The 72,089-nt window shown below is 39.0% G+C and overlaps 1 protein-coding gene across 1 annotated transcript; it reads right to left on the reverse strand.

Moving 5' to 3' along the window:
* Nucleotides 1-22,570: 22,570 nt before the first annotated feature.
* Nucleotides 22,571-45,651, reverse strand: LOC126272975 (zinc finger protein 845-like). The gene is made up of 2 exons (XM_049976312.1): nucleotides 44,982-45,651; nucleotides 22,571-23,392 (listed from the first exon to the last, which is right to left on the reverse strand). The coding sequence occupies exons 1-2, from the start codon at nucleotides 45,477-45,479 to the stop codon at nucleotides 22,631-22,633; spliced, it is 1,260 nt and encodes a 419-aa protein (XP_049832269.1). The 5' UTR covers nucleotides 45,480-45,651; the 3' UTR covers nucleotides 22,571-22,630.
* Nucleotides 45,652-72,089: the final 26,438 nt, after the last annotated feature.

Raw genomic sequence — 72,089 nt, forward strand, 5'->3', positions numbered from 1 at the left:
GAGCTGGATGTCAAATGATGAATTTTTTTGGAATATATGCTGCTTGGCATAGAGAAAGTCTTTGTATTCAAGACACTTAGTTACAATGAAATTCAGAATATGTTCTAAAATTATGTTACAGATGGGTGTCAGGTATACTTGACCCTTCTTGTAGATAGGCGTGAACTGTGCTTTCTTCAAGCTGCTGGGCACAGTTTTTTATTCAACAGGTCCACCATATATAATGGTAAAAAAGAGGGGACAACTCAGTTGAAAAATTCTGTACTGACTCCATTAGAGACTGAATTGGGTTTCTTGAGCTTTGTTCAGTTTTAGTGATTTCAGCTGGTTTTTCAACACTGCTGACATTAATATCTGTATCACTGATTTTAGCAGTGGTGTGAGAATTAAACTGGGGCAGTACTCCTGTATTCACCTTCATAAAGGAATGTTTGAAACTGTGTCAGTAGTTTAGCTTTGGTTCTACTACCTCTGTTTCAGTAATCCGTGAGTGCAGCAAGGTAGGCAATACATTAATGACAAAGTCCAGATAATGCACCCCGGTTAATCTTTGTTGTTGCACATATGGCCCTATTAATCTATCACCAAGTACGCCTGCCCATATGTCCATTGACAATAGGTGTTCATACCCTCTTTCCTGAATTGTTTGGGGATTTACATCTGCCCATACATGTTGGGTAAGGGAATTCGCGTCACCATCTCTTGTGATCCCTGCCTCACTGGCAAATAAAATCTTGAATGTGAACAGTGGATCTGTGGCACACTTATGCAACAGCCTTTGACAGAAGTGATTTCTGCCCTGATGATTCTGTGGCTTTAGGGCCTGAACATGCTATAGATGATATGGGTATAGCAATTGTTCATAAAGTACCCCCTAGACAAGAGAGTGAAACATGCATTCTGCTCCTGCTGATCGTCGCACACTGGTCCCAGGGGTTTCTTCCATTGAACGTAGTACATGCTCCTCCATGTCAGGTGTGCAGACTATGCGGGGCCTTCCACAATCAGTCTTCCAAAACGCAAGGGTATCTATGTCCCTCAGATGCTGGAAAAGTCTGCCAAACAGCTTACTGGAAGGCACTCTGTGCTGTGGATATTTTTCAGTGTAGAGAGCAGGGGGTTGCAAGCTGCATCCATTTGCTAAACTGTAGCAGAATATCATACCTACCAAGTCACTTGTCGAGTAGTAGGCTTCCATTGCTAACATGCTTGAGCAAATGTAAATGGACTATGCTATTTGTACATACAAACAGCACAATGACAGTAAACACATAAGTGAATACACATTTGGAAGAAGGTAAAACACCATGATATGTACCCAGGGTTGACAGTACTGTACAATAAGGCACAAAAACACAACAAAACCTAACATAGCCCACAACATGACTCGAACCATTCAACTGACTGCAGGCTATGTAATGGTAGGTAAAGCACTGTCAGTAAGACATCTTAATCCCTGCCAACACGTTTGACAGAGCATGACTGCAATGACTGCTAATAGCCACAACTAAGCATTGCACAGCCCTTTCTATAAACACATGTTTATCTCAGAAATAACGCATTTCCATGTTTATTGGACTCATTTTTCTTGTTTCGATGAGTACTACCACCTCTCAAGGTATTTGAAACGTTTTTAAACACCCTGTATAATATATTTGTCATGAATGGGCTTCCATTCTGTTTTAAGTAGTTTATAGAGAAAGCATTTAGTATTGTTTCACAGTATGTTTTGTCATGCCCACCATTTAGCAAGCTGTAACTTTGCAAATCAAACAACACTGTGATTGGTGAATGTATGTTTTAACAACTTCAAGTTTCCTCTACTACATTTCGTTAGACCTAGATGTGAGTCTTGTGGTTGATAAGTCCAAATTGATGCTTACCCTTTATATTGAGACTTGCTCAAAGTATGTGGCTTCAGTTTCTACCTTTGTGGATTTGAGCTTCTAGTCCACTGCAACCAATAGATCACCTCAGTTTCTCATTAGCATATGATTTCTCACTAGAGCAGGACAACTGTATGTCTGTGCTCAAATTATGAAAACAATAAATAATCTCAATGATTGCAAATTGCCTGGTATCCTCACGATAGCAGTAACTGAGCAAATAGAAATTTGCAAGGAAACGTCTAAGATGAGAAAGATACCTAACATAACAGTACCAATATCTGAAGGAGTGGTAGAATATGGAGTACCAGCAGAAATGTCAGGAACATCCAGCAGAGTTGAGGAAACAATTTCTTCAAATGAGAAAGCCTACAAACCCAGTGTAAACTCATGTGCACCTGAAACCTACAAGGATGAAGCTGTCTGCATATTTGACACACTTAATGCCTCATGCTCACCTGTAACAAGGACTGCAGCCACACCAACAGCCAAGAACCATTCTACCAGATCCAGAAACTCATCAGCTGCTCTGAAGACATCTCAAAGGAAGAGCCTCAGGATAAGAAGAGCTGCTGTGCGTAGTGACTATTTTTTATGGGATCTTCGCAATTCGAAGAAGAAGAAAAGGCAGGTTCTTTATAGTGTCAGCAACAAGAAAGTACCAAGGTAAATAGTGCAGCAAATTCACTACACGATACTTTAACAGTTGTATACCAAAATGTGCAGGGACTAGAAAGTAAATTAGCTGAAATAGAAGTTCTATTAACTGGCTATCTAAAAGACATTAACATACTATGCATAAGTGAGCATTGGGTAAAAGAAATGCAAGCGTCTAGCATAGTTATTCCGAATTTTGAAATGATTAGCAAATTTTGTAGAATCAACCATAAAGGGGATGGGACATGTATTTATGTTAGGACAGGGGTAGAATCAAAAGAAATTAAATGTAAACTAAAATGCATAGAAAAAGATTTTGAATACAGTATATGTGAGCTAACCAAATTAAAAATTACTATTGTGTGTTTGTACCAATCACCACTGGGCAACTTTTCCATTTTTATGGAAAACCTTGAGGGACTACTGAATGAACTTAAACATAATGTAATTGTTCTTGGTGATTTTAATGTTAACTTTAAGAATGATTGTAGTAAACAACAGCAACTGTGCAATCTGTTTTTGTGTCGTAATATGATGGCAACTGTAAATGAAGTTGCCAGATGCGGAAATATGTCTGAAACTATAATAGATCAAATATTTATAAACAAGGACAAGTGTGAATATAACACTGAAGTAGTTGACACTGGTTTCTCGGATCACAAGGGTATCAAATTGAGTTTAAATGTCACATCTTACAAGGACCCTGTTACCAATAACAATTACAGAGAAGGGAGATTTATAAATAATGACAGAATAAGAATTTATAATTACATTCTGGAAAATAACAACTGGGGAAGTGAATCAAGTGGTGATGTCAACACAAAGTTTGACTCATTCCTTGAAAGCTACAAACACTGCTTTGATGTTGCCTTTCCTATAAAAAGAGTCAAAACTAAACATAAAACCAAAACATGGGTTACACAGGGGATTAGAAAGTCATCAGACACTCTCATAAAGTTAAATAAATCAGCCAGGAAGAATGTAGCACTGAAATCACATGTGAAATGTTATAGAAGCCTGTACAAGAAAGTAACAATTGCAGCTAAGAAGCTTGATAATGATTCATATATTGAGAAAGGTAACAACAAAATGAAGTCAACTTGGGAGGTAATAAATAAAAATATAGGTAGACACAAAAGAAAAGATAACAGCTTTGTCATTAAAAGTGAGGGTAAAACTGTTAAGGACCCACTTCAGATTGCCAGCATACTTAACAAACACTTCACAAATACAGCCATAAATTTAATTAAAACTAAAAAAACTAAATGCAATTCCAATAGCAAGGTAAAAATCCCCATGAATGACATGAAAATGTTCCTTTGTCCAGTAACTGAATCAGAGGTATTAAATGCTATAAATAAGTTAAAAAATAAAATGTCATGTGGGTGTGATGGGATTCCTGACAAAGTCATTAAGCAAAGTTCAAGAAACATAGCCTCACATCTCACTGAAATTATAAATGAATCTTTTAAGACAGGGGTGTTTCCATCAAAACTTAAAATGTCAACTACAAAGCCACTTTACAGTAACGGTGATAAATATGGTGTTAGTAACTTTAGGCCTTTATCAATGTTGTCAGGTTTCTCAAAAATAATAGAAAGGATAATGTATCATAGACTATACAAACTTCTTATTAAGAATAGAATATTGGTTAACGGGAAAAATGGTTTCTGTAAAAATAAATCAACTGAAACAGCTATCTTCAATTTTTTGCAACTTGTTCTAACTTTCATAAATAGAAAGGAATTAAATTGTACATTGTTTTTAGACTTATCAAAGGCCTTTGATGTCATCGACCATAAGTTACTGCTTAGGAAGTTATATGCCTATGGGATACATAGAGTTGCCCACAAATGGTTTGAATCATATCTGTTGGACAGGTATCAGAAGGTGGAGATAAACCATGCAGATAGGACATATTCATCAAGATTCAAGAGAGTTTTGTACGGAGTACCCCAGGGATCTGTATTAGGGCCATTACTGTTTTTAATATTTATCAATAACCTACCTACAGATGGTGCAAGTGGAGATAAAGCATGTGACGTTCCCACCTACGCCCGGTCAATATACATGCCGATGGGCCAGAAATGGATCTTTAGTGTGAGAGGTCCCCCAATGACTGAAATGCAGAAGCTGAAGTACATTACTGTGTAAGGAAGCAGGAATCACAAGCTGGGGAGCAGCATCCTCTGTAGCTAACAGAAAAACCCTGTCAAATACAGAAAGGCAGTGCTGGAGGAAAAAGTAATTATGCAAGGGATCTGTGGCATTACCCAGAGGTGTATGGCCAAAAGTGTTGCACAAAAGAGAGAATCCAAATAAGTACAGGATCAGTGGTGATGCCTGATAATATTGTGGCACTAGTGATCGGAAAATAATCGACCGCACTCTGGTTCTCATTATCTCAATACAAACAAAACAACTCGTCCTGATTGAATGCTGGTCTGGCCTGATCAGAAGGCAAACTAAGGTGTTGGCATTGGGGTGTTGCACTGTTGGCCAGAAATGGATCTGATAATTGTAACAGGAGAGAAAGAGATCCCACCACTGCAAACGATGCACTGTCTTGTCCAGCATGAGTGCAACCAACAGCTCGTGATCCATGATTAAATAGAACTTAGAAACATAAAAGAAGATGTGAAATTTCTTGAGGGTGAACACAATTGCTAAAGCCCTCCTTATTAGTCTCAGAACACCGCTGCTGAGTGGGAGTTAAATCTTAGAAGCAATCGGTCATTCAGACCTGTCCGCATATTTTTGTGCCAACACCATACTTCAGTTAATTACTTTTTGCTGGTAAACACTTTGATTATTTTGATAGGTAAATAAAATTCTACACTGGATGTCTTTAGCTCATTCGTGCTAGAAATTGTTTCTCAATTACATATTCATTAGTTAATTAACACTGGACTTTGGTCTTTTTCACCATATAAACTTGCATCATTTTATTCATGTATTGTTTAAATGCCTTTTCTTTGTGCATATTCTCCATGAAAGACACTGGTATTCAATGTTTTTATCAGTATGATCATCTTTACTATTATGATTATATTATCTTATAAAACTTAATCATACTATATATTCATTTTTCTGATAATCTACATGTCTATGTACATCATTCTCTTTTAACTTTGACCTAGCTTAGTTTCCACCATTATGCATTTTATTATATTGCATTGTTCTACATTTTTGATTTGTATGTCTGAGGTTTGCTCTTACTTTAGATGTGTTTTTAAAATGAACATGACTGGACATTAGGCCAACTATAATTGATTATATGCTAAACATTTGTTGTTCTGGGACACATTTTTGTGTGTGGTACTTCCATTAGTCAAAGATATAACTGAACTAGTTGTTGGTCTCAATTTTCTTTGTGGATGTCTGTGGTGTTTTCTTACTGGCACTACTAGAGGTTTTGTATTATAATTTGTCATTTGTGCTTATTAATTGTAAGGACCGTGGCCCAATCTGGCACAGTCACTTCAAACATCTCGGCCAGCAGCTTGGTGTCCAGTTCTCCGAATGTTTGTGACAAAGTGAGTGAATAAGCGTGGTGTCCCAGAGGATGCCTCAGTATTGTCTGTTTCAATTGTAATGAATGGATGGAGGGTTGGCAGTTCTTAACCTCAGTTTGTTTATTGAACCATTTGGTTCCTTTGGGCATGTTGAGAAATGTTTGAGTTTGTTGTTATTCTTTCATGGTGTTGTGGCACACTATCCTCATTTCTGAAGTGAAGCACAAATGCTGCATAAAAATCTAATACGAGCAGTGGGATAATGCAAGGTGGCAGGTCCTCTGACCTCTTCATACACTTATTAAGGTCCATCAAACGATTCTACCTTGCATTTCTAAAATCTGAATTTGCATACATGCAAATTACTGTCATTTCACTACTGTATTATGTAACTCAAAGTAGGTTATTGGATGCTATGTACTGGCATGTACATGATCAGGCATAGGATGCATGCATGTCGTAATTCTATTCATTTCACCTAGGACCAGCTTGGCACCATGGCTGTGTTATTGTTTGTGATGTTTTGGAGAACTGGTTGCCAAGCTCCATGGGATAGCCAACAGAATGGCACCATATGTCACACCCCAGTTATCATATTCCACTGGCAACCACAGCCAGAATGCTTCCCATGCAAAGTCCTGGCAGAGGCTATGATAGGCTGCTCAACTGTTACATCAGCACCCGTGTGCAGTCACAGTTGGGAATTCGTGAGAAGGAATGGTATTGGCACCTAGGTTGATGGAGAACGTCTGGTACCGTGTGCCGCAGAATTTGAATTCGTGCCAAACGTCATGGGCGTCGAAGACCCATAGAGAGGTCTCCGCACCATAAGCTGTGGCGGCTCGCACCACCTGGCCCACTTTTAGTGTGAAGGCACCACAGCGGTACACGTGGTTCCAGCGGCCAATAGCAGCGCCCCCGATAGCGTACTTAAGCGCCTGCCTCTCGCTCAGCCACCCAGTCTAATCATGCATACGTCGGTTGGCACCTCGCCTCACATTAGACAGTTTATTTCCTTGTTCTGTGTACGAGTGGACATGTTTGTTTCTTTGTGACTCTGTTGTTCGATCTTGTTGTATTCGTTCTGTCCTTCGTTGATCATGTCCATCCTCTCCCGTTGTGTTGTTATTCATGGGCCTCTCCACGAGTCCCACCGCACTTTCCGTCATTGCTACCCCGCGACTGTCCTGGTCGCAGATACAACAGAACGGTAATGGGAGTTTATACACAATTGTTGTAAGGCCATAACTGATGAAAGCTTTGTTTGGGGTGTTGGTTCCAGGCTGCCACAAAAGTCAGTTCCTTGCTTTGCCACCCTTGCTGCAGAGAAATTTCATTTGCAGTTTGCAGTTTTCACTTATCCTATGACTCGGACCTTCCCCCTCTCCCCCCCCCCCCCCATGACTCGATCCTTCCCCCTCCCCCCACCCCACCCCATGACTCGGACCTTCCCCCTCCTCCCCCCCATTCAATTGGTCTCCAAGACAGAGCCCATCTCCATGCAGCCAAGCCAATCACAGGTAACAGCTGTCATCAGCATGTTGCCTTGCACCATACTGTCAGTAATATATGCAGCTTCGGTTTATAGAGTTACAGTTCCTTTTTTAGCCATCTAAAATTCGAACTGAGGTTTCTCAGCAGTGGCACTCGAAGAACCACTTTGCCTCCTTAGATTATATTGTGGTGTCACATCCAGTTACCCACTTATTTATTGATATTATGTATTTCATCTTTTCTCTTGGCTACCCCTTGTTGTAGCAGAGAAGCCCACTAGATTCCATGACGTAATTTGTACTTGGTTCTTGCCAGCACCTCCATCCAATAAGGACTATTTACATGTTTAGTTTGCGTTAATATACATGATTGTTCCTTGTACAAATTCATGATCAGTTTGTGTTCAATTTAAAGACTATAAATGTAATTGTAAATTTTTAGGATGTTGTTTATCTCACTCACTAGAATCCTTTCCATCATTGTTTCTAATGGGGAGTTTTGATCAGGTAATTCAATGAATTTATTACATCTAGCCAGCTCAAGTAGGATTTATATCAGGGCCATTATAAGATTGTGTTACACACCACATATAGATTCAGTTTAAACACACTTGGGTGTGATCTGCATAATTTTGCAAATCTGCCCCCCTAATTTACATATCAGTTAAGGATCCCATAATAGCAAACAAACGGCAGGGTTAACAGTTGTAGAGCAGTCATGTGGACAAAGTGTTCTATCCACTGTGTGACTATATCTGCAATGTCGTGAGCATGTTTCCTGATTATAAACTTCTTAATTTTTCACCATTTATTTGTTACATTAACAATGTGGTTGTGCAAGTTACAGATAGACTTGCAAGCATCTCTTTTCCACTTTTTAAGAATTGCTTGAGGCTGTCAGTGAGATATAGTTATTGGAGGGTCTACTGTCCCAATTCCCGTAATGCTGCTCTGCTTGATGCAATAGTCCAAGAGTATTCCAGGTTTGCTGACATCATAGACTGGTTATTATAAGTGTTGTGAGCATCTTGCTTTGGAATTGTTGGAGAAACTGCATGGAAGAGGAAAGTTTGCTGTTAAGGTGATGAGAATGGAACAGTAATCTGAACCCATAAGGACTGTCAAGACTTGCCAGTCACACATCAGCGTGAGAAATAAATAACAAATGAAAATAGCAACCGTCAGTACTATTCAATGCGGTGAAGGTACAATCATGGCAAAAGGTCAGTTAACAATGAAAGATTTTGATCTTCTATTAGTGAACGAACGGCAGTGCCATTTTCTAACAGCCCCATACTATAGCATTAGCATTAAGATCACCATAAATTAATTAAGGCATATCGTGAAATCTGCCTGACAGATTAACAACAAGGACTGGTTACTGGCCAGCCTGTATTTTGATTTTAGACAGTTTTCCACATCTGATTAGGTGAATACTGATTTGGTACTCATGTCCCATCCCTTAGTGATAAAATCTGCAAACATTTTCAAAACATACTCACACTTTCACATGGGAAAACAGCCACAGATAGAAGGGGTACATAAATTCCTTCCTGGCCACTCTCTGCCACTAACACTAGCGAATCCAGATAACCTGCTAAACCCATGAAGATATGAGATAAGGCCAGAAGGAAGAAGAAGAAGAATCCCTCTTTTTGCTGGGCATGTAGCTACAATCTTTGAAAGAGTATTGGAAGGAAGGTTGAGAAGGAAACTAGAAGAATAAATGGAAGAACAGTATAGCTTCAGAAAAGGCAGATAAACATTTGACCTTTCCACATCTTCACCAACTGGACCCAGCAAGTTACTCACAGCTATGCAAGAGACAGTTAACTCTCCCACCAGCATCTTATCAGGCGAGTTAGCTCTTCTAAGGACTCTAAGTTGACATGACCTCACTGTCTGTGACTCCGATTGGCCAGCACACCTTTTTAAGCAGCCACACTGAGCTTTGCTCAGATTCAGTTCATTTATAGACTTATCAGTGTCAATACAGAAGATTGCAGTGAGGATGATGCAGCGTGATGCTACTAAACATTACTACATTTCAGAGATTGTCTGCATTCAAGACTATTTATTTCTAGCAAGAATATTAGTCTCATGTTATATAACTCAGCAACACAGAGAACCTACAGCTACACAAAGTTACATATATCTCAATTATTAAACATACATATTATAAATAAAACCTATTGATGTGTTAGCTTTTTGTAGATATCTCATTGTCTTTATTAACCACCTCTATTACTTAGACAGCAGACCTGATCTTTACAGTACGACATTTGATAGAGAAAAGATGAAAATTTGGACACAATATGGTGATGACATTTTCGAAATTGAAAAAGTGCTCAACAGAAGTTGGGAATACTATCATAAAATGTAGCCTACAGTACTAGAGACCTCACTGACCTAGACACTTTATGCATTATCCATTTAGAGCCCATATACTGGTTGGTATTTACTACTGGCATGCTTTGTGGCCGTTTCCCAGTCATGTAAACATACCGTTGCCACAACTGCACACCGCAAGCAGTCCAGTATCAATAACAGCTTAATTCAGTTTGTGTTCAACACTGCAGTAACATGCCACATAGAGGCATACAACACTTTGGTAGAGTAGGGATAGTGGCTTTACTGTCAGCGGGCCATACACAGCAAGTGTTGCTAATCAGATACATATCACTCCAAGTGGCGAGTCTAAGACGTGGAGAAAACAGAGAGAGAGAGGGAATGTGAACAATAGACATCACAGTGGTTGTCCTCATAAGACAAAACCAACGCAGGATCGTTTCCTCCAACTGTCGGTTCACAGACAACCAACATCAGTGGTCAGAAATATTGGAAATAACTTCTCCTGGGGAATAGGGATTCATATCTGAGACAAAACAGTGCATAGAAGATTACATCATGGTGGTTTTCATTCTAGAAGACCAATGGGAGTGCACTGAACCTACAGAACTGTCACAACTAAAGGATTTGGGCTCCTGCACATCAACATTGGACCTTTGCAGAATGGGGTAATGTCACATTTGCTGACAAGACCAGGACTGGTTTACTACTAAACACTAGAAGTGGTAGATGACACCAGTAATGCTGATACTTTCAAGAAGTCCATCTGTTTGCAGGTGGAAGAGTAAAGTTATGGGTGGCAATAATGATGGGATAGCATTGTAGCCCCCATCTACAGCAATTTTAATGTTCCCCAATACCTCCAAAAGGTCCTACAAACAATTGCAAGGACCTACAGATGTGAAGTCAGTGACAACTTCATCCTAGTCAATGATAATACAAGGTTTTGGTATCTTCAAAGATGCAACATAAACTGAATGCATTGACCAACACAGCCCCACACACGAATGCAATTGATCATGCATGGGACCTGTTGAAGGTGGTCATTGCACAGCATGTGAATCCTCTTGACAATCTTCAGGACCTCGCTGAAGCTGCCATTGAAGAGTGGGGCCTCATACCCCAAGATGAACTTGATGGTCTCATCCAGAGCACACCTCGCGGAGCAGAAATATTCATCCATGTGTGGGGAGGACATACTCACTAATAAGGACTGATAATCATCATCATGGGATAAAGATTTTCACTGTTTTTGTTTTCAAGCTGTACACTTAGAAAGTATCTTGGAATTTTTCTTAATGATTTTTTGTAACTAATCAAAATCTTTCTTGTTTTCAGAAGGAATTATGTTTATTTTGTTAATAAGGCATTGTACAAGTCTCAGTATGTATACTGTAAGAAGTCATTATGGTAAACTCAATGGTATTCCAAACTTTTGTTTAGGTTTGTATTAAGAGATAAGTAAGTTAGTAAAGTGGAAGTGCAAATGATAAAAGCTATGTACAGAAACTGTGTTAGTAAAGACCAGAAACATAGTGGTTTAAATTTGAAATGGGTCTACAGCAGGGAACTGTACTGTCCTCCATATCATAGTCATGCATATTTGGTCAGCAGTTTGAATTACTTTAAAAATCTATCAAGCAACACGCCTTGAGAATGGCTGAAAAGCTGTCTGCCAAGAGTTGATATTATATAGAATGCACTCATGGAGAATGGTGAAACAAAAATGATGTTGTTTGTAGATGACACTGCGATACAGTGTGCGAACAAAATGGAAGTGCAAAGGCAAGTAGATGTATGCAACCCAGAGATATAAAAATTAAGATGAAAGTAATCACAGAGAAGAGCAAAGCTGTAGGAAGGAAGGAATGAGAAAGACGAAACTGAATGGAGGTAGTCAAAAGTTTCAAGGACTTAGGAAGTGTGATCACAAATAGTACAAGATAGCCAGGGAAACTAGAAGAACAACACAGCACGCAGACGGCTTCTACCAGAGTGTAAGTGGAATCAGTAGAAGAATAACATCCCAAAGGAATGTAAAATGTTCTGTATTCAACTTAATATGAACACATTCCAGCATATGCAGCTGTTACCTGGACTACAATAAAAAAGGGAAGACAGCAGAATGCAGGCAGCAGATATGAAATTTTTGTGGCATATCAGAGGCACAACAAGAAGGATTAGAGGGGGAAAAAAAGAAAAAAAAACAGGAATCTTGAACTCTCTAGACAAGACAGAAACACCAAAGCAGAAGAGGTATCAACATACAATGAAAGTGGGAGAGAAGAGAATGCCAAAAGGTACTTTCTGAAAGGTTAACTGCAAGGGGATCACAAGGAAAATCCAGGACAGAGACGAGCACATACAAATGGCAGTCCATAAAGAAGAGGGGAGGAAAACCAAAAGATGTACTTATTAAAGAAGCAGAGGAGTGAACGAGACCCAGATAAAGATGAAGGTCATTAAGATGAAGAAGAAAAAGTGCTTTCTTTCTGCCCCAAGTAACAGTTGATATCAGTTTTCATGCAGTAAATGTTTGGCAATGCTACAAAGACTTATCTGGTGAGCTAGTGCGGCTGCATTGCATTGACTGGTTTTTGCCTCCACATTTACATATACAACCCTTGTATGCCTCCATCACAGTTTGACTGAAAAGTTCATCCCCTTCTGCATCATATCACAACAGAAATGTTAATGTATCTCGCTGTCTCTTTGTTTTGTAGACATCAGTCACAAGCTTTGGGATTCAATGTGCAGAATTTTTTTTGATAACCCAGTTTGTACAGCACTGTCCATGATATTGGATGGAAACTGACTGATAATTCTGTATTCGTGAACCAATGGTTTTCTTTGATTCTGTCATTAACCTTTGCAAAACATTCATTTGTACCAACAGATAATTGCCAACTTATTTCCTCATATGGATGTTTGTATGAACAACCTGAAACATATGGCACCAGTTTCTTACAGCACAACCACTTATAATGTTCTCTCCATATATGGCACAGATTTCTCTATGATGTCTATGGCTTGTGTGTCTTTTGTACACAAAAAATGTATTACACAGTACACAATTTGCAGGTACCAGAGTTTCAATGACAGTGGACAGTTTGAAATGCAGTTACAGCACAAACAACAGTTCTATAACCTTTCAACAGCACTCCAGACTCTTACTGAGCTATATCACAAATATGTACTGAAAACACTCCTCTGCACACCAAATAACATTGAAACTTACTTTCCAAACAGATCTTGCATATTCGTATAGTTAACATAAAAGTTGCATCAAGGACAAATAACTCAAGACACAAAGGAATTAAAGACATTAGTTGCCAGTGGACACTGATTTATATCAATGGGGCAAGTTGAAAATCTGTGCCAGACTGGGATTTAAACCCAGGTCTCCTGCTTACTAGGCACATATTTGACATTTATTACCAGGCTTGCTCTAAACTCAGCTTCCCTACCCAAGAGTGCACAGCACCTGGGCACTGGCTCCAGCATGGTATCAAAGGGAGGCTGTGCACATGATCAATCATATGTTAATTATTAATTTGTACTCTGAGTTACTATGTAAATAATTTTATGAGGGTTATTCAGAAAGTTAGATCCAAATCACTGTAGTTAACTGAATGTCATGTGAACATTGAAATGTGCATGCACACCCATTCCTGGCATGCCTTGCTCGTCAAACAACGCCATTTGTATCGGTATTGGCACAATATGCTGTTTAGAGTGTCAGTTCAAAATATTTAAAACAACTGATCAAGCCCTGCTGACAGCAAAATATGATTAGTGATTCAGTTTTTTACAACAAATAATTTAGCAGCAGCAGAAATTCATCAATAAATAAATGAGATGTATGGTTCCAATGTGTTAAGTGAGAGCAAAGTGAGAAGGTGGGTAAGAGCTTTCAAGAACAGATGGAAGGGAAATGTCCAGGATGAACCACGATCAGTGATCTCAGAAGATTTGCTCAAATCTGTGAGCAAAAAAGTTCATGAAGACCAGCGATTCACAATTTCAGTTTTATCACTTGAATTTCTGAATGTGTACAGAACAACTTTGTGCAAAGGTGTCTCTTAAAGTTGCAATTTTGCAAATTGTGTGCATGACGGGTTTCCAGGCTGCTTGCTGAGAAAAACAAAATGAAAAGAATGGCTTGTGTTCTTGATTTTTTGGACTGTTATCATAAGAAAGGGGGTAAATATCTGGGGAACACTGTCACAGGAGCTGCGGTGTTTGTTTCTCACATGGTCCCAGAGTCGGAGCATCAGTTAATGGAATGGGGGTCACATGTTGTCACCTGCCAAGGCCAAACAGACAATATCAACATGCAAGGTTATTGCAACAGTGTTTTGGGATTGACATGAGGTCTTGTTAGAGTTTATGCAGCAAGAGACAACAACAAACACAGCTGCTTCCTGCACTACTCTGACTAAACTTCAATGTGTGATACAGAAGAAGCAAAGTGGCCTTCGGAGGCCTGGAGTTTAGTTGCTGCTTGGCAATGTCAGACCTCATTCTGCCATTCACATACAAAATGTGATTAGATCTTTTAGATCTAGATGGGAACAGATTGTACACCCAATGTACATTCAAGACTTCATACCATGAACTTTTCACTTGTTCCACTAACTAAAGGAGTTTCTCAGCAGTAAGCACTTCACAACAGATGACGAGGTGAAAGAAGCATTTAAAGGCCGGTTATCCTCACAGGTGGCCGATGTCTGTGATTAAGGGTGCAAAGACTTGTACAACATTATCACAAATGTTTAAAGAAATTTGGAAGCTATCTATAAAAATAGAGAAACATGTAACAAATTAAATAAAATAAGTTGTTTGAAAAAATCAGTGATTGTTAATGTTTTATAAGAAATCAGACCATTACAAATATCCCACGTATTTTATGTAAAAATGTGCAACAGATCCATTTTATCTGGGAGGCTTCTAAACACCTAAGACTCGTTTATTTCATTTAGCCCTCCAATATGTAATTATGATGCTGAAAATACTCATATTCTGTAATGGATTTAGCATGTAGTTTTGTAGAGAGAGTGCGGGAAAACAGTTTCAATGTGATTGGTTTTGAACATAATATCCACACTGATATTAGTGACATAGATTTTCCAAATGCCAAAGCTAGGAAAGTAATTTTCTGTAAATGTTTTTGTTATTCTTAATAACTGAATGTTTTTGTGCGGTATGAGGGATAATACATGAAACTCAACATGATATGTTTTTGGGTGAACTGTAGAACATAAGTTGTATACTACCAAATTTTCTAATACTGTGGCTGGATTAGCATGTCAACTTAACTTCATCATCAGCTGGCATACCATAGGAGTACTCCATCCTGGCAGCAGCTAGGCTTGGGCCATCTCTAAGCTTTTCCTCTGCACTAAAGTGTTCAGTAATACGTACCAATGTTTCTTCTGCATGTTTTCTAATGTCATCAATGTTCTTTCTATAAGATCATTGCTTCAGTGTATACTTATCTCTTAGAGTTCAAAAAAGAACTTCCTTACTCCATCAATCAGCCATTTGTCTGGCTACATATGCAACCCACCTCAACTTCATTTTTGTAAGTACTATAGGCCAGTTCTTTAAAAAATTCAACTCCAATGTATAAAACAGTTTTAAATATATGAGTTAACATGTAAAATATTTGCCTTTAAGCATGTAAGTGAGAATAAGGCCACAAAAGGTTTCAATTTATGCTTGAAGTTTGTTGGAATTCACAAAGTGCTTTCATTATCAAATGATGGATGAATGTAGTCTGAGTAATATGTGCTCCATTTTAAGCACAAGATAGTTTTCAAACATCTCAATGTCTATGACATATCTCCAGAATTATGTCTTGAACAATGACATAATTTTGCTGGTACATTCATTGATATATGTAGATACTGTCTGCACAGTGTATTGTGAACAAAGTTAGTAGTAAAGAAATAATAAAATAGAATGTCACACATGATACTGAAATTTTACAGTGCACTATTTTAAGCAAAAGCTAGCAGAAAAGTCCAGACTGAGTCTCTACCTGGCCAAAAATTTTCATTTGTTGACACATTCACTAAAATTTTCATTTGCTGACACATTCACTAGATTACAATCAGTGTATTACCAATTTTGACTTATAATGATTGGATGGATAAACTTTTACTCTCCAAGCAGTGGTGGGACAACACACATGTAAAAAAAAAAAAAAAAAAAAAAAAAAAAAAAAAAAAAAAAAAAAAAAAAAACAGTGAACAATGGAGTGACGTGCATTGGAAATTGCTAGGAGAGTAAATAAATAGCTCAGGAAAAACACCAAAGAGAAAGACATAACTGCTATCCCAGACCCCAGTACCAGTCAGTGGTTGCCTAACAGCTTCCAGGAGCTATAAAAATTTGATTTTCAATAGTTCACATAGTTATTGACTGACTTTAAAGATTTAAAATGCTGTTTAGCATCTAGATATTGCAGAGATTTGTACCACCTTCCTGTGGGATAGGTATTTTTCTACATATGTAATAGCAACTTTATTTTCCATTTTCTGTTTAGATGAAAAACTACCAAAGAAGTTTGCATTGTATAGCAAAAAGGTCTAGTGAAGGTCTTTGACCAACTCTTTAGTATTTTTGCCATGATAGTCCTTTTCAGTAGTGTATATACCATACTGTTAACTGAAGTCACTACTCAGTGCATCCTAAATGTCCTGTATAGAGCTTACAGTACCGGAATTTATTACATATTGTATCTACTGAAGTGTGTCCACTGTGAAATAATGATATGAAAGCTGTATTTACTTGACCTGATTTAATCCTGTAAGTACTACATTACATTACATTTACTGTTTTCCATGGATCCCTTGAAGAAGAGTCTCTGGGATGTGAAAAGAGTCAAAGTTTCTTTTTCTTGTTTTTCCCCCTCAGATACATGGATATTGTACAATTCTAATGCAGACAGAGTTATGAGCTATAAGCCATAAGCCTTGTGAAGATATTCAGCGATGAAGTAGAAGGAGTTGGCCAACAAGAAGTTCTTTAATTCACTCTGGAACCGATCTTTATCACTTACAAGACCTTTAATATGCTCCGGTAAGTTATTGAAATTATGAGTACCCATGTATTTTATTCCTTTTTGTACTAATGTTAAGCTTTTAAAGTACTTATACAGATTGTTTTTGGTTCTGGTATTACAATCATGTTTTGCACTATTTTGTGTAAAAAGAAACATGTTGGAAATGACAAAGGACATCAATGAGTATATGTACTGAGAAGTAGTAGTTTGAAAATGTTCTCTTTGTGAGAGGAGTTTCTCCAAAAGATGATTCCATAACTCATTAGTGAATGGAAGTAGGCTGCATAAACTAACTTCTTCATTTTTAAATCACCTATTTCTGCTATCATGCATACTGCAAATGTAGCTGAAGTCAGGTGTTCCATGAAGTCTAGAGTGTGAGTTTTACAATTTAGGTTGTGGTCAATTTGTAGCCCTAAAAATTTGACACTGACTACAGCTTTAATTTTATTGTTTGAATACCTTATTATACTTATGGGGTTACGCATTCTTTGTGAGGTACTAAACTGTAAGTACTGGGTCTTGTCAAAATTCAGTGACAATCAAATGGTTCAAATGGTTCTGAGCACTTTGGGACTTAACATCTGAGGTCATCAGTACCCTAGAACTTAGAACTACTTAAACCTAACTAACCTAAGGACATCACACACATCCATGCCCGAGGCAGGATTCGAACCTGCGACCATAGCGATCGCGCGGTTCCAGATTGAAGTGCCTAGAACCACTCGGCCACAAGTGCTCAGCCACAATGGCCGGCCGGTGATAATCCATTTGCTGTGAACCACCCATTGATACTTACAAACATTTCATTAGCTGATTGCTCAGTGAGATCACGGGTACTGTTTTTTATATCAATAATTGTATCATCTGCAAATAAGACAAAATTTGCATTTTGTGACACTGCATATGGAAGGTCATTAATATATAATAGGAACAACAAGTGATCTAAAATAGAGCCCTGGGGCACCCCTTGTCTGATGGTTTCATATTTTGAATGACTACTGTTATGTGGTAAGCCTGACACACACACACACACACACACACACACACACACACCACACACACACACACACTGTTTTCTATGAAAAAGATAGGATGAGAACCATGAGCCTGCTTCTCCTGTTATCTCATAACTTTTTATAAGGATATCATCCTTAACACAATCAAAAGATTTAGCCAGATCACAGAATATTCCAAGTGGTAATAATGTTTGATTTATTAATTCTAATATATCATCTGTAAAAGTAAATACAGCTTGATCAGTTTACAATCCTTTCCGAAATCCAAACTGATTGTGAATGAGAATATTTTTCTGTACTAAGTGTTTATAAAGTCTATTGTATATAACCCTTTCAAACACGTTTGAAAATATTGCCAATAATGAAATGGGGCGGAAGTTTTCCATTGATTATTTATCTCCTTTTTTGTGTAATGGTTTGACAATAGCATATTTAAGGCTATCTGGAAAAGTACCACTTTTGAGGGATTCACTACATAAGTAACTCAGTATGTCACAAAGTTCTGAGGAGCAACATTTCATTATGGTAGTGCTGACTTCATCATAACCACTGGAACATTTGTTTTTAAGAGAGCTAATAGTATTAGAAATCTCTTTCATCTTCAGCTCGAACCTTTTTATAATGTCTTAACAAATTTCTGTGCACTATACTCATATGTGTTTGTACCTTCCAATAGGTATCTGTTCATGATGCTCTAAGACCAAAACTGGTTGATGCTTAAAGTTTTCAATAAAACAGCTGATGGTCAAATATGCATTTCATGAACATTTGTGACTGTGTCTTATTCTACTTCCTATAACTCAGCAGTACAGAAGTAGTTATCATGGAAAACCAACTGTAATGTGCACTTGAGAACACACTGCTATCTGTCAGACATTTTATTTTTGTGGGTAGAATGTCAAAGTGTTTTATATCCATGTAAAGGAACCACCAAAGGAAAGATTTAAAAAAGAAATTTGTTGTTGAAGGATTTTTTTTTTTATGTTTTGACACATATAAACTGGAAATACAAAAAAATTCATTAGAGAAACAATACAAAGAAAATTATTTTCTGTACATTAGTACAGTTACTTGAAAGTAACACAGGGTTGGAGTATGGCATGGAAGTGTACCACAAACCCTCACACCACATCATTAATTATTGGTGAAATTATGTCCACAATATGTTCTCTGAGGGTCCAGATTGTTGTGGGTGCTATGGCCTGAAACATTTATTTTTCAGTAAATATTTTTAAAGTCACAGGGAATTAAATCTGGTTAGCAAGGTGGCCAATGGCTATCTCTGTTAAGAGAAATTACACACTAATGACAAAGAATTTGCAGCATTCGTGTATTCTGGTGGTGTGCCTTGTAACCTCATCTCATCATAGAAGTGTATGTCAATGTTATGAAGTATGCTGATGACATCAAAAGGCACATAGTGTTTTCACCAACTTTCACCATGTAGCCATGCAATCCATTGCAAGCTAACAATAAGGTGTGCAGATGTTATGATCCACTAATCTTCATCTCTAACACTTCCCTACTGTGACACACTGCCACCTAAAATCTTCCTGTTTCACTGATGGTCCCTGTATTTCACTCCTTTATGCATTGAAGTGATATTCATCACAAGGTAGTATGGACCGCCTTTTCCGTGATTAGTACTCTAACTAAAAGGGTCAGTCAAACAATGAATGGCCTACAGCATCAAAACAAGTGCCCTACCAATAATGTATTACAATCATTGCATGATTTTTGCTCATGCACAAACTAGAGGTCATGAGAGTAGAATTGTTTCTGCCACAATGAGTACTGAATATGTAGTGACTGTTGTAAATTTGTCAGGCTATAACTTGAACCAACTTCACTGACATTACAGGGTGTTTCAAAATGAGTACAAGAGTTTTAAGGCTTTGTGAGATTTATTACTTTCAACTTACAATTACAAATAATACATCACATTAAAGAGCAACTCAAACTGTTTTCTCACTACAATGTGAATGCCATTTGTCACACATCAAGTCAACATGCGAGTTCTTCCTAAATCCTGATCAGTGTGTCTGGAGTAATTGTTGGAGCAATGCTACTTCTAATGTTGTGTAAATCACCTGGTAGCAGAGGCACATAATAATGACCCTTTATGAACCCTGAAAGGTAAAAATCGCATGGTGTCAGATCATGTGTGAATGTGGACACCTTGCACCCTGTCCAGTGGTCAGTGTCATTTAACCAATCGTATACTGAGTTATGCGGTGCATCATCCTGCTGCCAAATGAATTTCTGAGATTCACCTTCTTCCAGTGAAGGAAAAAGCCATGGTTCTAGCATAAGACGAAAAGAAACACCAGTTACAATTGTGTCACTGAAAAAGATATGCCCATAAACATTCGGCATCATATGGCACAAAAAACATTCAGTTTAGGGGAGTCTCTTTGCAATTGTACCACCTTTTGGGAATTTGCTGAGGCTCAGATTCGCACATTATGTGTGTTCACATTTCCACTTCGGTGAAATGTTCATTCATCACTGAATGTGACAAAAAATCTTCATTGTCATGCAGCAATATTTCGTTTGCAAAGCTTGTATGTAAAGCATAGTCTGTAGGCTTTAGAGCTTGTAACAGCTGCAAAAGATAAGGACATACGTGGTGCTATTCAAAATTTTGGGGGCTCGGTGCTGCCATCTGTTGAAAACCTTACCTTTGGACTAATGGTCACCATCACCCTTGAAGTAGTTCCCATCTGCACGAACACATTGTTCCCAGAGCTTCTGCCACTGGTCAAATGTTTTCTGAAAGTCCTGTTCTTTGAGGGTGTTTATCACCATAAGCGAAGCTTCTTAAATCCTCTCTAGAGTGTCAAACTGAAGGCCTTTTAATTTGAGTTTCAGTTTTGGGAACAGCACGAAATCGCAAGGTGCAAAATCTGGCGAGTACGGTGGGTGGGGTACAACCGCCATGTTGTTTTTTGCCAAAAAAGGCCTGGTGAGCAAGGACGCGTGACAGGGCATGTTGTCGTGATGCAGCAGCCAGTTCCCTTGACGCCAAAGTTCGGGCCGTTGTTGCCGCATGTTTTCACAGAGCCATCGCAAAACGTCACAGTAGTACGCAGAATTCACTGTTTGGTCGGGTGGGACAAATTCTTTGTGCACAATTCCCTTGATATCAAAGAAAATGATGATCATGCCCTTCACTTTGCTCTTCACCTATCTTGCTTTTTTGGGTCTTTGGGAGCCCGGCTCTTCCACTGGGATGATTGTTGCTTTGTGTCTGGGTCATAACTGTAAATCCAGCTCTCATCACCAGTGATACCTTGTGACAAGAAGGTTGGATCATCAGATGCAGTCTGACGAATTTGATACACACGCACTGTTCTGTTTGCGGATCCATTGTAAAATCGTCACACACCAAACATAGAGTATTATGGAAATCACTGTGGACACACAACATGTCCTCCTAGCTGAATGCCACTCCGCATACTGACTCATCAGATATGCAGCTCTCGCCACCTTGTGGTGCAAAGATCTACTACTCCTACTTTCCAGATGGCAGCACCAGTCCCGAAAACTTTGGATTCGACCTTGTAGTAGTAATAAGTCTCCATATAGATGTCACTGAAACTGCTAATTCATGACTAGCTTTCCGAAATGATTTCTTGGGGCTATGTGTGAGAGACTCTCACTCGTTCAAAACATTCTTTAGTCACTCTCGGTTGTTCCATGCTCTCCCTTCGTGTACAGCTACACAAACAAAACTGTCTGAGTTGCTCTTTCATTTGATGTATTATTTATAATTGTAAGTTGAATTAATAAGTACTACAAAGCCTTAAAACCTGTATATTCATTTTGAAACACTCTTCACTCATTTCATCGCCATAACATTCATGCATTTCATGTCAATGAAATTATAATTGTCCTTCCTTTTTAATCTTACCCATACTACTTCTCTCTCCAACTCAAAGAAGGAACTATTAGTTCCACATGCTTGATAATGTTTCACTTTTACTTGTATATGCATCTATTGGTACAACTACACATTTCATCTAGTTCCAAAAGCTTGGTAATGTTTCACTTTTACTTTTATATGTGTCTATTGGTACTACTACACATTTCATCTTCTGAAACAATTTTGCCTCAAATTTTTCTTGGATATTCACACAACTGAAGTTATTCTCACCTGGGTCCTGAAGACACCTACAAGTCATAAAGTCAAAATGTTGTGGCAAATCAACAATTATATCTTGGTGACCATTCAAGCATAACATATTCTGTAGCTTTGTCTGAAAATCTTCAATGAATATGATTAATACAGAGGTAGGTTGATGTTTTATTTTTAAGGTAAATACTGTGACATACTAAAAACAAATAATTGTGTATGCATCAAAACAAGAAAGATCATGGTGTAGAAATAACAGAAAAGAGGCAGTGGGATGAGCTTACAGGCTTCCATCTTCTGATCCGCTCATATTTCTGGAGATGGAAAGAGAGAGAAAGACTCAAGTTTGAAATGTTCTTCTGTACTAGAAACAACTACTAAATATTCAGTGAGCTTCACCTATGAAGTAACTTTTACATAGCAAATAAATCTTCATTGCATCAGTAATAAAATGAACTGCAGTTTTTATTTCAATCATAAAATATTCATTACAATAGATTTAATAAATTATTTCAATTTCTTTTCATGTACATTTTGGGCCTTCTTCCTAAAGGGGCAATAATACACTCGATGCCTTGAAAGTTCGATAGTGCGTCTGAAATTTTCTTGGCAATCCACACACGAAAATGGCTTGTATGGCGTATGTTTCTCCTTGAAATGAAGAAATATGTTACTCTTAAATTTGAATGCTCCATCACAAAAAATACAAACAAATGGCTTTGCAAATTCAGAAACAGCTGTAACATTTGACAACTGAACTCCACAGTTAACTTTTGTTCCCAATCCAAGCTCGACTGGGATCTGAGCTGTCAAAACTTCAGGTTGATGAGAAGAAAGAACATGACCTCTTAAGTTCACATCATTCATAAATAAATGACCACAATAACAACAATTGTATGATGTGCTCCCCTCTACACACAATGCAATTCCTATCCGTAATCTTTCGCCTGGAATCAACATTCCATGAAGTTCATCATATACTGCTTCAGGTTGTTCTGCACTTATTTCATCTTCAGGCAATACATTATGAGAATCTTGGAGATGTGTTTTGCTTGATTCATTGGAAAGATTTGATCCAGTCTGTGTTGTTTTCCAAGAAGTATTTTCTAAGTTATTGTTGTAAGGCTGTATTATGTGATCCGTTTCTCTTTGTATTACATGGCTATTTCCTGGAATCTCTGACAAGTGAGTAGTATTTTGCAGGAAGGTATCAACTGCACTCTGAGGCCAATGAAAACTGGGACCCACTTTATTTTTCTTTCCATTTCCCTGTAATTAAGTATATAGCATTACTGTTATAGACACCAAAAATGCAAATACCATCTCTACCGGTTTTCAGTTACTTGGTTATAATTTCAAAACATCTTCAGCCTAAAAAAATCACATACATAACATTGGTATATGAAGGGCTTATTTCAATAGTGGTACAAGTCGATTTTTATTCACATTGAGATAAAGAGTCCTGAAGTTAAATGAGTGTTGAAAAATCTACAGTTGAGATACCAGAAATATTCAAGCATATGGCTTCTTGCTAGAGATGAACCTTTATTTCTGTTTGTTTGGATCATTAATTTCAGAAGCATTATAGGCAGAAAAGTGGAGGTAATGGACTTGTACCACTATTGAAATAAGCCCTTCATAAAGTCACATAAGGAAACAGGCACAGCAGACAAAGATTGCAATTGTTTCAATAAAATGATCATAAAAAATAATGTGTATGGCCAATGTATAATGGGTTTGTCAACATAACCTAAACACAACTAAGTCGTAAAACATTGTGTCAGAGATGTGGATGACTGTGAAATGGGAAGAGAGGAATGAAAGTGTTCTTGCAAATGGAAAATGGGTTAATCTTATTAGTATGACAGATGATATATGAGAATTCACGTGGACAATAAAAATGTAATATTGAAAGTTTTAGCGAACATAAAGGACACTAGGCACACATGTCAAAGGAAAACTATACTTACAATAACTGTTACATCAACAATGGAAACTATATTAATAGTATCTAAATTCACATGAGAAAAACATAAAACTACAAGGAGACACAAATGCTGACCAGAGGCATAGTGCTAAGTGTTGAAGCTGACACATATAAAAGCACAAACAATTATACTAGCTTTTGGAACTGTTCGTTCCTTTTTCAGGGAGGAAAGAGAGAGATGTTGCAGGAGGTTAGGAAGGAAGGAAATGTCACTAAGACCCCAGGTTGGGAGTACCCACTTGTAGACAGGTCAAAAGAAGAGAAAGATAAGGGGAGGCATCAAAGAGAGTGTAATCCCAAAGATAGTAAACTGGTAAGCAATGTGACAGTTTCAGTCGTGAAATGATAGGACAGTCTGAAATGGTAACACACAGAATAAGAGAAAGAAAAATGGGAAGTAAAATGAACATTGCAATTCATAACTAAGAGGAAAGTGGAAAAATGAATGTGGAGAGAGAAAAAAAAAAAAAGATGAAGAGGGAAACTGTGGTGTGCGTACTGTAAGACCTTCAGTACACACAACATCAGATTATTTGACTTGTCGCTCTAACGAAATAGGCGAATGTCAGGAATATGTCTCGTGGTCTTATCGTGGCGTGTTTATCTTCTGCCGTTAGGTCAGACGATAGAAATGCCGCTTGCACGCTTAGAGTAGCAGATCGATGGTGACCAACTTTAAACAGAACTTGATTAATTTTCACCCACATTTATTAAAATAATAACAAGCATAAAAATTACTTAACTTGGTTCTGGATGCTATTTACAACTGACAATCTGAAGTTCCTTTGGTATTGGTACATTAATCTTATTCTCACATATATCTCTGATACTTGACAAAAGTGTCTATAGATGTATCTTCATGGCTTTGTACAGGAATATGGTAATATTATTAAGCGCAGACTGAAACTTGACTATGGCACAGACAAATCTAGAACTCATACAGACTGGTACAGACTAAGGCAGACTGGTACAGACTGGTGCAGACAAATGCAGACTGACTAATCGGAGGTCTGTACACTCATTATAATACCTAGCGCATTCATATATCACTGCGAGAGTGTGATCCACGAGGAGAAAAGGTTCTACATTAGCAGCAATCTCATCGGCTGCGTTACATATTAATACGCGGATCGGTGGAAGCAGAATTTGGTCCGTCTCTATGGCAGCGCCATCTCGTAGTGAGGAGACGGATGAGCGCTGCGCCTGCGCTGTTGTGCTTAGCGGGGCACGCTCTAGTGGGAAAGTTGTCTGTGCACTGACTACGCAGAACTATGTACACAACAGAAACATATACATAAGCAAGTTAAAAGTGACACAGTGCCTTTAAAAAATAAAATAACATGGGTGAGAGAGGGTGCTCCATTCAAAGCCCGAGTGGCCCCGTGATCCTCACTCTATTTGCAAGTTGAACAGGAAAGCCTTGCACAGTATGTAATCAGATGTACTTGGGTGATACTGGATGACATGGAATGGAGGGATAAGGGGGTAGAGAGAAAGGGGGGGGGGGGGAAGGAGCTTGAGTTTTTTTTTGTTTTTTTTTTTTATGTGGGTGCTGTACCTGTTGAAAAACAAGGGCATGGCCTGGGGGAGGGGAGGGGGGGGGGGGGGGGAGCAGAGTGTTCAGAGGGAATATCTGCCTGGAGGTCCTTCTCTGATCCTGGGACATCTATTCTTTCCAAACGTCTAATCCTCCAGTCTCCAATTCTGGTGTCCAATTCAAAGACCTGTTCTCCGTAACCTCAACTGTGAAAACCACTTCACTACACAATCTCAATCCACAATCAAAAGACTGAGCATCAAACTCTGCCAGGGACTGTTTCAATCTGAATCTAAAAGTGATCCTTCTGCTCTCCCCCAAAAGAACCCTCTATTGGCATACCACAAATTCTGTTCACTGAGCATCATCTACTAATTCTTCCTGAAAAGTATCACCTAAACCTGAACATATACTCATTCTGAGTTCCAACTTAATCACAACTTGAAAGCAGACCATTCTATTATCATCTTACCTGAAAAGATAATTACTAGGCAGCTGACCATGGTGAGTACATGGCAAAGGGGCTTTGTCAGCTCTGAGACACCCCAGTGTTGAAAACTGTTCCCAATGTTCCAATTCTGTGCATCCAGAATGAACTGCAGAAAATCCTAAAAACCTTATGCCTCTCACAAGGGCTCACATTCCATGGAACAGCTTATCCCTCCAGACCAATACACCTCTAATTTCTACCTACTTCACGAAATACACAATAACAATCACCCCTGTCACACAAGTGTAGAAGGCTTCAAAACCATTCCTGAATGCATCTAAGTCCTGGTACAGAACATCTCCAGCCCATCACACAGAACCTCCCAGCCTACATAAAAGACAGAAACTTCCTGGAACATCTCAAACTGATTCTCACATCTCTCCCATATGGCATCCTCCCTGTCACTATTGAAGTGATCACACTCCACATCACCATCCCATATACACACTGTCTCTCACTCCTACAACATTACATCTCTTAGTGCCTGAGAACATTATTTATTTTATCTTACTCAATTTTATCCTTACCTGCAACTTCTTCACATTTCAGGAATAGACATAAGAGAGAAACAGTAGGACTAATATGGAAACCAGGATGACACTGTCCTATGGGACCACTTCCATATCAAACTCTTCCTTCCTGCAGCCTAGGCATTAATCTCCACCAATGAATCCCTCAATATACTAGGGCTGTTCAAAAAGTATCTGGCCTTACTTTTTATTGCTGAAACAACAATGGTATGGAGGCATGTGTGCTCTCTATGTTTGTAGGCGCACATAGTGTGCATGCCTGATTTTGTTTCACAGCTGTGGAAACAACCAATCACTGGCTAACCACTGACAAGTGAACACATGTAAGTGATAGTTATCAGATTTTGTGTTGATGTCAAAAAGCCAGAATTGCATCAAATTTTGTTTTAAGCTTGGAGATTCTCAAGTTTCAACAATCCACAAGATTTGACAAGCGTTTGGGGACAAAGTAATGGTTCCACAACGGTAAAGGAGTAGCACAACTGCTTCAAAGATGACCACTTATCAGTGAAGAGTTAAGTACATTCAGGTATGCCCTCTACATCTGCAAATGATAATGTTATTGATCACGTAAGGACCCTGGTGATACAGGATAGACGAAGCATTATCAGAGTACTTGCAGACAAGGTTAAAATTAGTATTGGATCCATTCATTCTGTTTTAAGGAAACATTTGGACCTCAGGAGGATCTCAAAAAAATTTGTGCCACAGTTGCTAATAACTGAGCAGAAGCAACTTCATTCAGTTATCACACAGGTCATGCTGGATACTGTGAACAAAAAGACCAACTTTCTTAAAACAACGATTGCTGATGATGAGTTCTGGGGTTTATGGGTAAGACCCAGAAACAAAGTTCCAATCATCGGAATGGAAGCATCCATTCTTCATAAGACCCAAAAAAGTGAGGCAGGTCCGCAGCAATGTGAAAGACATGCTAACCAACTTCTTTGACTCCAATGGCATGGTCCATCCCAAGTACGCCTTAGAGGGTACTAACATCAATAATGAGTACTATCAAGAGGGTCTGCTTCACCTTGGCTAAGCACTGATATGCAGCCAGTCAGATCTGTGTTTAGCGAGAAGTTGGCATCTTCACTACGATAACACACCTGCTCACAGTAATTAATTAATTCAGAGTTTTCTGGCCAAACACAAAATGGCTGTGGTTTGTCAAATTCCCTATTCCCCTAACCAAACACCAAGTGACTTCTGGGTTTCCCTACACTGAAAAAGGCTCTAAAAGAGACCAGATTTCAGAACAGAGAAGACATTATGCAGAATTCAATGAAGCAGTTGTGCACCATGCCAAAAGGGACTTTGTAGCAAAGCTTCCAGTAGTGGCATCAGTGTTGGACGAGTTGTGTAGAAGCTGCAGAGCACTACTTTGAAGGCGAATAGTGTCATGCAATTGTATCTGAATACAGATTGGTTTTATAAATAAAAGATACTTTTTGAACAGCCTTTTTATAAACCAGACATCTTATCGACGACCAGGATCTTCCAAGCGGTCTCCTCTTTCTACCTGTGCAAAAACCAGCCAACAGGTGGTGATGGTCTGAAACACACCAGTGACACCACTTGATAATCAATAAATGAGGGAATGAGTCAGATGTGCCAGAAGTTTTGCTATCAAAATGGAGAATCTACTACTCCGACCGTACTGTCCTGTCGCCATAAGAAGGGTACCTGAATGGGTAAATGTCCCCTGACAAGTATCATTGTGAAGAAAATCGTCATGAAGTTCAAAGCCATAGGTTGTTTAGATGATTGGCCCCATAGTGGGTGACGAGACACAAGTGGTACTGCTGTTCGGACAGTTTAGGAAGAAATGGAGACTTTAGCGGGTTCATCTCCACTTGGTAAAGTCAGTGCTCATGAAGTCATACATTGTGCCAGCACTGCATGCACAACTGTTTGGAGAGCACTAAGACGTACCCTCCAATTCTATCTGTACAAAATCCAGCGTCATCATGAACTGTTAGCCACCAATTTTGTGACACAGAGAGGATTTACAGGGTGGGCACTTCAAAAAATGGACAAAGATGACAATTGGTTGTCTACCATATTGTGGACCAATGAAGCCCATTTCACACCCCAAGGGTCTGTCAACAATACCCGCAAGTGCAGAATTTAGGCTATTCAAAATCCTAGAATTGTCGTGAAAAATCCATTGCACGACAAGAAACTCACAGTGTGGTTTGGGTTTTCCACATGAATCGGACCCTTTTTCTTTGAGGAAATGTGGGGTGCTGCATTTCAAACTGTCAGCATGACGGGTGCAAGATACACTGATATGTTACAGAATAGCATTATCCCTAGCCTGGCTGATACACGCCTGCTGGATGGAGAAACTTTTATGCACGAAGGTGCTCCTCCCCATATCGCTACTCGTGTGAAAGATCTCTCGCACACGTCATTTGATAAGGATATTGTGCTAAGCAACCACTTCCATTATGCTTGGCCTCCTAGGTCCCCAGACCTCAATCCATGTGATTATTGGTTGTGGGGTTACCTAAAGCAGAAAGTCTACCGTGCCTGACTGACCTCATTAGGGCATGCAATAGCAATTTCTCACCATACCTACTGACATGCTGTACAGTGCTGCCCGCAACATTGTCCCTTGACTACAAGTATTTTGATGAATGATGGCTGACATGTTGAGCATTTGTTATAAAGAACATTATCTTTGCTAAAAATCTGTTGTTATGCTAATTATTATTAATTTTGTATCAAATGAAGTGCCATCTGTTGGTCATTTTCGTCATCCTTTTTTTCCCCAATAAACCCTGTGTTATTTCAAGCATTTGTGTCAGTTTTTCCTCTCTACCTACATTATTTAATGATGTGTTGAATTTTGAAATGTTATGGACTTTTGGGTCACCCTGTACTTAGGTCTAATACTTTTCTATAAATTGTCAGCAATATATTCACCTCAGGGTTGAATGGAAAGAATACTCATATTAACACTGTGACTGCATTTAGGCATAACCAACTGAAAATTTTAAAGTCTCATCCATAATTAGGGAAACACACACACAAACAAACAAGTGTAAAAATTTAAATTATCCACATTTAGTGAACATAGCAAGTTAGTACACTTCCATTAAAGAATGAAAAATTCATAACTCGCATTAGTTATGAGGGCTGTTTCAAATGTAATGCCTCAACATATCTTGTATCAACCTTTAATGTGTACACCATATGCCAGTTGTATAGAGCAGCTCAAACCTTCCCATTAATTTCTGGTAAGTTCATTTTATGAGACCATCAGGGGCAGTGGCATTAGTTGATGTCAGTTTCTGAAAGCACAACAAGTCATCTCTACAGTTAGAAACTCCTATTCTCAGATTCCAGTTTCTTCTTCATTCCACAAGAAAAATTGCTTCGAATAGTCTATGAAATGGAAATATGATGAGTTTCTGGCAAATTTGCACAAAATGACACCCACAGACAATTGCACAGATGTCCAAAGTTCACACAATGATACATTAACTTTTCGAAACTGCAGTTGGTCACAATGAAGAGAAATTCAATAAGCTCATCCAGGTCAATAAACAGATTCTGGTGGTAATAAATGAAAGTTCTGTAACAGAACAAGGTGTTTTTACTGAGACTGTTGCAACTGGGGGTGTATGTGGTACATTGTGCCTGTCTTCAGTGAGGTGAAATGAAAAACTGTGAATCTAGACAGTGAAATAAGTATATTCTCTCAAAAGGACTGAGAAATAGGAGTGCTGTCAATATTCAAATAAACTTTTAAAATATGGATTCATCCTCTGATCTACAAATGAAGAACTACCAGTGAAAATATACACTGACTGATACCGTCAGATGTCACTGTAACTTGGTACATGCACAAAACATTGGCAGGCAAGTAAATTATAGGCTGCCATTAACACAACGCAACAGCTGTATATGCAGTGGTGCTGTGACTCGGAAGTATGGGCTGCTGATGAATGGTGTCACACTGTGCTCAGTGATGAACCTGGATGACAATCTTCAGCGAATAAAGTGGTGACCTGGGAAGAGGTCCCATTCTTCCAACATTATAGTGTCACAGCAATGTTACTCCTGACGTCAGTGGTGTGGGGAGCCATTGGGTATGGTTTCAGGTCATGCCTGGTGGTGACTGAGGGAACTGTGATACCACAAGGGTGCATCATGGACATCTGGATCCTTATGTGCTATCTCTCACATGACGGTATCACGGTGCCATTTTTGAACAGGATAATGCTCGAGCACACATGACAAATGTCTCAGTGTGACATTGATGTACTTCCATGGTCAGTAAGAACCCCAGGTCTGTCACAACAGAACACTTATGGGATCAACTCAAATGCTAACTCTGTCCCACTGTTGGTAACCAGTTATTAAGGTCCAGTTACAATATTCATGCACCAGGTTGCCGCTGGGGAATATACAACGGTTTTATGACATCTTTTCCAACTGAACAAGTGCCAGCATTCATGCCAGAGAGGATGCAATGTGCTACTTAAAGTGAGCTCCTATTGCCAAGGTCTCAGTAAATCTGATTCAGTATTGGTAACCACTGAAGTAACATTACATACCCTCTCAAACCGTAGAGTATCATTTTGTTTCTGCCTTCTTTTCTAATGCAACAGTTTGTTCAATAAATTACATTGATCTGTTGGAAAAGTGTTTTAATTTCTCATCTTATTCACCCACTAAATCCAAGCCTGACCTCTCTGTGTGTAAACATACCTTACGTAATCAATGGGAATGCGCTGTGTGGCCGATGACCTAGGCCGCTACTATTGTCGTGCCACCTCAGCCCAAGGGGACGTGCGCTGCTAGTCTACAGCATGTGTCCAGGATAAGGTCTCTCCTCTGCTGCCAGAATACTCTAAGTCCATTATCAGTCCCTGGTGTCATCCTATTTGTGCACTGCTATATTACTGTGTATCCTGGTAAGACGAGAGTCAGTCGGCAAGATGCCTCGTTATCGCACGCATCATGTTTATTGTTGGTGTCCTACGATCTACAAAACAGTTCTTGACGTTGAGACTGATTATAATATGAATGTTAATCGTGCCAAAACAATTGATTTTCTACAAGGACCATCAGTTTTCCATGGTGGGTGTCGGGCAGGATATATTCAAACAAAGCTATGATATAAGTTTGATAAACATAACAATGGAGGAATGTTACTCAGAGAAGCACATACAACCACTGAAACACTTACACATTACCTGCAGTTAAAAAATATTGTTTGAACAATGCTAGGGCCTGATGGATATGCTGTGATGAAATCCACACCTTTCAGTAATGACACATTTTGGAGATGAATTGTCAAGATGTGGAAGAGGAGTTTTTCACAGTCTTCAAGTCTTCCTAGACTTCAGTCTTCATCCTGGTGGAGTATGGTGATGTAGTGGCAACTTCTACAGCATTTTTTTTGTGCCTTGAGCAACTCATTGCAAGAACCGAGGCAAAATGTTTTGTTGTCTATACTTTTCCACATTCACAAAGTGTTGCCCCTTTAAAGTATCCCCATTTCATTAGGTTGTCCTTAGGTTTGCTAATGCCCCCTTGTAAAACTGTTCAGTGATCTCCATGTGACCCAGTCTAAGTAGTGTCCAACTGGTAAGCATACTGCTGGTTTTACCCTTTCTTGCAGATGACTTATTTTGGCTGCCCACAGTTTTTCTCTCACTTCCTTGGCTGACGTATATATTGCAGATATTGACTTCAGCCTTGGTCTTGGAGGAGCATGTCCACGCAGTGGGTGTAACTCATGTTTTTGACTTTCTTCCTTTTGGGATTTGTTGCTACTTTCCTTGTGGCTACTTCCCAACACACGTCAGAAGGAGCTATGCTTGCAAATGACTTATTTTGGCTGTCCACAGTTTTTTTCTTGCTTCCCTGGCTGATGTATACAGTGCAGATATTGACTTCAGCCTAGATCTTGTAGTAGTATGTGCATGCAGTGTGTGTAACTCATGTTTTTGACTTTCTTCTGTTTGGCATTGTGGCTATTTTCCAACACATGTCAGAACTAGATATGCCTGCCATGCAGCACAATTTATCAAGGATGGTGAAGGAACTTGGCATGCCCTTTCAAAGGAATCATACCAACCTTTGCCTTGAGCAATTAAGGGAACTCATGGGAAACCTAGATACAGATGGCCAGACATGGGTTTGAACCATCATCCTCCAGTTTGTGAGTCCAGTGTGCCAACTGCTGCACCAAGGAGTTGGTTCCAGCCATCCAATCATCAGCCTTACTGTTTCATTAAGGGCTACATCTACTTCATTCTGAGGTTTATGCAACACTGGGCAGGCATATTCACCAGCCAAGAAACAGAGTACCACAGCAGAAGTACAGACCACCTTGAGTTGGGCACTCCAATAACCAACAACAAGTTTCTGGATGATATCATCTTGGCCTGACACCTTACATTAGGCATTAAGGCAGTTCCACTGGTAAGTGAACAGTCTAAGGCAATTCCACAGTATTTGGGTGTAAAAACAATGCTCCAGCTTGATTCCTTTCCAAATCATTTTCAGTTTTCTTCATGCCTGTCTATTTCTTAGGTGCAAAGAACAGACCTGAATTTTGAATGGGCTTTTCATCTGGTGGTTCTTATTATAGCACCTGTTCTGCTTCTTCAAAGTCACCTGTCTCCACTGTCAAAGCACAGTCATCAACACATACGAAACTCTTGCATGAATCAAGCCTTGGTTGATCATTTTTGTCAAATTTGAAGAGCAAAGGCAACAGTGCACTCCCTTGTGGTACACCATTTCGTTGTTTCTTCCAGCAGTTATATCTTTTTTGGAATTCAACACAGAGTCTTTTGTTTTGCTGTATGGGTGCAGTTATTCTAGTGAAACCATAGTTCTGGGTCAGTGTGTATCGCTTCTGAGGCATTAGGGTGCAGTTATTCTAGTGAAACCATAGTCCTGGGTCAGTGTGTATCGCTTCTAAGGCATTATGTGATGCTGGACATGTCATAAACAGACCAAAGTTTCATAAATGCCACTCTTGTGATCTTCCCCCTTTCAAATACATCTTCTACGTGCTGCATTGATGAAATGCCTGTGCTGTACAATTTCTTTGTGGTCTGAAACTGGCTTGTTCAGCTGTAAATGAGCTATCAATCTTCAGTGACAGATGGTTCAAAAACATCCTTTCAAATATCTTATAAATACAGTATAATAATCAGATAAGCCAATAGCTCTGAGGCTCAGAAAGCTCATTTTCTGTTTTCAAGATAGTATTTATCATGATTTCCTCCACATTTTTGGAATATTGCTCTGTTTTAAGTAGTTACTGTATAATTCCTCAAGCCATTTCAGTGTTGTTGGTCCAAATTTCTTTATCTGCTCTATTCATTTGTCATCTAAGTCACATGCCTTGTTGTTGTATAGCTTTTTGCACCTCTTTTCACTAAATGGAGTCGGCAACGCATTCGTTTCTACGTGTTCTTGCCTCTGGATCTTAGGTCCTTTGCCCCATTTTTCTGTTTTGCCATTTTTAAGAAGTTGTGTGGCTGTTTCACTTGGGGAAATGTTAGGGTGAGTTTTCTTTTAGGTTTGCTCATTACTCAGGTGACACAGAAGATTCCACATGATTCGACTACTTTTGGTCATGTCTAGTTCTTCTAGCATTTCCATCCAGAATTTCTCTTACCTTATGTAAAGATCAAATAACATGTGATGTTTGCTCCTTAAAAGGATTTTCTTCAAAAAGTTCATGTATTCTTCCAACAGATGGGTGTTTTCTTTAGTAAGACCAAGAATGAGTTGGTACGGCATTCACAGGGGAAGGGTTTGTGAGATGACTCCTGAATGGCTCCTACAAAATCTTTATATGCTTCATGACAACGATTTATTTTCAACACACGGTTTTCTAGTGTCTCTGAGAACACATTCAAGTTTGCTTTCTTGAAACTGTATTTTCTTCTGAATGGAACTGCCTGGGTTCTTATAAACTCCAGTGATCTGACACATGGTCTCCTACGTCTATGTTGGCTACTTGGAATTGGAGGAACTATGCACTTGAAATATTGTGAAGCTGTTTCTTCACTGATAAAAATCATATCAGGATTGTATCCTCACTTTCAGTGTCCACTGTTGCAAGATGATTGTAGTTTTCTATTACGAGTTAAGCTTCAGTTACTGTATTCAGCCAATTACTGCTTCATCATTCTCATCATCCTCCTCAAATCCCCAGAACATAAAGTGGCTATTAAAAAATCTCCTAGAATGAACTATATATTTTGGTTGAGATTATTAGTTGGTTTATTAAGGTGCACTGGGTGGTTTGTCCTCTGTTTACATCTAGTGTAATTCACATGGTCAAATGTTGCATCATTTTTCAAAGTTATAAGAATGTAGGCTTCCACGGCCACTGGGTATTATGCTGTGTCATTGCTAAAAACTAACAACAATAATAAACAAAAACCGAAGTTTCGACTGAACTGCAATGGCCTTCCTCAGGGCCTGTCGTGCCCTGAAGAAGTCTGCTGCAATTTGGCCAAAATGTCGGTTTTAGTTTATTATTGTTGTTAGTTTTTAGCTATGACGTGGCATAATAACCAGAAGAATTTTAATCACTATTTTTCAAAGTGTGTGTACATCATGTAACTGTGAAGGAACCACTAACTAGCTTGGTATTTACTAAATGAATGTGGGAAACTGCTAAAAATCCATATCCCAGCTAGCTGGAACACCAGCTCCCATTATTAACCCATGAGGCAGATTCGATCCAGGGCCAACGCACCTAACAGTGTTCTGGATGTGGGTGCCTTAACACACTCAGCTATCCAGGTGAGTATGATTAAATTAATTACAGTTTGTAATGAAGGAAGAAAGACTGACTAGGGTCTTATGTTCCATCAATACTACAATGAATTCATTGAAATGGAAATCGTTAGAATGGACCATTGGCTGCTCTGGGATGAGAGCTGTAAATGTATTACATCACTTGGTAGTTCGTACAGAAGCATATCAGTAATAAGTATATAATTGATGGGATCAGATTTTTCACACTAACATGCACTGTATCTAAACATAGGTGAGAATTGCAACAAATAAAAGTCAATGCAAAACATTTTATATTCTTTGCCCCATCCAGTAAATCCATATGCTTAATTAATGATGATGTAAGTAAAATAGAAAGAAACTTCCACATGGGAAAAATATATTAAAAACAAAGATTCCAAGACTTACCAAGCGGGAAAGCGCCGGTAGATAGGCACAATGAATAAAACACACAAACACACACACAGAATTTCGAGCTTTTGCAACCGGCGGCTGCTTCATCAGGAAAGAGGGAAGGAAAAGGAAAGATGAAAGGATGTGGGTTTTAAGGGAGAGGGTAAGGAGTCATTCCAATCCCGGGAGCGGAAAGACTTACATTAGGGGGAAAAAAGGATAGGTACATACTCGCGCACACACACACATATCCATCCATACATACACAGCCACAAGCAGACATTTGTTGCGAAAGCTCGAAATTCTGTGTGTGTGTTTTATTCATTGTGCCTATCTACCGGCGCTTTCCCGCTTGGTAAGTCTTGGAATCATATGCTTAATTATCAACATTTGGACTTTGCCTATCAAAAGGCTTTGATGTACCAAGGGAAAATGGTATCTAATACATATCACAATACAAACTATGTGTTGGAGGTGCTATCAACAGAGAGACACAATAAATCAAGGGAATATGGTACTTTTATAACTCAATGGGAGCAGTCTAATTGTGTTTTGTATGTAGAAGAGACATATCCTCATCTATTTCTGAGCACTAACACTTTCAGTTTACAATAATTACAAGATTGTGGTGAAGTATTTCTCTAACAAGTTGATTAATTCATGATTAACTATATTTTCGGACAGTGACACAGGTACAACAACATTTTTCAGTAATTTGAAATTATGATGCAGAAGCTAAATCAAAAATATTTATTCTGTCAAGCAATGTGGCAGTACAAAGACCAATTTGTAAAACTACCCTGCATTATACATATGTTGTATCTGTAGAGTTGTCTGCAACTGGTTTATGTTCTTTCTTTCTATCACAAAGTAAGCTGTGGGAATATGTAGTGAAAACAGAAATTACTTTCTTGGATATAGAAAAGTTAGTTACGGTATACCACAGGGTTCTGTGTCAGGTGACTTTTATAAATACTATAACAAACCACCTGCCAGCAATGGAGCTAATGCTGTTTTCAGATTGTACTGGCCCTTTTATGAAAAGTAACAATGAATGTGATTTACAGCATAAGGTTTTTGTGGCAGCAGAAGCAGCAAAGGGATTACTTAACAATGTGACCACACTGACAGCCAGATGATGTCACCAACATGACAAGTATACAAGGTTACTAAATGATCAATGGCAGATGTCACTAACAATACACAATCATTAGCAAAATAAAATTATTGTGAAATATGGGAAACAAAAGTAATGTCAGTGGGAAAGAAATATAAACGGATTGAGTGCCAAATAGGAGGAACAAAGTTAGAACAGGTGGATGGTTTCAAGTACTTAGGATGCATATTCTCACAGGATGGCAACATAGTGAAAGAACTGGAAGCAAGGTGTAGCAAAGCCAATGCAGTGAGCGCTCAGCTACGATCTACTCTCTTCTGCAAGAAGGAAGTCAGTACCAAGACTAAGTTATCTGTGCACCATTCAATCTTTCAACCAACTTTGTTGTATGGAAGCGAAAGCTGGGTGGATTCAGGTTACCTTATCAACAAGGTTGAGGTTACGGATATGAAAGTAGCTAGGATGATTGCAGGTACTAGTAGATGGGAACAATGGCAGGAGGGTGTCCACAATGAGCAAATCAAAGAAAAACTGGGAATGAATTCTATAGATGTAGCAGTCAGGGCGAACAGGCTCAGATGGTGGGGTCATGTTACACGCATGGGAGAAGCAAGGTTACCCAAGAGACTCATGGGTTCAGCAGTAGAGGGTAGGAGGAGTCGGGGCAGGCCAAGGAGAAGGTACCTGGATTCGGTTAAGAATGATTTTGAGGTAATAGGTTTAACATCAGAAGAGGCACCAATGTTAGCACTGAATAGGGGAACATGGAGGAATTTTATAAGGGGGCTATGCTCCAGACTGAACGCTGAAAGGCATAATCAGTCTTAAATGATGATGATGATGATGATGATGAAATATGGGAGAGTGTGCCATAGATAATAAAAAAACTGCACCACCCCAAAACAAATAATAAAAAAAATTAATTACAGCATTCCGCTACACCAACAAAACCACACGAATAGGACACTTCCCTTGACCTATATAGCTAACCGCAACTACCGACACCAAAAAACAAACACCTACAAAGCCAAAAAAAGGCATCAGACATTTCCCTTGATCTATATAGCAGCTATCGATACCAAAAAACCAACACCTACAACTCGGAAAAGTAGAACCAAAACCCTCACAACTCAAAAAACCAAATACCCCATAGGCACTATATCAATTAAAATACAACTGACTTACCATAAATATACAACATACAAAAATCACAATTATTATACAATAGCACCAAAACAAAAGTGACTTATACACGCACGCGCTGACAATGCCATGCCACAAACGTGGTACCTAACATACACAGCAATAAGACTGAACATTTGCAAAAGCTGTATAATAGACATCATATCATTACCAATCTCAGAACATAATGATACACTCGTGAACTTCACTGTCATACTGATACCTAACGAAATAATATTTTTTTTTAATTAGGTGTCTTTCCACACAACAGATGCCAAACTGATCAGACCTAACAAACTAAAAAGAATCTTAATCACTCACTGAAAACACTTCCACAATCCACATTGTCACACCAACAACCTAAACTCAAAACCATGTTAGCATAATGACAATCAAAACTCAAATGAACCCAGCACCACGAGTTAAACTCAGCATGTCTACACCCACTGCCAAAGGGCACCATCAAATACGACGACACAACACTTACAAACACAACCAGCTCAAAAACTCTGTGCCAAGATGACCTCACATGCCACACCATGATGTCGAGGGTCAGAGCAGACAGGTGGAATTGGACACTTCCATTGGCCCGAATGTTGTTACTAATGCTTACAAACACTTTAAAAACTTGAATAAATCAGACCATAGTGAGTTAATACAGGTGCTCATCTGATACATAAACATAAATATGGAATGTATATAAAAAAAAGATAGTCATGAAACATTCATTGGCTTCACCAAATCATAGCCTAACCTACAACACAGATCAGACTGTCACCATGAACTTTGTTTAACAAAAATAGGTTTTTGTTGTGATACATCCAGTTGCTTCACCAACTCACAACAAAATTATCACATTCCAACCCAACCTAGGCCTCAGGCTACACTACAGTTCTATCATTGCAACTTCATAAAACAAAGAAAACAACACAAAAGGATAGTATATAATATAATGCACACATTGTTTCCTTCAACGGATTGCCATCACCACTAAACCTACAGAAGAAATTAACAACGTGTAATGAGCAAAACGTGCGAGCAACATCTAGGCTATCATTGAATCATACAAACAAATATATTACAGGCAGGTAACATGTAAAATATGATATAACAATTCAGTAAGTACATGGATGGCTCACACTGTGCATAAATGCTGTTTATAAACATCTGCATGCAGGTAAATGAGAAGAAAATAGTACAGATGAGCTTCAGACTTATAAGAACAAAAGCTTGTTAAGCTATATAATACTAGTAGCATTAAGGGGCTGTAAAATTGGAAGAGGTACCATATTACACAAGGACATTGTTTATCAACAACACTTTGCAATAATTAATTATACTGAAAAACTAAGACAACACATCAACGAAAACCAAGGGGCTTAGCAGGAGGAGGAGTAAGGATAAAGGTGATTATGTACGCATATACAGATGATCACGCAGTGTTGGTGAAACAAAGAGAGAACAACAATTTATGATGGCGAGGATCATAAAAGTGATACAAAATGTATGGAATGGAGATAACTGTACTAGAAACCAAAGCAATGAGAATTAGTAGAGATACAGGTTCTGTCAAAATATCATTGCAAAGAAAGACTCTGGAACAGGTAAAATCCTTCAGGTACTTAAGAAGTTTACTGACAGAAAATTCAAGCTGTGTGAAAGAAGTAAAAAGCAGAATGTCCACATGTAAAAGAGCTTTTAAAAAACTGGTTTGTTGACAGCAAAAGTAATTCTGATAGAATTAAGAGAAGGATTCACCAAGCTTTTACCTGGTGTGTAGTGCTGTCTGGCAGCAAATCATGGCCAGTCAAAAAGAATGAGGAAAAGTACTTAAATAATTTTGAAATGTGGTTTCAGTGAAGAATGCTAAACATGAAATGAAATGGCAGAATTAAGAAGTATCTTCAAGAATAGGATAGAATAGGAAATTAGTGGACACAGTACAAGTGAGGAAAACGTCTTAGCTGAGATGAAGGAAAACCAGCCAGGGGAAGACTTCAAATGCTGGATAACATTAAGAAAGGACAAAGTGACTAGCAGATTATGGAAGAATTGCACAACAGAAGAAAGTGGAGAGATTTAGTCAATACCTGTTGTAAAACAGATACCGAAGACGAAGAGCAAGAAGAACGAGGAGGAGGAGACAACAGAGCATTCAAGAAACATGTAACACAAAATTCTTAGGAAGTGTTGTTCTGATATTAGAATATGTGAAACAAAATTTATTTTACTATAGGAAAATGAGAACTGTTGTTAGTAAAAAGTGAACAAGAAATGTAAAATTAGGTGATTTTTTTTTCCCGGAGTGAACTGAAAGCAAATGGTGCAAAATAGCATGTTTTAAGAGTAATTCTGTAAATAATTTGTCACTTTCCAGCAAGTAATGCAGTGGACTTGCAAATGTCATATACAGGGTATTCCAAAGCTATTTGTTTAAATTAATACACGACAAATAGAACATCAAAACTAATACATGTCAATAAGGAATGTATGACCTCTTAAGTCAACCTGCAATGTCAGGGAACTTTGGTTAGCCTACCGGTGTTGATGTAAGGTGTGCTCGTATCGCTGACTGGTCCTGATATTCAAATATCCACAGTCTGTACATTTGGACACACTTGAATTCACAAGGTTCTCAACCTCGTGCTCATCAACAGTAATTCAGTGTTAATGTGTGGGCTGGCATTCTTGGTGTTAGGTTCCAGCACAATGGGGGCACCAGCCCATTTCAGTTTTGCTATGAGGAATCATCTGAGAGACACCTTTGGCAATCAATGGATATGGCCCGGCCACCCAGGTTACCTGACCTCATGTTTGGATTTCTTCCTCTAGAGAGGCATATGAAACAACTGGTGTGTGAAGTTAATGTGGAAACAGGAGAAGACCTCGTCGATAGAGTTGATATCACTGGTAGTACCATGCCGGGAACCTTAAAACAGACATGGGAATCATTGGTCAGACAATGTACTACATGCACACACACAAATGGTCGCACATTTGAGCAGTTCCTGTGAATGCCACTGTTCACTGTTGTAATTAGCATGGTAAATGATCTTCTGTGTAAATTGTCCATAGCATCAGAAATTGCCACCAGGGATCATACATACCATAACTCAATATAATTGTTTTGATGTGCTCCCGTATTAATCTGAATGAATAGTTTCAGAACATCCTGCACAGAATGTTTTGTAAATACAACAAACAGCAGTTTCTGGTAAAAGCATGTGTATTTTGAATTATCTGTGAGATATGTAGAAGTACCTCCCCCTATGAACCATGGACCTTGCCATTGGTGGGGAAGCTTGCGTGCCTCAGTGATACAGATAGCCATACCGTAGGTGCAACCACAACGGAGGGGTATCTGTTGAGAGCCCAGACAAACGTGTGGTTCCTGAAGAGGGCAGCAGCCCTTTCAGTAGTTGCAGGGGTAACAGTCTGGATGATTGACTGATCTGGCCTTGTAACAATAACCAAAACGGCCTTGCTGTGCTGGTACTGTGAACGGCTGAAAGTAAGGAAAAACTACGGCCGTAATTTTTCCCGAGGGCATGCAGCTTTACTGTATGATTAAATGATGATGGCGTCCTCTTGCGTAAAATATTCGGGAGATAAAATAGTCCCCCATTCAGATCTCCGGGCGGGGACTACTCAAGAGGATGTTGTTATCAGGAGAAACAAAACTAGCGTTCCATGGATCGGAGTGTGGAATGTCAGATCCCTTAATCGGGCAGGTAGGTTAGAAAATTTAAAAAGGGAAATGGATAGGTTAAAGTTAGATATAGTGGGAATTAGTGAAGTTCGGTGGCAGGAGAAATAAGACTTTTGGTCAGGTGACTAAAGGTTATAAACACAAAATCAAATAGTGGTAATGCAGGAGTAGGTTTAATAATGAATAGGAAAATAGGAATGTGGGAAAGCTACTACAAACAGCAAAGTGAATGCATTATTGTGGCCAAGATAGATACGAAGCCCACACCTACTACGGTAGTACAAGTTTATATGCCAACTAGCTCTGCAGATGATGAAGAAATTGAAGAAATGTATGATCAAATAAAAGAAATTATTCAGATAGTGAAGGGTGACGAAAATTTAATAGTCATGGGTGACTGGAATTCGGTAGCAGGAAAAGGGAGAGAAGGAAACGTAGTAGGTGAATATGGACTGGGGCAAAGAAATGAAAGAGGAAGCCGCCTGGTAGAATTTTGCACAGAGCACAACTTAATCATAGCTAACACTTGCTTCAAGAATCATAAAAGAGGGCTGTATACATGGCAGAAGCCTGGAGATACTGACAGGTTTCAGATAGATTATATAATGGTACGACGGAGATTTAGGAACCAGGTTTTAAATTGTAAGACATTTCCAGGGGCAGATGTGGACTCTGACCACAATCTATTGGTTATGACCTGTAGATTAAAACTGAAGAAACTGCAAAAAGGTGGGAATTTAAGGGACCTGGATAAACTGAAAGAACCAGAGGTTGTACAGAGTTTCAGGGAGAGCATAAGCGAACAATTGACAGGAATGGGGGAAAGAAATACAGTAGAAGAAGAATGGGTAGCTTTGAGGGATGAAGTAGTGAAGGCAGCAGGGGATCAAGTAGGTAAAAAGACGAGGGCTAGTAGAAATCCTTGATAACAGAAGAAATATTGAATTTAATTGATGAAAGGAGAAAATATAAAAATGCAGTAAATGAAGGGGGCAAAAAGGAATACAGACATCTCAAAAATGAGATCGACAGGAAGTGCAAAATGGTTAAGCAGGGATGGCTAGAGGACAAATGTAAGGATGTGGAGACTTATCTCTAGGGGTAAGATAGATACTGCCTACAGGAAAATTAGAGAGACCTTTGGAGATAAGAGAACCACTTGTATGAACATCAAGAGCTCAGATGGAAACCCAGTTCTAAGCAAAGAAGGGAAAGCAGAGAGGTGGAAGGAGTATATAGAGGGTCTATACAAGGGTGATGTACTTGAGGACAATAGGCCTATTATGGAAATGGAAGAGGATGTAGATGAAGATGAAATGGGAGATACGATACTGCGTGAAGAGTTTGACAGAGCACTGAAAGACCTGAGTCGAAACAAGGCCCCCGGAGTAGACAACATTCCATTGGAACTACTGACGGCCTTGGGAGAGCCAGTCCTGATAAAACTCTACCATCTGGTGAGCAAGATGTGTGAGACAGGCAAAATACCCTCAGACTTCAAGAAGAATATAATAATTCCAATCCCAAAGAAAGCAGGTGTTGACAGATGTGAAAATTACCGAACTACCAGTTTAATAAGTCACAGCTGCAAACTACTAACGCGAATTCTTTACAGACAAATGGAAAAACTAGTAGAAGCCGACCTCAGGGAAGATCAGTTTGGATTCCGTAGAAATGTTGGAACATGTGAGGCAATACTGACCCTACGACTTATCTTAGAAGCTAGATTAAGGAAGGGCAAACCTACATTTCTAGACTTAGAGAAAGCTTTTGACAATGTTGACTGGAATACTCTCTTTCAAATTCGGAAGGTGGCAGGGGTAAAATACAGGGAGCAAAAGGCTATTTACAATTTGTACAGAAACCAGATAGCAGTCATACAAGTCGAGGGGTATGAAAGGGAGGCAGTGGTTGGGAAGGGAGTGAGACAAGGTTGTAGTCTCTCCCCGATGTTATTCAATCTGTATATTGAGCAAGCAGTGAAGGAAACAAAAGAAAAATTCGGAGTAGGTATTAAAATCCCTGGAGAAGAAATAAAAACTTTGAGGTTCGCCGATGACATTGTAATTCTGTCAGAGGCAGCAAAGGACTTGGAAGAGCAGTTGAACGGAATGGATAGTGTCTTGAAAGGAGGATATAAGATGAACATCAACAAAAGCAAAACGAGGATAATGGAATGTAGTCGAATTAAGTCGGGTGATGCTGAGAGAATTAGTTTAGGAAATGAGACACTTAAAGTAGTAAAGGAGTTTTGCTATTTGGGGAGCAAAATAACTGATGATTGTCGAAGTAGAGAGGATATAAAATGTAGACTGGCAATGGCAAGGAAAGCGTTTCTGAAGAAGAGAAATTTGTTAACATCGAGTATAGATTTAAGCGTCAGGAAGTCATTTCTGAAACTATTTGTAAGGAGTGTAGCCATGTATGGACGTGAATCATTGATGATAAATAGTTTGGACAAGAAGAGAATAGAAGCTTTCGAAATGTGGTGCTACAGAAGAATGCTGAAGATTAGATGGGTAGATCACATAACTAATGAGGAGGTATTGAATAGGATTGGGGAGAAGAGAAGTTTGTGGCACAACTTGACCAGAAGAAGGGATCGGTTGGTAGGACATGTTCTGAGGCATCGAGGGATCACAAATTTAGTATTGGAGGGCAGTGTGGAGGGTAAAAATCGTAGAGGGAGACCAAGAGATGAATACACTAAGCAGATTCAGAAGGATGTGGGTTGCAGTAGGTACTGGGAGATGATGAAGCTTGCACAGGATAGAGTAGAATGGAGAGCTGCATCAAACCAGTCTCAGGACTGAAGACCACAACAACATGTAGAAGCAGTATAAATCATGAGATTTATAATATTTTTGTACATAATTAAGACACAAATTTTTTCCTATGCTATATTCGCTACATCTTGTGCATTGTATACCTTCTTAGCAGTAACTTTTCTAAGTTCTGTACAAAATAGTCAAACGATGATTAACTTTTTTATTTTAGCATTCTGTATTAAATAACACGTAAATGTTATGAATTCTGACAACAAATCTCGTCACTTCGACTCTAAACGCCAAGCAACAGGAGTATGTAAGTCAAATTCAAGGGCAAGTTATCCATAATTTCCAGTACCTGAGCGCAGGCATTATGAATAGGCTCTAACGTCAGAAGTTCCTTTTTCTCATTTCCCAATTTCTTCTTCCTCCCAGAAGAACCGCGTGTTTTCTGAGCTGCCTGTCGTTTGCCTCTTGTGCATCCGCCGTCTTCGGCGTTTTGTTTGTCCACATCCATGCATGTTGCACGCTGTATTTCAGCTGATTCTATGCTGCCATGGAAACTAACATACTTCTCACATAGCTGTGCCTTTATGCTATACAACTGAGCTTCAACAATGTCGTATTGATTGACTAACTGAACGCACGGAATACACACTAAAACGGAAGGGTTGGGTTGTGGTATTATCCACTTATCTCCAATTATTGCTCTCAGTTTGTCTTTTACCGGTGTCTCACTCTGGGCTGTGTATGAAGTGTCTAAAGTCAGATCAACGTAATGTGATAACGAATGCGAACCACAAACGAGGCAGTAAGAGCTCTCTCCACTAATACTACTGTAATTCAGTAGCTCCATTCTCTATGTCCTACACCGTATACCAGTTCAAATGGAAATTAGCTGTCATTACTGAAAACTGTAACACCATCATTTACAAATATCTATAATAAACGCAATAAATGTCAACAGTTAGAAATGTTTGTAAACAGAAAACGCACATTGTTCGACTATAAACACCAACACACAACCGTACATCGATTTATCGCTTGATTCGAGTATTTATTCGACCTATCGCGGTCAGCTGATATAGTCTCAATCTTCACAGCGATAACAGCGCACCAAGTGGCCAAATAGCTACGCCTCTGAATACGATATCGGACGAGCGCTAAAGGATTATTTATCTTGATTTGTAACGTAGTTTTTACAATTGGGAGCGTAATATGTGGTGCCATAGAAATCGACAATAACAAAAAAATGACGCCATATTTGTCTGTTTTAGTTTCCTATGGTAGGATTGATCCAGTACAGTACAGTTTATTTTCAATTCTCTTAGAAAATGCAGATAATTACTGAAAAATGTCATGTTCTTTTAAGAAGAAAAAATAACTAGTAAACCCCAGAAGAACTGTCCCTTTACCGAAAGTCGTCGTGTATCTACCCAATAACGCGAGGTTGTGGAACGTAGGAAACTTGTATTGAACTTAATACCTATATTATTTGGTGTGCAAAGTAAGCCACTGCATCTCGTGCGGAAGGGAAAACCACACAGACGTGATGATAAAACTTCAAAACTGTTTCCCAAGCCAATGGAAGTCAGTTCCATAATTGTTGCAATATCTCAGCCAAAACAGCAAGAATCTTCAACGCATTTGGTTTTGAAGCAAAATTAATTACATTTACAAAAATATTCAGGTATTTGAAAGTCGAGTGCACTGTAAGAATGGGTGAATAATTAGACTCAATACAAAATTTTCACGCGTCAAGTGACTTTCATAATAAGAACAACCAACAACAGAAATACATGCTTCTCATTCATGAAATATGTGCCTATTTCTCTTTTTGTCAGCAGAGAAAGCGGCAGTTATACACATATTCTAAAATGCATGAAACGCAAAAATATAATAACTATTTCGTTGATTAAGTAAAATAACTTTTTAAAAAATTATCCTTACTGTGCATGTGAATTGGATTGATTTGGGGGAAAGAGACCAAACAGTGAGGTCATCGGTCTCATTGGATTAGAGAAGGATGGGGAAGGAAGTTGGCCGTGCCCTGTCAGTTACGTATGTGCAGTAATTTGCAGACAGACGGTGCCATACTCTAACGCCCTCTGCCGAAAATAGCAGAGCGGTCCTCCTCCAAGTGCTCTGTAAGCTACGTTTACTAACAGTGCGGCCAGACATTACTCACCAAAAACTGAACAAGACCAATGTTATGACGGGTCTGCTATCGAAATTTCAATTTTATTGAGTCTCAGAATGTGATACAAAAATTTGTCTCGTCTTATTTGGATGTGTCTCCACAGACATCTGGTTTCCTGCACTCTTCTCAGCACCTCTTCATTGGTAACTCTGTTTTTCGAACAGATCTTCATCATCCTTCTGTAGCACCAAATCTCCAGGGCCTCTAGCCGTCATCTCTCTTGTTTTCCTATTGTCCAAGTTTCACACCTATATAGAGCCACCCTCCAAACAAATTCTTTCATGACTCATTTCTTTATTTTCAGACAGATGTTCTGGCTGGTGAGTAAATTCTTTCTCGGCTTAAATACAATTTTACCCTGCTGTATTCTGCTTCTAATTTCTTTCTGTCTTCTACCAATCCTTGTGATCCAGGTTCCCAAATAGGTAAATTGCTCTGTCACCTCCAGCTCATCTCTTCCAGTCCCTATTCTTAAAGCTTCATAGTCTTCTTCAGCATTACATTCCTTTACTTTAGTCTTTCACGTATTTATTCTCATACAACGCTGACTGCAGAAAATACTTTCTGTTGTGCTGAGGACCTCCCCCAGACTTTCTTTCGTCTCCATGATAACACCAATATCATCTGCATAATGTAGCAAATCTCTCTTCTGCACATCAGTTTTGAACACCACCTTAGCAGTTTCATGAACTTGTTCTATATCTTCCTGGATTCAAGAATTGAATATAAGAGGAGAAGGAGCAGATCCTTGTCTCATGTCTTTTCCTTCTAGTTCCTGCTGCAAATTACTGATCACAACATTTCATTGTTATAGAACTGTGTACCACCAGCATGTCATTATTTTAGACCTACTTTCTTCAACACTCTGAACATCTCTTTCCAGGTAACATTATTAAATGCCTTTTCCAGGTATACAAATGGTTCAAATGGCCCTGAGCACTATGGGACTCAACTTCTGAGGTCATCAGTCCCCTAGAACTTAGAACTACTTAAACCTAACTAACTTAAGAACATCACACACATCCATTCCCGAGGCAGGATTCGAAACTGCGACTGTAGTGGTCTCGTGGTTCCAGACTGTAGCGCCTAGAACTGTATAGCCACTCTGGCCGGCCCATGTATAGAAAAGTAGTATAAGTTGGTTTATTTTTCTGTATTAGCTTTTCAATAAGAAGTTTCAGTTCCAGAATTGCTTCTCTTGTTCCTAATACCTTCCTAAATTGATTGACCTAATCAGTTTCAGCAGCATCATTTTCATGATGTCACCAACATTTTTGATTAGTTCAGCAGAAATGTTATCAATACCATTTGCTTTATGGTCCTATAGATCTTTAAGAGCTTTCCATATTTTTCTTGCAGAATGTCATCTCCTTTTTCATCTATTCCCCTTCTTTTCCTATGACATCTTCTTTTAAAGGTGTTCTGTCATACGATTTCGCAATGTGTTCTTTCCATTTCTTCACCAAGTCTTCATCAAATAACATTTTTCCCTCCTCATCATCTGCTGTAACTGAGTCTGTTATTTTGCATTTGCTAAAAAGTTTCTTTGCTGTTCTGTAGATTATATCAGTTCCTCCATTTCGCATATTTTCTTCCACTTCCCTCCTCATTTCCTCAAGAAAATTTCCTTTCGGCTTCTTAGCTTCCCTACAGATTAAGGTTCTTGATCTTCTGTATTCAGGTTTTCCATTTCATCCTTTTTAATAAACTGAATAACACCTGCTGAAATCTGTTTCCTCCTGTTTTTAGGTTTAGTTTTTCCAACTACCTTTTTTGGTGATTTCTATATAACAGATTTAATTCGTCCTCAATTTCCTTTTACTCTGCCATGTTATAATTTTTTAGTTATTTTGTTTGTTTCTTGTGCTAAATGCCTTGCAAGTCCCTCAGTTTTCAGTTTTTCTATTTCCCATTTCTGTTTTACAATCTTTTTCTTCACACATCTGAATATGAATGAACTTCTCGTCACAACCACGCTGTGGACCTGTCTATATCAGCAGATGGATAGCTCTGTCAGTCTTGTATTGGTTTTTAAGACATTATTTCACTAAAATGTGTTCGAAATGTTGTCTCCTTAAGTCTCCTGGGGCCTTCCAGGTGTATCTTCTTCGCTTGTTGTATTGGAAAAGCGCACAATTTATTGGTGCCTGGAGTGGAACTCTATTAGTCGGGCTTTGCTTCTTCTTCCAAGTGCATAGTTGCCCACTGTCCTCTCTTGTGATTCTTCATCCACACTTGCATTCCACTCACCCATGGCAATCAATTTTTCATCTCACTTAATATATCCTGTCACTTTACTTATGTCTTCGTATATTTCGTCATCTACCACATCCTCTTCTTTGGACATCAGTATGTAAACTTTACACTATTATCACAGTGTCCTCTGGTTTGCTTTCTAGTTTGACTAGTGTTGTTCTACAGCTGCGTTGCAAATATACATTGACAAATGAGGTAGTGTTTTTTTCTTAAAATTGCTTCAACTCCTCTCACATTTCAGGCTTGTTTTGATTAGTTCCAGTGTGAATGGCTCGGTATTTTCCAGACTAGAAGTCCACTGATTGGGGCTATCTCATCTCTGATATGACAAGCGTATGATTTCCAGTTGTTCCATTTCAAGTTTTAGGTTTTCTAGTTTGCTAAACTGTAGCATTGTTCTCACATTCCAAGTGGCTATTTTAAAATAGCGATTGGTTTTCTTCACCTTGTCTGTATCCTTTGCAGTCCCCAACTGGAGATCCGATTGGGGGACTATTTTATCTCTGGAAAATTTTAAAGAAGATCCTGACTTCGTTTACTGCTGATGCTTGGGATGTCTGTGGATCTTTAACATTGGGGGTTCTCTTTGCTTTCCACATCCTCTACTATTAATCAGTGGCGACTGCTGTATAAGGACACAAGAGCATCTGAACACCCAGACTTTTGATACCTTACTGATTTATTGGTTAATTTGCATTGAATACTGTTAAACATAATATACATGCAGTTATCTGAAACATACGGCACTTAAATGTATTGGACTATGCCACGTTGCTACTCCTCTAGACTCTGTGAAACTTGGCATCGGGGATGCCAACATGCCTTCAGTTGTGCATGTTTTAAAGAGATTCCGCCCATGGGTGACTGGCATGACGTAATTGTCTTATGGGCCTAATGCATGGGGATCAGGTAAACAACATGCACAGCTCATGGCATGCACAGCTTGGCCTTATCACTCAACCCCAAGTTTATGTAAATGCCACTAAATGGTAGCACACTGTATTTCCATTCGCTTGGCAGCTGGTGTAAATTCCGTTAGGTGGTAGCACATTCGTCAGATAAGCCAATTCACTCGGTACACAGTACATTTAAATCGGACATCAGTATATGTTATAATTATACTGAGGGAAAAACCTATTTCGTGAGTTTCTGGATGAGGTACAGTACATTAAGTTTCGCATTTTATCACACAGTAATCCTTTTGTATGCCTAACAGGAGAATACACCAGTTTGGTTGGTTTCATTTACCTGTAATCTGGTGACCATGCTGATAGACATTAAGGCACTACTACCGGAATTTAATCTTTTCCAAAAACGGCAGTACAGACACGAAATAGTGAATCGCCTTTCGTATGCAATGTCAAGATGAACTCTGTTAAGTCGGTTTTAAGAGCTAACACAAAACCAAATTACCAGGACAAGTTAGCTGCAAAGGAATTAGGGCCCACAGTCCAGATCTATTGACTGAGAATGTGACAAAATCAAATAAGCGTGACTACAAACGAACATTTGACGAAGAAGTGTACAATAAGCACAAGCAGTTGTGTGGGTGCAACATAAGGCGGGCACTGTAGTGTTTTGTGTAACTGATTTTCAGCCCAGAAGTTAATTTGTGTACTAATACAGGTGTTAGGGATCTTGTACATTTGTCTGAAAAAATAAAGAAGCACGAAAACTCCCACTTGCACAAAAATGCAAACATTGTACTCTCAGTGCTTGGTGAAGTACTCGGCTTGACAGCATAAGGAGACAGTCTGTCAGGAAACATAATGAGCAAGTGAATGGGGAATAGACATATCCTCTCCAGGTTAATACACTGCATAAAATTTTGTGGAGCATTTGAGATGGCTTTATTTGGTCACAATGAAATAGAAAATTCAGAAAACCCAGGAGTGTTTCATGGGCTTGTAAATTTAGTAGGTGCTATTGTCAGCTCAATGAAGGAATACTTAGAAACTGCAGCTGTATTTAAAGATTTTGCAAAACAGTTCAACACGAATTTCTGGATTGTATGCTAAGTGTATGCAGAGGAATAGTAATGCAAGAAATTTTAAATGTGCATTATTTGGCTATAGCGGTTGGCAAAATAACAGAACGCAACAACTGGTGATTATGTATAGATACGAACTTCATAGCATTATTGTGGAGAGATTTTGGGGTTTGTTTAACCCTGACGCACAGGATGCTTAGACGTTACTCAAGATAATAACTTCCATAATGCAAAAGTATCCACATGGAAAGAAGGAAAGGAGATAGCACAGTGCTGTTTGTATTCCTAACAGGAGAGTGCACCAGTTTAGATGGTTTCATTTACCTGTAGTCAGGAAACCTGCTGATAGACATTAAGGCATACTACTGGATGTTAATCATTTCCATAAAAGGCATTAACTGTGTTCAGGCAAAGATTAAGCAAGTATATCCTAGGGCTAATAACGTTCACTGCCATGCTCATCAATTTAATGTGATCCTGCAAAAAGCTGTATCTATAAACAAATCTGCTGGAATATTTTTTCTAAGCTTTCTGGCTTTCCAGCTTTTTCTCCCAGTCATTACAGAGAACAAGTGTGTTAGATAGAGTTGTGTAAACTAGACTATCATGGATAGTGGTTACAAGATCGGTCTTTAACATTCGGACAATCAGCAAAGTTGAAGAGAACAATAAATGTATGATCGAGAGTTTAGAAGAAATTACTCTCTCTGATCGTGCAGATGACAAAACCAGAAGAGAAATTATGGCCTTCTCTCCAATTTGAAAGACTCTGAGTTCTTATTTTGGCTGGAATTTTTTCATAGGGTCATGCCATGTGCAGATATACTCTTCAGCAAACTATAACAATGGAATCTTGAGGCAATAACTGCTATACCATATTAATTGGAGTCTGAAGAAGGGGTTAGAATATGAAATACTGCTATCGAAGAAATTTCGTCATCTTGTGAAGAACAAATTCAGAAGAAAAGAAAATTAGAAAACAAAGAAGCAGATGCGAAGGAAGCTTGTGACACCATAATAAGTCATGTGAATGAAAGATTTTCATTCACAAGTCACATTTTAGCATCAAAATTATTAGACGTGAGCACATTGTAGAGACAAATTTTCCTGAGAGAGAACTTGACATTACTGTTGAAACTTACCCATTGCTATCGAAGGTGCAACTGAGAGTGTAAGTAGAAGTACTCTACAGCAGAAAAGACTTTCAATGCCCAGGAGGAGCTGCTACTTGCTGTAGCTTCTATTAGACAACAACTTGGATCTAGACACATTTCCGCAGTTATTTGAACCAATGAGGATAATTATAACGACTCCTATTACAAAGTTGAACCTGAACAGTATTCCTCAATAATGAAAAGGATAAAAACCCATCTGCTAAACACAATGACAGACGACAGGCTTTCGGCATTAGCAGTGCTTGTAGTGGAAAAAAAAGTTTGTGAATCATACTAAATACAATCATAGAGTGATCTAGAATGAATTTTCTTTAGAAATAGGCAATGTCAGTCATGCTGCATTACGTTTTTCTCTGTTTAATGGGTACCTAAAGTGCAGTGTAACATGTATTAATATAACTTTTATGTGGACTATATGGAAGGATAGGATATTTCATAACAGATTATGACGTTTACCTACTTCAGAAACGGAGACTTGATGAGTGATAAAATGTTAGTACTATTAATATTTGGCTGACGAAATGGAGAGTAGTGAAAGATTATATATTACTTAATTCTTGCCGTAAACTCTACTTGATTATGTACAAAACAACAAAATTTCACAAAAGCAAGTCTTTCTTTCACATTATGCATATTATTATTATTATTATTATTATTATTATTATTATTTTACTGTGAATAGACCATTTGAAAAGCACATTTCAATTTCAGTTCTTTGTTCTTTTCTTCCACTATGCTTTCATCTGTTTATTATGATTCTTCTTTCTGTCTTCAGACAATTTTCAACCAGTCTTTCTAGCTGCCCTGCCTTGGAATTCTTCCATTATCAATACTTTTTTGCGAAAGGCTTCTCTATTGTTTGTGTCTTTTGTTTTTACATAGTTTCTTTCCAAATCCTTTTTTACTTTGTTGACCCAGCTTGTTGTGGACCTCTTATCCCTCAAATATTTGAAAATTTTATTAGTGAATATACTGTCTGTCATTGGAAATAAGTATCCAAAAAACATGGGTCTTCTTTTTCTCATTACGTTTGAATTATTTTCTATATTTGGTATATTTCAGCATTACTTTGTAATTTCCAATCTTCTGCTGTGTTTTGTGGGTCTAACATTTTCTTCATTATTCTTCTTTCTATATAGTACTTCTAATTTATTTAAATTATAGTGTAATGTCAGGTATTCACTTGCACATAGGCATTCTGGCTTCACTACTGTGTTGTAATGCCTTATTTTTACATTTTTGGACGGGCACTTTTTATTGTGTGATTATTTAGCGATACTATATGCTCTTCCCATTCTATGCAACCTCTCCTGTATTGCAAATTTTTCCAAAGCATTTTCTTGGATTATCTCCATAGATGCTGGATTTTTTTACCCTCTCTATTTGGCTAATATGTTTTCAGGGGTTTTGGAGTATCCTTAATGTTTGTTACAAATTTTGTTTTTTCTGCAGTAATTCTTAAACCAGTTCTGCTGGACATTTATTGCAGGAAATTTATTTGTGATAGCAGATGCCACATTTTCGGAGAGTATAGCAAAATCATCTGCAAATGCAAGACAGTTGATTTCGATCATTTTGCTTTCTCTTCCTAATCTTATAGGTGAGATGTTGAGTTCCAAACTCTCACTGTTTAATGTAACACACTATTGAAAAGAATTGGGATATTACATCATCTTGTCATACACCTGTTTTTATTTTGAAAGGCTGTGAAATTTCTCCCATAGATTTTACTTCAAAGACTGTATCAGTGATCATGGATTATGTTTGCCAGTTTAGGCTTTACGCCAAATTGTCGAATTATTTTATCTATAGTTTATCTGTCAACAGAATCAAAAGCCTTTTTAAATTCACGAGGATAACTACAGTATCCTTTGAATTAAGTAATCTGTGGAGAATCATTGACTTGAGATTAAGTATTTGTTCTGAGCGTGACTTCTTTTCCTAAAACCAACTGGATATTCACCTCAATGACTGTCTACTGCTGTTTCTATTCTGCTTAACAAAATCTTGGAAAATACTTTGTACGGTATTGGCAGTATAGATTCCTCTGTAGTTGTTTACCTCCTGTCTATACCTTTTTTGTGGAATGGGTGTATCAAGTCAACTTTCCATTCCCATGGGATTTTTTCTGTTTTCCAGATTTCTTAAAGAGTAAACGTAGCTCCTTTGCTATATTTGGCAAGAACCACATCAAAAGTTCAGCATTATTATTATTTATAATTTCTACTATTATTATTACTATTAGCAGTGGCCGCAGTTGTGTAAATTCGTTAGTAGTCATAAGTGTTATACAGCAGATGCTATTTCACACATTCAGATTGATCTGAGTCCAAAAATTTGTGAACGCCAAAATGTACATTCACCGGCTGCCACTGTTTCTCAGCAAGTTTCAGAAGAGACACATGCATGAAACGTAACTAATCCAGGAGGCAAAGTGTTATTATTAAAGTGATTTGATAAAATTAAATGCAGTTCATCATTTGCAACACAGACCTTATCATTTTCCACACCCAAATCATCCAAGTGCTCAACAAGAAAGCGAGCATCACACCCACTCAAATTATGGGTGATGATGGATACATATTGTTGGAGCTGGTATTTTAAGTTCCTGCACACGGAACTTCCTCGTTCGATGGCAGTCATTATCTCTACGTGGCTACCCAGCAGCAGCCCACAAATAAGATGCTCATATAAAGCATTACTCTCCTGCAGTATAGTTATCAGAATGTTTTTACTATAAATATCATCAACATGCTGCACAAGTGCTCAGTGAGCCATCATTTCACACCATTATATCTGACATAAGAATCGAAATGGTTGATGTTAGAGAAATACGAGCATACACCACGATTCATAACCACTTATAGTATTAGCCATTATGTGAAGCCAGCATGAGAGGCAGTGTGGCGACCTTCACAACGCACCAAAGGAGCTAGCGGGCACTCGAAATCCGCATATACAGTGAAAGGACAACGCTCCTTGTGGTGGGAGTTCGTAAACTCTAAGAACTTGCTTGCCTTGTTAGGCATTTCCAAATATACTAGTTCTTGGCTACAGCAATGAGTTAGATGCCTTGCGGAATACTCAATCTTAGTAAAAGAGTTGAGATATCAACCACAAAACGCCATTAATGCTCGTCTTTACGCAATTGAGAGGAAAGTAGGTGGGAAATGTTTTTGATCCAGACTTAGTGTTCTTCGTCACTCTTGGAGAATAACAAAGACTATGTGTTTTGAGGCAGTGTTCGGCTACTTTGGAAAAGAAGAGGGGTCAAATTGGTTTATGATTTACATCTTTTTCATTCTTAAAAGTGTGCCCAGGTCGACTTCTAGCTTGCTATCATCTGCTGCCATTTCATAAACATGAACTCTGTAATCTGATTTCTGCCGCTCAAATGTTGGTAGTTTCTGGAGCTTAATGTAGAATGAGATTGTTGCTGAAGCTATGATGCTCACATACTTTAGATGTGTGTTATTCACTCGTAAGCATTGCATTTTTGGATAATTTCTATAGCAACCCATAAGTGACCAAGTATAGCAAAATTCATCCCCCTCATATGGATTCTGGACATTAATAGATCCTTCTCTAGCGGAAATATCTTTTGGAAGAAAGATGAAAGTGGTCCCCCATTTACTGGGTCACAGACATCTAAGTCCATATGGGGGAAGAGCTCATGGCTGAATGTCTTACTGGACCCTCTTTCTTGCATTTTGGAAAAATGGCCCAATATGACATTACTGGTTAACGTTCTGAATCTCTATTGACTCGCCCTGTCCCATCACACCATTTTCCCTCCAAATGTAGACAATGTTTTTTTTCGTCACCATGTACTTGCACGCAACATAGAACTAATCTGCAGTTAATGGCGGGATAGCGTGTGCCGTTGACGATTCTGGGAAGCTTGCTTTTTTGAATGGGTAGGCATGCATTAAGGAAAGTGGCAGGATTTCGGTAGCCTGAGTTAGAGTTGTCTCTGTGAGTTAGTGAGGTCCAGTCCCAAAAAGCACTAGCGACCACAGAGTAGTCCAGTGAGGGTGCACGATTTACATGGTACTTATTAAAAGAAAAGGATGAGTGCTGCCACTAGGTGTGGGGCTACATGATGGTCAATGTCAGTATGGTCCAGGAAGAGGCGGTGGTCGATGTCGAGGCGGTATCTGATGCTGAGAAGGTCCAAGGTACAGTGAATGAAAATTGGGAATCACAGTGAATGAAAACTGGCGAGCACAGTGAATGAAGTATTGGCAAGCAGAGCGTCGATCGCCAACATAAGGCATTGATGGCTATGGCAAATGCATCATAGACGAATATGGTCATGGTGTTGTTGGCACAAGCCCACCTGTGGACACTTCCATCATTCCTGCAAAGCTGGGAAAGCGAAATTGGTAAGTAACGTGGTTGTAAGAGAAAAGGCAGATGTCTGTAACAACAATTATAATAATATGTAGCACTAAGTATCAAATCATTGGTGTCCAAATATTATCCACTGAGATGTCAGCACCTCATCATCATCATCATTTGTTACACTGGTGTATCCAATACTGTGCAGGGATCTAGGGTCATCTCATTCGTTGCTATGTTATTATCAAGTGCACCTAGGAAAAAAATTTCATCGGCAATGCATGCAAGAGTGTGAAAATTGTTATTATTGTGAAAGAGGAAAAAATGTAGCGCCATTACTTACATACCCATCCATTGACGACTGGCGTCATTACCCATGAGTTCACGACGGAGGATGGTACCATGAGCCACTCAGTTAGATATCTGTGGCTGAGTCACCAATCCATTACCTCATAGCCAAATCACTACTGAATGCATCTAGAAACGAACAAAAAAACCTAATTAGCAATGAATGCAAGTGTAAAAAATTATTATTGTAGGATAGAGAAAATGAATTACTATTCACATATCTGCCCCTTGACAACAGGTGTCATCCTCAACTAAGGCATCGGCTCCTTTAGTTCGACCTCTGATGCAGATGGACTGGCCATTGTCTCAACTTCAATCTAAGGTTGTAGTGCAACTATACTTTGAGAGTGCACATTCACAAGGTTTGACTGGACTTCATCCATTCCCATTGACACAATATCATCGAAAAATTCTACAAGAAACAGAAAAAAACATTACACTAGATAACCAAATTAGTATTACGATTATAATATCGCCTGTTAAAGCTTTTGGTTGGTCGGCTCCAAACCATCCACCATCCTCTGAAGCGCCAATTAGCTCCATAAGATCCTCTAGCGTACTGACCAGCGTTAGGGGGACGGCACACTCCAATCTGCAACAAAAGAAATCCATCATCAGATTGCAGCTACATACACAAGGAACACACACACATGCAGAGACGCACATAGAAAAGTCATCTTAGATTCACACCTTCAGTATCACTAGTGTCAGATCAGGGGCATTTATTAGCCTCTGATTCACCATTATCATTACAACCATTTCTACTAAGATGCAGCACCGTCACTACAAGATATATTTTTGGAGCTCCATGTTCAACTTTGTAGATAAGATTTTCGACAACTTGACACTGTACGTTTTTTTGAAAGGCTTGGACTTCACACCTACCCTATAACCTTGCCTTTAACTGATTTTATCAGAGCTGTTAGACCTCTTCACCGTGTCGCAACAGAGGGAATAAGGTGTGAAACATGTCATGCACTTACAAGAGCTCGCCTCAGAAGAGTAATATTTCCTCCATGGAAAGGATGACGAGACACAAGCTATGACAAGATCACACAGTGGTCCTTCCAGCAGATAAGGGAAACGCCACTGTGTTATTGTCACAGGAGATCCATCACTATAAGATTTAGAGCTTTTTGAATGAATGAACATACCAGAAGACTGATAAAGACCCCCACAGAGAGAGCAGAAAAAAATGTTGGTGTCAGTAAATTCTTTTCCTGTTCTGGAAGACCTCCCTCCTCTATTCCACTGAGATTATATGATCTTCCAAAAATTCACAAAGAAAAGTTACCATTACATAATTCTGTAAGCGATGTTGGCGTCCGTTGTCTGATGACTCAGTGAATTGGACTTTTTAGGAAGTTTCCAAGTCATCTCACTCTCAGGGAGTCATTATCACTCATCCAAAGTAAGTTCGGAGCTAATATTCCAGTGCTGTTTCATCAGCACCATTCTCTACTTTTTATTCAAGATGTGTGTGTGTGGGGGGGGGGGAGGTGTGGTTGGGTGGATGGAGTTTACAGGTACTCAGAGTCAAGGTTTCCAGCGCCCTTAGTCATATTAAATATGGATAAAATGGCTGTAATTGTTGTCACACTTGAGAAGGAAATCTATAAAATGTCACTCAATAGCTCACTCCCACCTCACCTGCATTGACCCACACAATCACTCTACCTCACACACTTTAAGTCCAATGAATAAGGGTGACAGGTTTTATATATGGGGCTAAAACAGTAGTAAAACTTTTTATTCAATAGTGAATAATTTGAGCAAATTGATAGTGTTGCCATGAGTAGTCCTCTCTCCTCTTGGTTAGCAAACTTATTTATGGAAGATTTTGAGGTGGAGGCAGTTGATGCAGGAGAACATAAACACAGGTCTTGATGACATGCTTACAGTGTGACCCCATGGTAAAGAAGAACTGTTACGATTTTCGCGACCTCTCTATTTGAATATCTATTGAATTTTTAAGCCATTTCGCAACAGAAATTCACCACATAAAAGATTCTGAAAATTTAGTAGCTGATTACTTCTCTCACATCTGTGGTGTGGCGCAGACTGTAGACTACAAGGAGCTCACTTTAGAGCAGACCATGGACCCACAGTCATGACAGCTGTTGAACGATCTGTCTACAGGATTACAACTTTATCAGATTACTGTGCCAAACTCAAAGTTAAAGCTGTGGTGTGACATCTCTTGGAACAAGGTAAATCCTTACATTTTGCAGAAATTCCATAAGACAGACTTCTACAGTGTCCACAGCTTATGTCATCCACAGGCCAACTCTGATGAGTTCACTTACAGACTGCTTTGTTTGACCTCCCATGCAGAAGAATGCACATGGATGGGCTCATTCTTGCATCCTGTACCAACAGAGTAAAATGGATCATTATGTACATGTTGATGTCAAGATAAATTTCAGGGCGCACCAGTCAGATTCACCCATGTACACATCGACCTGATTGGCCCTCTTCCATCCTCAGATGGATACAGTTATTTGATCATGGCCATGGACAGATATACATGATGGATGGAGGCAATTCCAATTGCTGATGTCTCAGCTGGCGCTACTGTAAAGACGTTTCTGATCAAGGTCACCAGTTTAAAACCACACAGCTTGAGGAACTGCCGAAACTTCACACCTTTCAGTGACACCACATAACTAGCTACCATCCTGACACTAATTGCCTGGTAGAGCATGGCACAGAACTCAAAAGGCGACATTAATGAGTGACCACCAAAAGTCGACAGCGGCACTTCCTTAGTTCTCTAGGTGTCATTCAGACCTGACACTGGTGTGTCCAGGGGTGAAATGGTTTATTGTGATCCTCTATACATTCTGACGGATTATTTACTGCTGTCGCCACTGTGAACCAAGGCAGAAATTTCACAATCAGTGCAGCAGTTAAAATATCATTGCACCACTATCTGCTGCTCAATGTCCCAGACATCACCAACACCTCACGCCACAACCAGTCCAGAGTTATAGGATCACACTTCCTGGCACCAACCAACTCTGCTTCACAGCCGGAAGATAGGCTACACCTGTACCATAGCTGACATATTTGCTGCCACTATAGTATCTGACCAATACAAGAGCCAGTTGACTGGTCACATTTAAATATTAAGACATTCTGGGTGCCCCACAATGTAAGGGGCAGGGGGGCTGTGTTACATTGTTGCATTTTCTGCTTGTATGTCATTGGTTGGTTGGTTGATGTGAGGGAGGGGACCAAACGGCGAGGTAATCCGTCCCATCAGATTAGGGAAGGATGGGGAAGGGAGTCTTTCCATACGAACCATCTCAGAATTTGCCTGAAGTGATTTAGGGAAATCACGGAAAACCTAAATCAGGATGGCTGGACACGGGTTTCAATCATCGTCCTTCCAAATGCAAGTCCAGTGTACTAACCACTGCACCACCTCAATCGGTTTGTGTGTCTTAAGCTCAACAATACATACATGTCACATATCTTACGTGTATTCATTTTTTTAATCCTTGTCATAATCTGTAAATTCAGTGCTTTTTCATCTTTTTAACCATATATTCTTGTACGGTTTTGTTGTTGAATAAAAAGCTAATTCCAGTGGGGATGGCGATGTGTCATCCCACTTAGCATTTTTGACACTCTCACATTGTTGTGTTCTCTTGCAGCTGTATTTATTCACTCCAGGCCACACGATCTACCTCATCAGCAATCATACTGTAGCTCTCACTCCTGGGTGTGAATGTCTGCGGGAAGTCTCGAAAACTGCTGAGTGGAAGTTTCTGGGAATGAACACACATCATATCATGTGCAGCATTGCACCATTATGTTAAATCTTCTACTGACATTTTTTTACATTCCTGAGTATCAGGCTAGATTGTCCATTCCCTAATGCAATGGACATCCTGGGTGAATTGTGAAATAAAATCATCCTGTCTGATGAGTGTTTGCAAGCCTTTTGGAGTTTCCTTGCTGAAGAGCGATGTTATTTGTGCACGATCCATGCAAATAGTGAAAGAGCGGCCTTCAATTGATTCTCTGAAGTCACGGACAGCTGTATATGCTGCAAAAGGTTCCCTGTCTGTCGTACTCCAAGCCTTTTGCACATGTGCGAGCAACAGGGAAAAGAAGCAAGAGGCTCCCAAATGCCGTTGACAAGCTGCTGAAGTGATGCCCCCACAGTTGTCTGGTTGGAATCCACCATAATGGCTACTTGGGCATTAATCTGAGGGTGTGCGAGCAGTACTGCCCTAGCAGAATACTTCTTTGCTCTGTCGGACGCCGACACCAGCTCATTACTCCAAGGAACCTTTTCTGCACCAGCCACATGTTTACGCTTGAGTAGTTTTAGTACTAGTTCCAACAGCGTCACTGCCTGGGGAAGGGGGCGGCAGTAATAATCAACCATTCCAAGAACCCACCTTAGGTCCTTGAATGTTGCAGGGAGTGGAACCTGTTTTGTGGCTCCATCAGCGGAATTAACCTGTCCACTCAAACCTCAAAACTGAGGAAGTTTACTTTGTTCTGACGAAAAACAGACTTGTCTAAATTGATCGCCTGGACAGTATCTAGGAGTCGCGAAAAACTTGTATTAATGACACTTGTGTTCTTCCTGATAATTTGAAAAAATAAGGATGTCATCCTTGTAGCAAAATAAAAGTTTTAGCCCACACCACACAGCAGTCGATGACTTGCACAGTCGGGTGGTGGGTTTTGGGTTCCACTTAATTGGTCAGGTGTCCATCACACACAGGAAGCGACTACACGGGTAGTGGAAGCTGTGTGGAAGGGACTGGGCGGAATTTTAGGTTAGAGGGTCTCAGGGAACCACAGAAAGGGCGTCTGTCTGAACGGGGACATGTAAAACACAGGAAGTTAGTTGTAGAAACGATGGGCATTGTAGTAGTAAATTGTGGGAGCTGTGTTGAGAAAGAACCAGAGCTCCAACCCCTAATAGCAAACACTGAAGGTAAAATAGTTACAGGTACAGAAAGCTGGCTAAAGCCGGAAATCAGTTCATCCGAAATTTTTTCAAACGATGTAACAGTGTTCTGAAAGGATAGATTAAATACAGTTGGTGGTGCAATATTTATTGCCATCAGAAGTAGTTTGTCTTGTAGTAAAATTGAAGTAGATGGTTCCTGCCAAGCAGTATGGGTAGAGGCTATACTTGACAATCGGACTAAACTATTAATTCGATCGTTTTACCGACCTCTGACTCAGAAGATATAGTTGCTGAATAGTTCAAAGAAAACTTGTGTCTAATTTCAAATTGGTACCCCACTCATACAGTTATAGTCGGCGGTGACTTCAATCTACCCTCGATATGCTGGAAAAAGTATACGTTTAAAGCCTGCGGCAAGCATAAAACGTCATTCGAAATTATACTGAATGCTTTCTCAGAAAATTATTTTGTACAATTAGTTCATGAGCCCACTCAAAGCATAAATGGTGGCCAAAGCATACTTGATCTCTTAGCAACAAGAAATCCTGGACAAATAGTGAGTGTCGTGACGAATACGGGGATCAGCGGCCACAAGGCAGTTGCTGCTGGGCTGAATGTCTTAACACCTACAACCATCAAAAAGAAACGCAAATTATATCTATTTAAAAAATCTGGTTAAAATGCTCATAATACCGTTTTAAAAGACAGTCTTCACTCTGTCCGTCTGGTCATGTAAGCGTTGAGGCGTTGTGGAATGATTTCAAAGAGATAGTATCGACAGCAATTGAGAGATATATACCACATAAATTAACAAGTGATGGTACTGATCCCCCATGGTACACAAAAGGGGTGAGATCCATGTTGCAGAAGCAGCGAAGAAAGCATGCCAAATTTAAAAGAACGCAAAATCCCTGAGACTGGCAAAGTTTTACAGAAGTTTGAAATATGGCGCGTACTTCAGTGTGCGAGACGCTTTTAATAATTTCCATAACAAAACTCTGTCTCGAAATCTGGCAGAAAAACCAAAGAGATTATGGTCATACATAAAGCACAATAGTGGCAAGACACAATCAGTACCTTCAATGCACGATAACAACGGTGAAATCATTGATGACAGCGCCACTACAGCACAGTTATTAAACACGGTTTTCCGAAACTCCTTTACCAAAGAAGAAGAAGTAAATATTCCTGAATTCCAATCAAGGACGACTACCAAGATGAGAACCATAGAAGTAGATATCCTCGGTGATGCAAAGCAGCTTAAATCACTTAATAAAGGCAAGGCTTCTGGTCCAGATTGTATACCAATCAGGTTCCTCTCAGAGTATGCTTATACAATAGCTCCATATTTAGCAACTTTATACAACCGCTCGCTCACAGGAAGATCCGTATCTAAATATTGGAAAATTGCTGAAGTCACACCAATACCCAAACAGGGAAGTAGGAATAATCCGTTGTATTACAGGCCCATATCACAAACGTCGATTTGCAGTAGGGTTTTGGAACATATACTGTATTCGAACATTATGAAGTACCTTGAAGAAAACGATTTATTGACACATAGTCAGCACGGATTCATAAAATATCGTTCTTGCGAAACACAACTAGCTCTTTATACTCAAGAAGTAATGAGTGCTATGCACAGGGGATGTCAAATTGATTCCAATTTTTAGATTTCCAGAAGGCTTTCGACACCGTTCCTCATAAGCGTCTTCTAACCAAACGGCGTGCATATTGAATATCGCATCTGTTCTGCGACTGCATTCGTGATTTGCTGTCAAAAAGGTCACAGTTCGTAGTAATAGACGGAAAGTCATCGACTGAAACGGAAGTAATATCCGGCATTCCCCAAGGAAGTGTTATAGGCCCTCTATTGTTCCTGATCTATATTAACGACATAGGAGACAATCTGAGTAGCCCTCTTAGATTGTTTTTACAGGTGATGCTGTCATTTACCATCTTGTAAAGTCATCAGATGACCAAAACGAATTGCAAAACGATTTAGATAAGATATCCTTATGGTGCAAAAAGTAGCAATTGACCCTGAATAAAGAAAAGTATGAAGTTATTCACATGAGTACTAAAAGAGATAAAGTAAATTTCAATTTTGTGATAAGTCGCGCAAATCTGAAGACTGTAAATTCAACTAAATACTTAGAGATTACAGTTACAAAGAACCTAAATTGGAACGATCACATAGATAATGTTGTGGGTAGAGCAAACCAAAGACTGCGACTCATTGGCAGGACACGTAAAAGGTGCAACAGATCTATTAACGAGATTGCTTACACCACCCTTGTCGCCCTATTCTGTAGTATTGTTGTGCAGTGTGGGATCTGCATCAGGTGGGACTGACGGACGACATCGAAAAAGTTCAAACAAGGGCGGCTCGTTTTGTATTATCGCGAAATAGGGGAGGTAGTGCCACAGACATGATACGTAAATAGGAGTGGCAATCATTAAAACAAAGGTGTTTTTCGTTGCGACGGGATCTTCTCACTAAATTGCAATCACCAGTTTAATCCTCTGATTGTGAAAACATTCTGTTGGCACCCACCTACATAGGGAGAAATGATCATCACGATAAAATAAGAGGGCTCGCACAAAAAAATTTAACTGCTCGTTTTTTCGGCGCGCCGTTCGAGAGTGGAACGGTAGAGAGACAGCTTGAAGGTGGTTCATTGAACTCTCTACCAGGCACTTTATTGTGAATATCAGAGTGATCATGTAGATGTAGAGGCAGAATGCATTGCTTTTCACAGAGATTCAAATTTAAACCTTCTCCATATCCGCATAATTTGAAAAATAAATAAATGGAGCAATTACACAAAATTATATATATATATATATATATATATATATATATATATATATATATATATATATATTCTATGCTTGTCTCACTGTTCGGTCTCTGGTGCTCCCAGGCACACAGCGTCTGAGTTCAGCAATTTCTACAAATACGTACAATTGATCATTAGTCACTATTTAGCATTCCAGCATTCACAACATAGTGTACTAAGACTTTTTTATCTCATTTTGTTCTAAACTGTACGTTGAATTTGTTCGTGGTGGATGTTCGATGACACTCGTTCAGGTTGTTCATTAATCCATTCACTCAGTTTTTTTATCGACTGAGCTACCCAAGCATGACTCACGACCCGTCCTCAATGCTTTAATGCCTCCAGTACCTCGTGTCCTATCTTCCAAGCTTCGCAGAACCTCTCCTGCGAAACTTGAAAGACTAGAACCCTGGAAGAAAGGATATTGCGGAGACATGGCTTAGTCACAGCCTGGTTTCCAGAATGAAATTTTCACTCTGCAGTGGATATGAAACTTCCTGGCACACAGTTTTAGTCTGCCAGGAAGTTTCAGCATGGTAATTAGTTTGTTTTTCCGCTGACATAAGTAATTTTCAATTGTTTTGCATGTTTATATACTCACTTTGCATTAGCTTCCTCAATCTGCAAAGTAGTCCATACTTCGCAAAACATCGAAATACTAAGTAGTAAAACTTTTTATCCAGGAGGAAACACTGTGCAAGCATGTGCTTTTGTGCAAGGGTCCTCTCATGTCACCAAAGTGAAGTGTGTATTCATAAAGCAATGAAATAGGGAATTAATACATTCCTCTCTTCAGCTTCTAAGTATTGTACAATTGTGATCACCTAAGCTATGGAATACTGTGCAGGCACATACTTTTGTGCAAGTATTTCTCACAGTCATATGTGATAAAATTTCATGTAATGACGAATTCAGTGTGTTCATTGTGCAAATTATACGACTGGCAATTATTATATACCGAAATAGAAAACATACACTCACAAAAACGCAGCTCCCACGCACATGACCGCAGTCTCTGGCTGCTGAGGTCAGCACACACACACACACATACACACACACACACATGACCACAGTCTCTGGCTATCGAGATCTTTTTATATCCGATAAAGGCTTTGTTGACAAAAAGATCACTTTCTGACAGTATCTTTGATGTGTCTATCTGCGACTCAGCATCTCCGCTACATGGTGAGTAGCAATTATCCTTTTCATAATTTATCATATTCCATCCTGTTCGGTTTTGCCTAACGGCTTTTATTATATCTCCTAACTTAGTGCTGCTTTCCTTTGTTCCTATTCTCTAACGCAACACTATTCTCAGTCTCTGTCGTTCTTTCTCTTCTTTCCTGCATTTCACTTGTCACATTACAAACCACACTGCACGCTCTATTTATGAGCCACAGTGTATCAACCGTCTCGGCCGCGCGCAACCAGTGACGCCAATTGAGCGCCTTTGTCTCTAGAGATGGCGACTTTTGCCTTCGTCTTAGCGACAAAAAAAAAAAAAAAAACTTTTTAACGACAAAAATTATTTAGCGACTTATCTGGCGACTTTTGGAGTACTGACGACTTTTGGAGTACTGACGACTTTTGGAGTACTGACGACTTTTGAAGTACAAATCAAAACTATTTTGGGCCAGTATTTTCATTAACAAAACTAATATTTTAGCTATAGAATGGGTACTACACTGACTTTGTTCTAGATTTACTAAGTTAAATTAAGTTCTTAGCAGATCATGTAGCAACGTTCAGCATTTAGTAAACCTGAATGTGGGAATTGCCTACAGAGTAAGAAAACCTTGACTATAGAACAATCCATTATTCATTACCCACTAGCCTGTTATAGTCGATAGCGTATCGATCTATAATTCTTCTACATTTGAACTCCCTTTATTTTTCGAATAGACAAAAAACATACGTAATATTAAGTATAATAAAATACGTTCCTGTCCAGCAGCCGTTAATTTTTCGAAATGTTAACTCGCAGTCAAATTATTACCACATGCACAGTGGTAACGCAAGAACAATTCGGTGGGGATATCTCAGACATTATTACGTTTTAAACAATGAACAATAGGACTGATATCGAGTTGCCGAGTGAGTAGATTGTTTCATGACCTCTAGTACACCTGAGTTTTAATGTATTTTCAGTGATTATAAAGTGGTGAAACTTATGTTGTGGTGGCTTACATAATGGATTTACCGCAGAAGAAGAAGCAGTGCATTCAAAAATATCGGGATGCGTGGGAAGCAGAACCTGAATTCAATGGGTGGCTGAAACCAGTCGTTGGAGACTTTTCCAAGGGAAGATGTCAAGTATGTGCAACAGAGTTTTATGCTAAATTGTGTGATATTAGAAAGCATTCGAAAACTATTAAACATAAACAAAAAATTGATTAAAAAAACACAAACAACCTTACCTGTGAAAATTGTTCCGAAAACTACAGTTAGAATAGCAAGCAGAGCGGAAGGCGCCCTTTCTTTATTTCTTGCTGAACGTTGTTCTATTTTAGCTGTAGATCATTTAGGAATACTGTGCAAGAAGGTATTTTCCGGTGATGAGGGCACTAAAAACATGCAATTACATCGTACAAAGTTCACTAACATTATAACTGAAGTTTTGTCTCAATATTTTACACATCATTGGTTGAAGATATAGGTAACCATAAATACAGTGTACTAATAGATGAATCCACAGATGTATCAATATCTAAAATGCTAGGTATCGTTATACAGTACAATAGTGTAAACAACCAAACCATTAGATAAGCATTTCTCAAACTTGCTGTAGTAGAAACTGCAGATGCAAGAAATCTGGCCACTGTTCTTGTGAATTCTTTGACTGGATTGAATTGTTTGGGGGAAGAGACCGAACAGCGAGGTCATCAGTCTCGTCGGATTAGGGAAGGACGGGGAAGGAGGTCAGCCGTGCCCTTTCAAAGGAACCATCCTGGCATTTGCCTAGAGCGATTTAGGGAAATCACATGTGAATTCTTTGAAAGATCTCGAACTACCAATCGCGAATATGGTAGGAATTGGCACAGATAATGCCTCTGCAATGGCTAGAATAAACAATGGGCTCTTCGAACAACTCAAGAGAGAATATGGTTTGAAGCATTTGGTATTGATCTGTTGCATTTCTCACTCTCTTGAGCTTGCAGTTTCGCACGCCTCAGTGAATACCATACCGAGAAACATAGAGTTTCTTGTACGGGAAACCTACAATTGGTTCTCCATTTCACCCAAAAGACGAGAGGAATATAAAAAGGTTTATGAGGCAAATTGTGGACAACAGCCTCTAAAAATTTTGAAGGTCTGTGCAACACGTTAGCTTTCAATTTAACCAGCAATGCAAAGAATTCTGAAGCAGTGGGAAGAACTAAAGCTACATTTTTCACTTGCCATGGTTCAAGACAATTGTTACACTGCCAATCTTTTGTAGAAGATGTATTGTGACAACTCAAATCATCTTTACACGTTTTACCTTAAACATGCTTTAAAAGACGTGCGAATAGCAGTAAAAGTTTTTGAAGGAGAAGACAATGACCCCACTAAATTACTTGAGACACCTGTATTCCTCATGCAGTCACTCGGACAAAACATTGTTTTTCCAACTGTTGATTTGTTGACGACACCAGTTCCAAGCGAATGTATGTACGCAAATCCGAACCTTGGCTTTATGTTTCAACAGAAATTGTCTGAGTCAAGTCTGTCTGAAGAAAAACAAAGACTGCCAAGTTACGTTACGATCCCGAAAAAATGTCAATGCTGAATGTTGAAGAAACACTAAAAGTAAATACAAATAATGTTGTAGCGTATGTAGCCAAAGAATTGGGTTTTAGTAGCAATTTCATAGACGGTATGATGCAAGCATGGCATAATATCAACTTTATTAGGTGGAATAACACTACTAACACTGTTAGATTTTGGAGTTAGGTTTTGCAGTATAAAAATGCTGCAAGGGAGAATCCTTTTTCTTTGATTTCACAGCTAGCAATGACTGTTCTATACCTACCGCATTCAAATGCAGAAGTGGAAAGAATATTCAGTTCTATGAATGTTATAAAAACTAAACAACATAACAGATTATCGTTAAAGACAATTAATGCTTTGATCATATTGAGAGACCAGGTGAAGAAACAAAATAAAGATTGTGCATCTTTCGACATACCGTCAGATGTATTGGAGCTTATTGGAACGAACAAAAGTTACTCTTTTGCGACAAAACCAGTCGAACTGCAACATCATCTTTTGAGCGATGTTCAAACCTCTACATCAACTACAGTTCTGTCAGAGCATGAAACAGAAGAGTTATTCGATCTTCTGAGTGACGACGATGAGTAGCTCACATACCGGTATGTATATATTTGTAAACTAATTTGAGTTCTTGCTTTCTTTTGTTACAAATATAGTTGTATATTTCTAGTGTATTTGACTACTGTGATTGAAACAACAATTTATATGTTGCGTCAATTATGATAACATGTTTAATTAAACGTTAGCGTATTTTATATGTGTGTTGTTGCAAGCAATGCGTCATTGAATTAAGACAATATAGCAATTATGTATGAGACAATTTTTATTTTTATTTTATCATAGCACGAAATTTTCAGTACACCCCTAGTAAAATCAGTTTTAGCGACTTTCTAGCGACTTTTGATATTGAATCTAGCGACTCGGGATTTTTAGCATTGGCAACACTGGGCGCAACTGAAGGCTACAAGACTGTGCTGATTGTTGGTGTTGGTGACATTACTCCCGCCGATGTAATTAATCCTAAACCTCCAAATTGGCCACTCTTTCCCGTCACTCGCGTGTATTTTCGAGTATTATTTCCCGCATCTTCCAGTGCCACACAAACTTGTATCTCATCATACCAACCAATCCCCACTCTTCACTCTTCCTCTCTGTTGCAGTTCGCACCTACTAACTTCACCTAATCTAGTCACAGCTGCTGTCTCCCTTCCACAAACGTATCCACCAAAAGACATGCAGCTCACATTACAATCTTTTTATTCATTTTTTTATTTGATCTCATTGTGTCTTGGCGCCAAACTCAATTGGTTTTCGCCTTTCATTGTTGGCCTATTCCCACAGATTTCATATTGTTTCCCCATACTGCATCTGTTGTTAGTGACTTTTCCCACGTGTTTGAGTGATTTTTGCGATTTTTTCCGGACATATTTCTACGCTATTTACGTATTTTTACGTGCTTTTATCTTCCACTACGATCCTTGCTTCTTCCGACTGTGTCAATACAGAAAATTTTCCTTATTGCTAGCCAGAACCCAGCCCCAGATACTGTTACTGCATTGTTACTTGGCTCTTGGAATCCCCCCAATTGGCCTTGCCATCAAATTACCCGTCTGTGGCTGCCACATCTCCTTCCACAATGACCTCCATCCGTTCGGATTCTGCCAGTCCTTAACCCTCACTAACTTAGTCCTGGAAAGCCACATCAATCAGGCTCAAATCTCCTTGTAATATCTCCTCTCCATCTGAAAAATTCTCCTGCTGTAAACGCCAGTCTGGCCTCAGCAGCCAGAGACCTTGGTCATGTGTGTGTGAATTGCATTTGTGTGAGTGTGTGTATGTATGTTACCCGTCTCCGATGAAGACCTTGTTGGCAGAATGTTTACTTTCTCACAGTCTTTTTGTTGTGCCTATCTGCGACAGCATCTCTGCAATATGGTGTCTAGCAACTTTTCGTTATATTGTCATGTTCCATACTAGATTTTCCAATGTTTAAGTTACACCCCAGCAGGACAACAACTATAGTCTACCACAGCTCGACCAAAGTAAGTGTCCTTTCAAATTCCCTTAATTGTACTGTGTAAATAGCATTTGTTATGTCTCTAAAACAGATATTCCTTTGACATAACATGCTGAAAGTGTACTCATCATGGCTCAACAGTCGACTTGCATTTTAAAATCTCTGTGATTTGTCACTACTTATTCACATAAGTTTTGCGATTCCACATCTCTCAAAATGTAACAAAAGTGAAACTAGTGTAAACAAATGCATCTCTTGACAAAAAAATTAACTCAAGTATAAGTGTACAAGTATGCCACTGAGGGTTTGTGCCTTTGCCACAGTAAAATGTGAAATATCAGTGTAGTAAAATAATATAATTCACAAAAAAACTCCCTAATCATCCTGCTCCCTGACCATTGATTGTATAGTATGTGAACTATGAACAACAGTTATGTACAAGGAAGTAGGAATGAATGTATCTGACAAGAACATTGACTAAATGCCTTCACAAACTGCTGTGACTCACATCACTCAGGCACGCTTGTCTATACTCAGTATGTCTTTGCATCGATTCTGTGTATGTGTGTAGCACAAAACATAGATAGTGCATGTTTTGTCTGTAAGATATGGTCGCAGAAGAAGTGTAGTGGTTATGATACCAAACTGTTGCATGGAGGGTTGTGAGTTCGAAACTCACTTGGATTGTACAATTTTAATTTCTATATTCGGTTCGAGTACATTCTAGAAGTATCCACAAATGTCAAGAATAATGTACTAGAATGTTCTGTAGCTGTGTATATACTGCATGTGTTCTGGCCGTAGGCAGTTCGCTCCACGCTCGTGAGTGTGCAAGTGCTGAATAAACCTTCGTTAAGTGAAATTAGTGTTCGTCATTCATCTAATTACACCTTCTTCCACGTAACATTATTCTGGTGGAGGCGCAGGGCATTAGAACTTGTGATAGCGCACATTATCGACAACATAGTGGCTCCCATCAGGCCACGACAGAGCCGCCGTTTACATGGCGAGAAACCCGAGTTAGAGCCATATTTAACAGATAGCAATCTAGCGGATACAGAAGAAGAAGAGGACTTTACGATGACAGCAACTGTGTGCCACCACATGAGACATCCTTCCGGGCTCTCTGGTGACGATGGGCAGGATCCAAACAAGTGGCTGAAGGTGAAGGTATATGAGCATATAGGCAAATTTAACAAATGGGATGATACTGTGTGTTTGGCTAACGTATTTTTCTACTTGGAGGACACTGCCAAGCAGTGGTATGAGAACAACGAGGAGAAGTTCACAAGCTGGGAAGCATTCCAGGCGGAACTTCGCAAGTATTTCAGCGACCCACAACGACAGAAGTGCAGGGCACAGCGTCCAGGAGAAACTACAGCATCCTACATTCAAGACGTCTTGAAGCGGTGTAAAATAGTGGATCCTAGAATGAAGGAGGAAGATAATGTTGCACATTTCATGAAGGGTGTTGCTGAGGACATGTATCAAGCGCTACTCCTACTCCACAGCAGACGACTTCATAAAATGGTGCCTGCATATCGAGACAATGCATCAAAAAAGAATTACACACAAGAAGTTTGAACGGCTCCCAAACGTCGTATCAA

This window comes from Schistocerca gregaria, chromosome 5, assembly GCF_023897955.1.
Source record: "Schistocerca gregaria isolate iqSchGreg1 chromosome 5, iqSchGreg1.2, whole genome shotgun sequence".
NCBI lineage: Eukaryota > Metazoa > Arthropoda > Insecta > Orthoptera > Acrididae > Schistocerca > Schistocerca gregaria.

Coding starts and splice junctions, on each gene's coding strand:
- LOC126272975 (XM_049976312.1), bottom strand. CDS start 45,479: ATGGAGCTACTGAATTACAGTAGTATTAGTGGAGAGAGCTCTTACTGC. Junction 23,393..44,981: donor TTCATAATGCCTGCGCTCAG/GTACTGGAAATT, acceptor ACTTAATTACAG/GGAAATGGAAAGAAAAATAA.